The following is a 72,089-nucleotide window of genomic DNA, read 5'->3' on the forward strand; positions in this document are numbered from 1 at the left end:
CCTTAATTGTTTTCAATGCCACTCCCCTTAGTTGGTTCATGTCTGATATGGTGTATCCACCTAAGTACCGGTGTCTGTTGGACGCGAACGACGGGCAATGACAAAGGAAATGCTCCCGTATGACCTACACAAGCTATCACTTGCCGTACCGATTTTACATAAGTGAGCTCGTAGTCCTATGTGTCCCGTTATGAGACCAATAGCCATACTGACCTCTTTCTTGCTTCCTTTCATTAATAGCCTCGTCTTCTCACGATCTGGATCCCCCCATAGGATTTTCGCCGTCCCTTACCTCGGACTGCATCGACCCGAAAGGCTACGGGTTAACCAAGTTTATTGACGGCAGTCCTCTGGCCTTCACCGCCAAATCGTCTTCCCTTTCATTTCCCCTTACTCCGTTATGGCCCTGCACCCAAATGATGCGGATTTTCCCATCCTCAGAGAAGGCGTTAATCTCCTTCTTACACTGCAAGACTGTTCGTGATCTTACCGTCCTGGTTGTTATTGCCCTTATGGCAATTTTACTGTCGGTAAAGATGTTCAAACTCGATGTCCTCGCGTTAGCACCACACCACTTCACGCATTCCGTGATCGCCCGGATCTCCGCCTGCAGGACCGTATTATGGTCAGGCAGTCTAAAACAGATGTCAGTCCCTGGATTCTCAATGTAAACCCCCAGGAGGCCCACTCTGTCCTCGAGCTTTGATCCATCCGTGTAACATGATTTTCCAGATGGCAATACTAGGGTTCCGGACTAGGACTTTGCCGATGGCAGCAGTGCCTCGCACTCGAATTCAAGGTTCATCTCAGGTATCCGATCGGAAACCTCTCCACGTCCTTCAAGGTTTCCTATCGTCGCCTTGATTATACCGCAATGGTATGAGCTGTTCCCATCCTCAATCCATTCTCCCATTGCCTTAAGTCTGGTGTGGGTGCCTCACATTTAATGTGTATGTCAATGGGTCGGATATCTAGAATAGTCTCCAGTGCCCTAGTGGGCGTGGTCCTCATCGCTCCGCCTATGCCAAGGCAACATGTTCTCTAAACCTGTTGTATGGTCCTTATGTTGCACTTTTTCTCCATAGCAGTCCACCAAACTACTGAGGCGTAGGTAAGTATTGATCTAATCACGCTCCTGTAGAACCAGTGGACTATCCTCGCATTTAGGCCCCATTTCGAGCCTCTACATAGTGCCCAACGTGTGTGAGCCTTCTCAGGACGCTCCTGAATGTGACACTTCCAATTCAGTTTCCTGTCCAAGATCACACCAAAGTATTTGACCTTGTCAGATATAGAAATCGTCTTATTGAGGAAATGTGGTGCGTTAAATTGGCCCACCTTCGTCCTCCTCGTGAACAGGCATATTTCAGTCTTCTCTGGGTTAACAATGAGACCTCTGGGTCTAGCCCAGTCATATGCCATATGCAAGACCATTTCGGCCCTTCTGCATAGCTCGTACGGATCCTTACCCCCTATTAGTATTAGAACATCATTTGCGTAGCAGACGGGTTCAAATCCCTCCTCAGTCAGCATCCGTAATAGGTCATTTATGGTGGTCACCCATAGGAGCGACGATAAAATACCCCCCTGTGGCGTGCCCTGTGCCACTTTCTCCCTTATATTTATGCCATGCGACACACAATTTATCCACCTGTTCCTTAGCATATGGTTTATCCAGTCTCTAAGGACCGGGTCTACCTGGTACTGTTCTAAGGATTGGATCAGTGTGTCAGTCAGCACATTGTTAAAAGCCCCTCGATGTCAATGCATACCGCCAGTGTGTACGTTTTGGCATCGAAGGATTCTTCTATTTTATGCACAACCTCGTGCAGGGCAGTCTCCACCGACCTTCTCTTGACATAGGCATGCTGTTTGTCAAGGGAAGATCGGTGGAGACTGCCCTGCACGAGATTGTGCATAATATATAGAATTTAATATAGAGCTTCAAATATTGACATTGACATTCATTTGGTAATGAAAATGGGCCATAAGAATCAACACTTCTCCATACCCTCCCCATAAGCCATCAACCAACATTTAAAGTATTTTGAAAGTTTCAACGCAACAAATCGGGAGATCGGTGTATATGGAAGTTATAGCAGGTTCTTGACCGATTTGGACCGTACTTGGCACAGTAGTGGGAAGTCATAACAGAACACTAAATGCAAAATTTCAGCCAAATCGGACAAAAATTGCGGCTTGTAAAGGCTCAGGAAGTCAAATCGGACGATCGGTTAATATGGGAGCAACATCAGGTTATAGACTGATTTGGACCGTACCTGGCACAATTGGTGGAAGTCGTAATAGAACACCTCATGCAAAATTTTAGACCAATCGAACAAAAATTGCGGCTTGTATGGGCTCAAGAGGACAAGTCGGGATATCGGTTTATATGGGAGCTATACCAGGTCATAGACCGCTTTGGCTTTACTTAGCGCAGCTGTTGGAAGTCAGTCATAACAGAACACCACATGCAAAAGTTCAGCCAAAGCGTATGAAAACGGAGGCTTGCAGGGACTCAAAAAGTCAAATCGGGAGATCGGTTTACATGGGAGCCAAACCAGGTTATTGACCGCTTTGACTTTACTTAGCACAGCTGTTGGAAGTCATAACAGAACACCATATGCAAAATGTCATCCAAATCGAACTAAAATTGCGGCTTCCAGGGGCTCAAGGGGTCAATTTGGGAGATCGATTTGTATGGGAGCTATTTCAGGTTATAGACCGATTTGGACAGTACATGGCATAGCTGTTGAAAGTCATCACAGAACACTACGAACAAAATTTCAGTCAATTCGGACAAAAAGTGGAACTTGCAAGGGCTCAAGAAGTCAAATCGGAGATCGGTTTCTATGGGAGCTACATCGGGTTGTAGAACGATTTGCACTCCCCAACGACCTACATAAAAATTCCAGGCGGGTGGCTCTACGCGTTCGACCGCTATCGTGATTTCGATAGTCGGACGGACGGACATGGCTAGATCGTCTCAAAATGTCAAGACGATCAAGAAAAGATATGCTTTATGGGGTCTTAGATGAATATTTCGAGGAAACGGATGGACTAGATTAGTATACCTCCATCTCATGGTTCAGGGTATAAAAATAAACGCAAAATCATTTTTGAGTTTTTCAGATAAAATTAAACCTAGGACAACCGAAGGCCTTGAAATTTTGCACACGACCTCGATAACACCTCAGCTCTAACCATTTCAAAGAGTTAACTTAACCCGTTCTCACACGGCATATTTTTTACCAGCTTTTTTCGATATTCTTCCACTGTGTGTTGGGGGATATAGAAAAGGTCTAAAAGGGATTTCCCTTTTTTAGGTTATGTTTAAGGCAACGATTTTTTGTTTTCTTATACCCTCCAGAATAGGATGGGGCATATTTATTATTTTGTCACTCCGTTGGTAAAACCTCAAAATATGCGTCTAAGACCCCATAAACTAATATATATACTTTTGATCATTATGACATTTTAAGTCAATTTAGCCATGTCCGTCTGTCGGTCCATTAGTCTGTCCGTCCGTCTGACTGCCGAAAGCACGCTTACTTTCGAAGTAGTAAAGCTAGGCGCTTGAAATTTTCCACAAATGCATCTTATTAGTCTAGGTCAATCGGGTTAGTAAATGGGTCAAATCGGTCCATCTTTCGATATAGTTGCCATATAGACCGATCATGTGTCCTGACTTCTTGAGCTTCTAGAGGGCGTAATTCTTAACCAATTTGGCTGAAATTGTACACGCAGTGTTTTTGGATCACTTCCAACAACTGTGCCCAGTATGGTCTAAATCGGTTGATAACCTAATATAGCTGCCATATAAACCGATCTTGGGTCTTGACTTCCGGAGCCTCTAGAGGGCGCATTTCCTAAACGATTTGGCTGAAAATTTGCATGACGTGTTTCGTTATGACTTCCAACAACTCTGTTAAGTATGGTTCATATCGGTCAATAACCTGATATAGTTGCCATATAAACCGATCTTGAATCTTGACTTCTTAAGCCACTAGAGGGCGCAATTCTTAATCGATTTGAAAGAAATTTTTCACAAAGTATTTTGTTAATATATCTTACAAATGTGCCAAGTATGGTTTAAATTGGTCCATAACCTGAAATATTGAGTTGCCCAAAAAGTAATTGCGGATTTTTTAAAAGAAAGTAAATGCATTTTTAATAAAGCTTAGAATGAACTTTAATCAAATATGTTTTTTTACACTTTTTTTCTAAAGCAAGCTTAAAGTAACAGCTGATAACTGACAGAAAAAAAAATTCGCAATTACTTTTTGGGCAACCAATAGTTGTCATATAAACCGATCTGGGGACTTGACTTCTTGAGCTTCAAGAGGGCGTAATTCCTATCCGATTTGACTGAAATTTTGCATGACGTATTTTATATTCACTTCACGTATTTTATTTTCACAACTGTGTGAAATATGGTCTAAATCAGTCAATAATCAGATATAGTTGCCATATAAACCGATCTCCCGATAAGACCTCTAGAGGGCGCAATTGTTATCCAATATGTTTAAAACAACTGTTCCAAGTATGGTCTAAATCGGTTTATAACCTAACATAGCTGCCATATAAACCGATCTCCTAGTTATACTTTTTAAGTCTCTGAAGGATGCCATTATCAGTCGATTTGCCTGCAATTTTGGAGGTGGTGTTTTTCTATTTGAAAAAGTCATTCAAAGATCTTGACAAATGCGATCCATGGTGGAGGGTATATAAGATTCGGCCCAGCCGACTTAGCTCGCTTTTACTTGTTTTTCATTACTTTTCATATCTCACAGCCTGTCTACTCATAAATGGACTTGAAAAAGGTCATCATAAGTTAATTTTTGTGAAAATGATTAGAGATTTGCCAGTGTTTATGTATTCCCCAAATATTTTTTGAGCTGATATTTTTAACTTTTTATGCCCAAGTGTGGTGCTGACCAGTTTGAATCATATGGACTTTAATATACATAATGCCCTATTCAAATTTTGTTTAAAATACGTATAACATTAACATAACATTTCCAATATTAGTAGTGTTTGGCCTCATCACACTTTGTGTAACACCTCCAAATCAACAAATTATATTGCCTACTTTTGGGCAAAATATTTTGCACTCCAACATTTGTTGCCTCTTGTGACTAATAATGTGCTATTAAGTGGCTCTGTCGTTCATTGTATGTTGGAAAAAATAATTCTAAACTGTCACATACAATTTTAATGTCGACCATGTAATATCACTAGCAAATTTAAAATCCTAAAATATCCTTCTCAGAGCATGACAACTCCCAAAATATAACCTAATCGTGTACCACACGCACACACACACACACACATACACAATGAATTGGTTATAGGCCTAACGGGGTATTATGGTTGTTTATCTGGTTATGCTAAAGGCTAGTTGGGCTGCATGTAGGAAATGCCTTGTTTGCCAAATAGGTGTAGGAGTATGCACAGCAGCAAGTACGTGAGCACTTATGTGTGTGTGTGTGTGTACATGTGTATTTTGGAGGGGGGGCGGATGTGTTGTTAGGTATGTGCTTTTTGGGCGAACCCATGTTTGCCCAGTGGGGCTTCTAATCATTTCGTGTGTAGTGTTAAGCAATTTGCTGTGGCCTCGATTATATTGACCATAACTGAATAGAGAATGTAGAGTAGTAGACTGCTGCTGACCAGTGAAGCAGCAAAAGTTCCCAAAGTGTCATTAAATGTGTGTGAGCATGTGAGGCTATGTGTTTAAGTTAAATGTGACTAAACATCTATTGTTGCACTATTGGTAATCTTGTGGTAGTAGGGGCAAGAGTAAAACTTTTAGCCTACCCCTCTTTGGTGTACACCCACCATCCACCTACTTACGCCCAGAGGTGCCGCTGCTGCTATGGCATAATTATTTTGATTGAAAATCCTTTATGGCACCGTTAATTGTATAACCGAAATGAGTACGTGAGATTTCGTGGAGGCGTTTATTGACAATGCACACCACGATAGACCTCAAACGGCGTATGGCATTAGATTTTTGGTCATATGCTTGCTGATGTCTGTTCTGTTCGAGGTGAGTCGTTATGGAGAATCTCCATTATCATAATGATGATGATGACTTGGCTAGGTCTTTAAGTGTTAAGGGACTTATGTATATGTCATTTATGAGCAAATTACTTGGATTTTAGATAACAAGCATTCCCATTGTGTTCATTAAATAGGACACGCATATGGGGTTTAAGACATATAAACGGGCTCCTAAACATTTGACAGACATTAAATGGTCTAGTAATGAAATGAATTGTCTGTTTGTGGGGGTATGTATGGCTGACTAAATGATTCCAGTATAAGATCAACATGGGCTTTAAGCTTTTCTGGTATTGACTTTTAATCCTAGGTCGAATATTTTACCAGATTTTCATATATCACCCTGATTTTCAAAAACCCCACATTTTGGAGATTGGAGGAGCAAATCAATCAAAAGTTTTTTTGTACTCTTATAGTGCCCTTCAAATAAACAAGTGTGTATCAAGCGGAAATCCTTGCAATTAAGGAAGTTGTGGAATGGCTAAGATATTGGGTTGCCCAAAAAGTAATTGCGGATTTTTTAAAAGAGAGTAAATGCATTTTTAATAAAACTTAGAATGAACTTTAATCAAATATACTTTTTTTACACTTTTTTTCTAAAGCACGCTAAAAGTAACAGCTGATAACTGACAGAAGAAAGAATGAAATTACAGAGTCACAAGCTGTGAAAAAATTTGTCAACGCCGACTATATGACAAATCCGCAATTACTTTTTGGGCAACCCAATATATCAACTCAGACAGCCGGGCAGCCATTACATCCCTGGATAACGTATTTCTGAACACAAAAAACGCCCTCGACTGTCACAGATCTCTCAACGAGTTGGCTGAGCAGTTCAAAATTCACCTGTTCTGGGTGCCGGGCCACAGAGATATTCCAGAGAACTGTTATGCGGACGATCTTGCGAGACTAGAAATTACCCTACACATTCCAGGGATACTGAAATCTGTGGGTATGCCTCCAGCGACATATAAGCTAAGTTTTCAGGACCAGTCCTAAAGGGCAACGAATGGTAGATGACCACAAAGAGAAGGCTGTGAGCATTCCAAAACTATCTGGCCTCATCTAGACTTGAAGAGGTCTACTGCTTTGCTGTCATTATTGACTAGAACAGACGTCTCAGTCATTGTGTCCGTCATGAGAGGTCACTGTTTAATCGGAAAACATTCTGACAAGCTGAGGGTTGCCAGCAATGACTTTTGGAGAAGCTGTAAGGACATCGAAGAAGAAGAGACTATAGAACACCTTCTGTGTGTATGTCCCGCACTAGTAGTTAGAAGGAGTTCCACTTTAGGTTCTCAATTCTTTGAGAACCTGTGTGATTTGAAGAGGACGAAGAAAAAGTGACTATAGAACATGTTCTCTGTGTGTGTGTCCCGCACTAGCAGTCAGAAGGAGTTCCACTTTAGGTTCACATTTCTTTGAGAACCTATCGGATTTGGCGGATTTGAACATTCGCAAGTTATTGAGCTTTTTAAAGGGATCTAGATGGTTCAACGGTAGGAACTAAGAGGTATCTTCCTTTTTCTTTTCCTGTGGTATCACAATGGACGTAAACTTCTAAAAGAGTCTGATAGCAGACTGCCCCTTAAACCTAACCTAGGCTAGAACTGAGGTACTTAAGATCGTGTGCAAAATTTCAAGGCCCTTATGCTGTCCCGGCGCCTTTCAGTAAGCCCCTTAAAGTTGGTCACCTAAAAATGCAAATTTTGCCCATGAACATTCCACTAAGAAACAGGGGCAAACTTCTCACATATGAATGAGAGCAGTCCTATTCAAGTTTAAGCTCAATGATAAGGGCCTCCTTTTTTTATAGCCGAAATCCGAATGGCGTCCTGCAGTGCGACACCTCTTTTGGAGAGAAGTTTTACATGGTATTGTACCTCACAAATGTTGCCAGGGGAAAACCACCGCTGAAAAAATTTTGTTTCTGATGGTCTTGTTAGGATTCGAACCCAGGCGTTCAGCGTCATGGGGGGACATGCAAACCTTTGCGGTGGCCTCCTCCAGATCGGATTATATATGGCAGCTTTATCAGATTATGAACCGAATGGAACCATACATAGCACAGCTGTTAGGTTAGATTCAAAAGAGGGGGCAGATATTAATCTGCCCCATGACACTATAGGCATACACCTAAGCCAATAATCGGATTTTTGTACGCCCTCAAAACGAAATTCTAAGTTAGGAATTCCGTGCTACTTATAAAATCTTTGATTGTTTTCCATGCCTCGACACTAAGTTGGTTCATATCTGGTATTGTGTCCTAATACCATGTCCGGTATTGTGTCTTAAGTGACGGTATCTGTTAGACGCGAAAACCGGGCAATAAAAAAGGAAATGCTCTTACGTCTTATCATCTTCCCCGCATGCCATCGCATGCCTACACATGCCATCGCATGCCCTACACATGCCATTGCATGTCCTATACATGCTATCGCATGCCTTACACATGCCATCGCATGCCCTACACACGCCATTGCATGCCCTACACATGCCATCGCATGCCCTACACATGCTATTGCATGCCCTATACATGCAATCGCATGCCCTACACATGCTATCGCATGCCCTACACATGCTATCGCATGCCCTACACATGCTATCGCATGCCCTAAACATGCTATCCCATGCCCTATAAGCAGTTTTTACAAAAACTCTCTCACTGCAGCCTTTGAAAGAATCGAAAGAGAGTCAGTGAAAATGGGTCTGGCAGTAAATGGAGATAAGACGAAATGGATGGTTTCCACTCCCAAAAAGCCTTGCACAACCGAGCAGATAAAGAACATGGAGAAAGTTGGGAACCACAACTTTGAGATAGTCAGTAACTTTATCTACCTCGGCACCGCCATAACCGAAACGAATGACACCAGTTTTGAGATAAAGCGAAGAATAATACTGGCAAACAGACGCTACTTTGGGCTAAGTAAGCAGTTTAGAAAGAAGGCTACCTCTCGACAGACGAAGGCTACACTTTACAGGAGACTGATACTACCCGTGCTGTTATATGGTTCTGAAGCATGGGTACTTGTGAAACCAGATGAGGCAGTGCTTGGAGTGTTTGAGAGAAAGATTCTTCGTAAAATATATGGACCAGTTTGCGTTAACGGAGAATATAGGCGATGTATGAACCACGAGCTGTATGAGCTGTATGACGATGATAGCTTAGTTACACGCATCAAAATACAACGGCTGCGTTGGCTAAGTCACGTTGTCAGAATAGATGAAGAAGCTCCAGCAAAAAAGTCTTTTAAAGGCAACCACGGTGGTACACGCAAACCGGGAAGACCAAAAGCCCGATGGAAAGATCAAGTGGTGGGAGACACCTCGAAACTTGGTGTCAGAGATTTTAGAATGAGCGCAGAAGATCGAGGCGCTTGGAACGCTATTCTACGTTCGGCTAGTGGAAGAAATATTCTGTCATAGCCAATTAAAGAAAGAAAGAAGATCATTGTGAGAGTTCACGAATTGCTCAATAGGGGAATTTTTCGTGTCAGAGACGAAAGATGTTTGAAAATTCACCGCGTACTACCTTTTGGAACTTGTAATTGAGCTCGATTTTCAATATATTCAGATCATTAGCAATTTGAATATCGTTGAATTCGAGCCTTGTTTATCAGCATCATTATAACGATTCAAAGTGCGATGCACAAACATTTTGTTCATTTTAAGATGGTTGAGTTCGCCAACAATGGCCGGTTGTGATTTTCCACCCAAATATGTTATTAAGCTCTATTTTCAATATATTCAGACCATTAGCAATTTGAATATCGTTGAATTCGAGCCCTGTTTACCGTATCATTATAACGATTTAAAGTGCGATGCACAAACATTTTGTTCATTTTGAGATGGTTGAGTTCACCAACAATAGCCGGTTTTGAATTTTCACCCAAATATGTTATTATTAACCTGGAACTCTATTATGAATTACTTTTTTTTAATAAACTTACCAAATATTTTTGATAGCAACAAGTATCAGGTAGCTGTCATTTCTAGTTTGACAGATGTACCAGTGTGAGCTTGATAACACTTCTTGTCAACCATCTTATACAGATGACAGTCCTTTGACTATTCCACTGCACCTGTTCAAAGGTATGCAGCCCCATTCTCTTCTCGTTAAAAAAGGCTGCAACATACTCTTGATATAAAAAAACTTGACACACAGTTAAGAGATATGTAAAGGTTAAGTGTTGAAGGTAAAATCCATCTAACCCTTAAAAATAATTGATTAAAACAAATATAAAAATACCATTCTCAATGTTTTTATATAAAACAAATGAAATGCCCTACGACATATTGGTAATTTATATCAAACAATATTTGATTAAATTTAAGCAACACAAAAACTAAACACAAACTTAAAAAATTTTTCTGCAAATATTTATGAAAATATATGGGAAAATTTTTGGGCTTCACAAGAAATGCAAACATGTAACCGTTAGCACTTTTTTTGTCATTGTTATTATAATAATAATGACACATATATATTTGCATATATTTTATGGCAAAAAGAGGTTTTTGTTGTTGGCTCTCTAAAACCAACATAAACCCAGCAACCTGCATCACATCCGGTACAGATAAACCGTCAATGACTGTTTTGGGCGGTTTTAATGGCATACTAGCAAAAGGACTTTTTGTGTTGATGTGTGTATGTGTGAGGGCGTTTTAGTTGGGAAAACAATCCACTAAAACAAAACAGAAAATACAAAGCAGCAACAATTTAGGTGAATTCAATGAATTTGTTATGTTGTGGTTTTCCGATTATATATCATGTGGCGTAAATGCGTAGAAAGGGATAAAAGGCCAAATTCTAATAATTTCCAAAAATTAATCAAATTCCGTCGAGAACACCGGAAAAAATGTTCAGCGGTGGTTATCCGCTTGCTAATGCTGGCTACATTTGTGAGGTATCCTTGCTTGCTAATGCTGGCTACATTTGTGTGGTATCCTACCACATTTAATCTTCTCTACCAAGTGGTGTTGCTATGAGGCACGGCGTTTGGACTTGACATAAAAAAAGAGGCGCTTATCTTTGAGCGTAACTGCACTCGGACTCCACTCATTGATATAAGAGAAGTATCCCCTATTTCTTGGAGGCCACCGTAGCGCAGAGGTTAGCATGTCCGCCTATGACGCTAAACGCCTGGGTTCGAATCCTGGCGAGACCATCAGAAAAAAATTTTCAGCGGTGGTTTTCCCCTCTTAATGCTGGCAACATTTGTGAGGTACTATGCAATGTTAAACTTCTCTCCAAAGATGTGTTTCCACGGCGGCACGCCATTCGAACTCGGCTATAAAAAAGAGGCCCCTTATCATTGAACTTTAAACTTGAATCGGACTGCACCCATTGATATGTGAGAAGTTTGCCCCTGTTCTTTAATGGAAAGTTCATGGGTAAAATTTGCATTTGCATCCCCTATTCCTTAATGGAATGTTCAAAGGATATTTAGGAATCCAATTTGTGGAAGGACTGCACTCGCAACGAGCTCACGGTCGATTAAAATGAATGCTTTGCTAGGTTATGGATCGACTAGGATATCGCAACGAAATACTCGTGCAACTCCCAAGCAAATCAAAAAGAAATGCAGCTATTAGGTACTTTAAAGCAGAGATCTGCAGCGGTGTATCGCATTTGCGGTGCACCGCAAATCTACCTGTCTTTTTGAATCAAAGCAACCATTCAACTCTATTCAACGCTACCGGCTTGTACAAAATCACAAATGATTTTGCAGAGGTGCTTATTAGTTTGTGTACATACCGCTATGAATCAAGCGAGTGACGACTGAGTTAAAACTACCACCGCAAAACCTTATGCTCAGACTCTCTTGCATATGCGGTGGTATGATGAGTCTATAAAAACAAAGCAAAACAGCTCAATTTTTATTCTTAGCATAAACAAGTAAGAGCGTGCCAAGATCGGCCGGGCCGAATCTTATATACCCTCCACCATGGTCGTATCTGTTGAGTTCTTTGCGCAGTATCTGTTTTTAGGCAAACAAAGTATAATGCATAAGGATGGAGGAGCAGCTGCATCAAGTTATAGTCCGATTTGTGGCTCAAGAAGCGAAAACGGGAGATCGGTTTATATGGGAGCTGTATCAAGCCATAAATCGATTCTTACCATATTGCACACGTATGTTGAAGGTCATGGAAGGAGCCGTTGTACAAAATTTTTACCAAATCGGATGAGATTTGCGCCCTCTAGAGGCTCAAGAAGTCAAGACCCCAGATCGGTTTATATGGCAGCTATATCAGGTTATTGAGCGATTTGAACCTAACTAAGCACAGTTATTGGATATCATGACAAACCACGCCGTGCAAAATTTCATTGCAATTGGATAAGAATTGCGCCCACAAGAGGCTCAATAAGTCAAGACCCAAAATAGGTTTATATGGCAGCTATATCAGGTTATTGAGCGATTTGAACCTAACTAAGCACAGTTGTTGGATATCATAACAAAATACTTCGTGCAAAATTTCAGTCCAATCGGATAAGAATTGCGCCCTCTAGGGGCTCAAGAAGTTAAGACCCAAGATCGGTTTGTATGGCAGCTATATCAGGTTATGGACTGATTAGAACCATACTTCTCATAGTTGTTGGAAGTGATATCAAAACACTATGTGCAAAAACGGATTGTATGGCAGCTATATTAAAGCATGGACCGATTTGGCCCATTTACAATTTACAAGAAGTATTTGTGCAAAATTTCTAGCGGCTAGCTCTACTCCCTCAAATTAGCGTGCTTTCGACAGACAGACGGACGGACCTGGCTAGTTCTACCTAAAATGTCACGACGATCAAGAATATATATACTTTACGGGGTCTTAGACGCATATTTCGAGGTGTTACAAACAGAATGACGAAATAAGTATACCCCCATCCTATGGTGGAGGGTATAAAAAGTAAAAAAAAAAACCCCCAAAAGATAATGACAAATAAAATTCAGGAACAAAATCAATTATAAGCAACATTAAGGTATATTTTTGTTAAAATATTTACGTTTACTTTATGTTCATTGAAAATTTAGAAAATCCAATTCGTGGAGGGACTGCATCCGTTACGAGCTCAAGATCGGTTAAAATGAATGCTTTAATAGGCTAAGGATTGATTTCGAAATCGCAACAAAATACTGGTGCAACTCCCAATAAAATCAAAGCAGAAATGCAACTATCAGGTGCTTTAAAGCAGAAATCTGCAGCGGTGTAACGCATTTGCGGTGCACCGCAAAACTAGCTGTCTTTTTGAATCAAAGCAACCATTCAACTCTATTCAACGCTACCGGCTTGTACAAAATCACAAATGATTTTGCACACAAATGATGAAGCAAGCCAGCGACGCCTGAGTTAAAACTATCACCGCAAATCCTTATGCTCAGAGTCTCTTGCATATGCGGTGTTATGACGAGTCTATAAAAACAACGCAAACACCGCAATTTTTATTTTTAGCATAAAAAAAGTTTAAAAAACCCCAAAAAGTAATGACAAATAAAATTCAGGAACAAAATCAAATATAAGCAACATTAAGGTATATTTTTGTTAAAATACATACTTCTACTATAACAGGCTATGACAGAACATTGGTTCTTCTAGCCAAACGCAGAAAAGCGATCCAAGCACCTTCATCTTCTGCGCTCATTCGAAAATCTCTGACACCAAGTTTCAAGGGGTCTCCCACCACTTGAACTCTCCATCGGGCTTTTGGTCTTCCCGGTTTGCGGGGACCACCGTGTTTGCCTTCAAAAGACTTCTTTGCTGGAGCTTCTTCATCAAACTCTAACATGACCTAGCCAACGCAGCCGTTGTATTTTGATGCGTGTAACTAAGCTATCGTCGTCACACCGCTCATACAGCTCGTGGCTCATAAAACGCCTAAATTCTACATTAACGCAAACTGGTCCATATATTTTACGAATAATCTTTCTCTCAAACACTTCAAGTACTACCTCGTCTGCTTTCACATGTACCCATGTCTCAGAACCATATAACAGCACGGGTAGTATCAGTGTCTTGTAAAGTGTAGTCTTCGTCTGTCGAGAGGTGGCCTTGTTTCTAAACGGCTTACTTAGTCCAAAGTAGCATCTGTTTGCCAATATTATTCTTCGCTTTATCTCAAAACTAGTGTCATTCGTATAGGTTACGGCGGTGCCGAGGTAGATAAAGTTACTGATTGTCTCAAAGTTGTGGTTCCCAATTTTCTCCATTTTCTTTATCTGCTCGGTTGTGCAAGGCTTTTTGAGATTTGAAACCATCCATTTCGTCTTATCTCCATTTACTGCCAGACCCACTGACTCTCTTTCGATTCTTTCATAGGCTGCAGTTACTACTTCCGCTGACCAACCTACGATATCGATGTCATCTGCATAGGCGAGTAGCATGTGTTCTCTTGTGATTAGTGTGCCATATCTATTCACATCTACATCTCGTATAATCTTCTCCAGCAGGATATTAAAAAGATCACACGATAGAATGTCTCCTTGTCTGAAACCTCGTTTGGTATGAAATGGTCCGGAGAGAGTCATTTCTATTCTTACTGAGGAACGCGTATCAGCAAGTGTCATACTGCAGTCTTATTAATTTTGCAGGGATACCAAACTCAAACATGGGATGAAATACCTTTGAACGTATAGGGGTATCGAAAGCGGTTTTGAAGGTTACAAGGTTAGGTTAGGTTGAAAAGAGGGTGCAGATATTAATCCGCCCCATGCCGCTTTGAACATACACCAAAGCCAGTTATCGGCTTGTTGTGCGCTCTAAAAACTATAAAGTCACCTCAAAAAAGAAAATTTTAAGTTAGGAATTCCGTGCTACTTACAAAATCCTTAATTGTTTTCAAAACCACTCCCCTAAGTTGGGTCATGTCTGATGTTGTGTCTCCACCTAAATACCGGTATCTGTTGGACGCGAAAGCCGGGCAATGACAAAGGAAATGCTCCAATGTCTCATCATATTCCCCGCATGCCCTACACATGCTATCACTTGCCGCACCCGTTTTACGTAGGTGAGCTCGTAGTCCTATGTGTCCCGTTATGATACCCATAGCTATACTGACCTCCTTCTTGCTTCCTTTCTGTAATAGGCTCGTCTTCTCAGGATCTGGATCCCCCCATAGGATTTTTGCCGTCCTACCGACCGTTTCGCTGTTCCACAATGTGGCATTCACATTCGTCGCCAACGCCCTTAATTCGGTCTGCGTCAACCCGAAAGGCTTCGGGATAATCAAGTTTATTGACGGCGGTCCTCTGGCCTTCACCCCCAGATCATCTGCCCTTTCATTTTCCTTTACTCCGTTATGGCCCGGCACCCAAGCGATGCGGATTTCCCCATCCTCGGAGAAGGCGTTAATCTCCTTCTTACACTGCAAGACTGTTCGTGACCTTACCGTCCTCGTTGTTGTAGCCCTTATGGCAATTTTACTATCGGTATAGATGTTCACACTTGACGTCCTCGCGTTAGCACTACACGATCTCATGCATTCCGTGATCGCCCGGATCTACGCCTGCAGGACCGTTTATGGTCAGACAGTCTAAACATACCTCAGTCCCTGGGTCCTCAATGTAAACCTCCAGGCCCACTCTGTCCTCTAGCTTTGATTCCTCCGTGTAACATGATTTCCCAGATGGCAATACTAGGGTTCCGTCCATCCAAGACTGTGCCGATGGCAGCAGTGCCTCGCACTCGACTTCAAGGTTCATCTCAGGATCCGATCGGAAACCTCTTCCCTTCCTTCCAGGTTTCCTATGGTCGCCTCGATTATACCGCGATGGTATGAGCTGCTCCCATCCTCAATCCATTCTCCCATCGCCTAAGTCTCATAGCCGCAGTGACTGCCTGTCGTCAATGGGTCGGATATCGAAAATAGTCTCCACGTCAATTTGTCAGATATCTAAATATCTGTACGTCAATGGGTCGGACATCTAAAATAGCCTCCAGCGCCCTAGAGGGCGTGGTCCTCATCGCTCCGCCTATGCCTTATGTTGTATGGTCCTTATGTTGCACTTCTTCTCCATAGCAGTCCACCAAATTACAAATTACTGAGGCGTAAGTACTCATGCTCCTGTAGAGCCAGTAGACTATCCTGGGATTCAGGCCCCATTTCAAGCATACGACCCGTCTACATAGTGCCCAACATCTGTGAGCCTTCCCCGTACAAAGAGATGATAGGTGTTGATTTGTCCTTCTCGGGTCTTTTCCAGGATTTGATGCAGTGTAAATATCAGGTCCAGGGTGGATTTACCATGTCTAAAGCCGCATTGATAGGGCCCAATTATCTCATTGACTTTAGGTTTTAATCTTTCACACACTACGCTCCAGAGTACCTTGTAGTTGGCACATTCCCTCTTGTCTCCTTTCTTGTGAACGGGACATAGTATGCTGAGGTTCCAATCATCGGTATGGGTTCTTCTAGCCAGATTACGCAGACAAGCTGATGCATACGCCTTATCAGCGTGTTGCCTCCGGTCTTTAATAGTTCAGCGGGTAACCCCTCGGCTCCTGCTGCCTTGTTGTTCTTTTGTCACTGCTACTTGTACCTGATTCTGACTAGGATGTAAACATTCTATGCCAACATCAGGGATTGGTTCTGCGGTATCCTCTTCGCCGCCGTCGGACCCTAGCAGTTGGGTAAAATGTTCTTTCCATATCTTCAGCATGCTATCAGTGTCAGTTGCCAGATTTCCTTCTTTGTCTCTGCAGGAGGATGTGCCTGCACCAAAATGATGTTAAATTCTTTGGGAGAATTTCCGGACTTAGTTCTGTGCACCTCAATACGCCCACACTCACGTCTTTCCATTTCCTTTTTTTTTGCGGAATAGACGTTTCTCCTCTCTCCTTTTGTAAAAATAATCATTGCAAAAGCAAGCAACACCGCAATTATGATTAATGTCAATGTACTGTGTCGATTTGGACAAAGATGATGTTAAAGCGGTGGTACACGAAGCATGAATATGAATGTGCGAGTATTCATACGATCGCCCCTCACATCAGCGTGCTGAGCATAACAGCGCATCAATTGCGGTGGCGATGGATACTAACACCGCATTTATCGCAAATCAGAAAAATACCAATTCTTGCAGTTTTTTGTTTGAGAGCGAGAGTTTGGGAGCTATCTTCGGATATAGGGAAATGCAGCATTGCTTTCTTCTATTCACATGAACGCCACTCATATCAGTATACTCAGCATAACACCGCATTAATTGTGGTGGCTTTAAATACCAACACCGCATTTTTATGAGTATACCGCAAATCAAAAAATACCAATTCTTGCAGTTCTCTGCTTTAAAGCGAGAGAATGGGAGCTATCTTCAGACATAGGGAAATGCAGCATTGCCTTCCATTTAGAAAGTTTTTCGAAAAATTCGCGTAAAATTCCGTTTATGTTAATTATCTTAGAAAAGGACACCTCCCTTCTTTTGTTTTTGTTGTTAATTCTTTTGTTTTTGCCTCTTTGCCATTTACGGATGCATCCATTGGACTCTGCTTAAGTTCTTCCATTAATTACGTTTTCTTATCACTTCCCCAGCAGACAGTCAATAGTAATGTTTTTCGCTTTCATTTTCAGTTTCTTTTATTTTGCAATATGTCAGCCGACTCTTCATTCATTGTTTCCTTTGCCTCAGCCGTGGACTTTTCATTTCCTTTGGGTTATTTTGCCATTGGATTTCTTGCTGCATTCAATTCAAGTGGCTACTGTGATTTATCCAAATGTGGACAAATACAATGTTCCAGTGAATGAAGCGACTTTTTTTTTTACCGAGAAACGCAGAATGCCAAAAGGCATTTGCAGTGAAAATCTGGTATTGGTCAGTGCCACCATTGTCTTTGAAAATGAAGCTGTTATTCGCGTAACTTTGTTGCCACTATCAACCTTCACTTCAAGCATCTTTGTGTGCACTTTAGGGTTAAAAAAGGAAATCAGAGATTGTTTGACATAGAAAAGTGAAAAAGAAGCATTCTCTAAAAAACAGAATTACGAACAATTTTACAATCAGACAAACAACTAAAAGCGTACTAAGTTCGGCCGGGGCGAACTTAGTACGCTTCCACCAGGGATTGCATTTGTCAAGTTCTATGGCCGATATTTCGTTAAAGGCAAACAAAGGATACTGAATAAGAATTGCTTTGCTTTTTGAGCTTAATCAAGTTATGAACCACTTGAGGCCATACTTGGTTTGGCTGTTGTAGATCAAAGTGGAATTCACTGTTCAAAATGTCAGCAAAATCGGATAAGAATTGCGCCCTATAGTACCTTAAGAAATAAAATCCGAAGATTGGTTTACATGGCAGCTATATAAGGTTGTGAACCGATTAGGACCATACTTGCCACAGTTGTTGGAAGTCATAACAACAAACACTTCATGCTTCATGCCAGATCGATTAATAATCGCGCCCTCTAGCGGCTCAAGAAGTCAAAAGCCAAATCGGAAAGTAAATGCGCCCTCTAGCGTCTCAAAAAGTCAAGATCCGAGATCGGATTGTATATCAGGTTGTTAACCGCTGTAGACCATACTTGGCAAAGTTATTGGAAGTTTAAACAAACCACTCCATGCAAAATTTCAGCCAAATCGAATAATAACTGCGCCCTCTAGCGGCTAAAGATATCCGAGATCGGTTTATATGGGAATTTTATATGAAAGCATGGACCTATATAGACCATTTACAATTCTAACCGATTCCCACTAATGGGAAGCATTCGTAAAAATTTCAAGCGCCTAGTTTTATTCCTTTGAAAGTTTGCGGGCTTTCGACAGACGGACGGGCAGGGGTAAATCGACTGAGAATGTCAGGAAGATCAAGAAGTTTGTTTAAACAAAATCTCTTTATAGGCAGAGAAACCAAGCAGGGATAATGGGAGGACATAACAAGAAATCCCCATGGGTTTTTTTATATGCTAGGATACGAAACGCGTCCTCTAGCAGCTCAAGAAGTCAAGATTCGAGATCGGTTTATATGGAACCTACATCAAGTTTTGGACCGATTTGAACCATACTTGGAGCATCGGTTGGCGGTCATTGGAAAAATCATCGCCAAAATTTCAGTTGCGGCCTCTAGCGGCTCAAGAAGTATATTCGGGAGATCGGTTTAAGGCCGATTGGAACCATACTTAGTGCATCGGGTTATAGGAAAAGTCATGGTGAAAAATTTCAGCCAAATCGGATAAGAATTGCGCCCTTTAGAGACTCAAAAAGTATATTCGGGAGATCGGTTTATATGGGAGCTATACCAGGTTTTAAACCGATTGGAACCATGCTTGGTGCATCGATCGGTGGTCTTGAGAAAAGTCATCGTGCAAAATTTGAGTCAAATCGGATAAGAATTGCGCCCTCTAGAGGCTCAAGAAGTATATTCGGGAGATCGGTTTATATGGGAGCTATATCGTGGACCGATTTGGCCAGTTTACAATCCCAACTGGCCTATATTCATAAGAAGTACTTATAGAAAATTTCAGGCTCCCAGCTTTACTCCCTCGAAAGTTAGCGTGCTTTTGACAGACGGACGGATGGATAGACGGATGGAAGGATTGGCGGACGGACATGGCTAAACGGAGGGACATGGCTAGACAAACAGAGATGGCTAGACGGACGGACATGGCTAGACGGACGGACATGGGGACATGGCTAGACGGACAGAAATGGCTAGACGGACGGACATGGCTAGACGGACGGACATGGCTAGACGGACGGAAATGGCTAGATGGACAGAGATGGCTAGACGGACGGACATGGCTAGACGGACGGATATGGCTAGACGGACGGACATGGCTAGACGGACGGAAATGGCTAGATGGACAGAGATGGCTAGACGGACGGACATGGCTAGACGGACGGATATGGCTAGACGGACGGACATGGCTAGACGGACAGAAATGGCTAGACGGACGGACATGGGGACATGGCTAGACGGACAGAAATGGCTAGACGGACGGAAATGGCTAGACGGACGGACATGGCTAGACGGACGGACATGGCTAGATGGACGGACATGGCTAGACGGACGGACATGGCTAGATGGACAGAAATGGCTAGACGGACGGACATGGCTAGACGGATGGACATGGCTAGACGGACGGATATGGCTAGGCGGACGGACATGGCTAGACGGACGGACATGGCTAGACGGATGGACATGGCTAGACGGATGGACATGGCTAGACGGACAGAGATGGCTAGACGGACGGACATGGCTAGACGGATGGACATGGCTAGACGGATGGACATGGCTAGACGGACAGAGATGGCTAGACGGACGGACATGGCTAGACGGATGGACATGGCTAGACGAATGGACATGGCTAGACGGATGGACATGGCTAGACGGACGGATATGGCTAGGCGGACGGACATGGCTAGACGGACGGACATGGCTAGATCGACTTCAAATGTCATTACGGTCAGGAATATGTATTGGGTTGCCCAAAAAGTAATTGCGGATTTTTTAAAAGAAAGTAAATGCATTTTTAATAAAACTTTGAATGAACTTTAATCAAATATACTTTTTTACACTTTTTTTCTAAAGCAAGCTAAAATTAACAGCTGATAACTGACAGAAGAAATAATTCAATTACAGAGTCACAAGCTGTGAAAAAATTTGTCAACGCCGACTATATGAAAAATCCGCAATCACTTTTTGGGCAACCCAATATATTTTATGGGGCCTTAGAGAAATATTTCAAGGTATTACAAATGGAATGGCAAAGCATGTATACCCCCATCTTATGGTGGAGCGAATAAAAATTAATCATTTATCCAATTTTTGTGTCTGAAGGGCCATCCCAGTCCTAAAACACCACCAAACCGAACATATTTTGCGACCATGTCAAGTTGGCGCTCATATGAAAGATATTTTGAAGTAGAACACGTATTGGATATTCACACTCAGTGCGAAGTGTCTGGGGGCCATCAAACCCCCAACGATACCACCAAACAGGATTTATTAACCGACCATGGCAATATAGGTTAGGTTATGTTAGGTTGACACGAGGGTGCGGATAATAATCCGCCCCATGCCGAACGTGAAAAAAATGTTCACCGAACTCGCCTCTCAATAAGTCCATTGTTGAGCGTGATGTGTGGCATGTGACACCGTCGTGTTGAAACCACATGTCATGCAAATCAAGCTCTAGCATTTGGGGCAAAAAAAATGTGGATTTTATCTTACGTTAGCGCACACCATTCACAGTTACGTTACGATTGGCATCATCTTTGAAGAAGTACGGTCCAATGATGCCACCAGCCCATAAACCGCATTAAACTGTGACTTATTCTGGATACATTGCTAGCTCTTGCAATGCTGTTGGCTGATCTTCACTCCAAAAACGACAATTCGCCTTATCTATGTACCCATTGAGCCAAAATTGAGCTTCGTCTATCAATGGAAGAAGCGCGCGATGAACTTTCTTTTGATAATAAAATTCGAACATTTGCAAGCCTTGTTCGTTTGTAAGACGATTCATGGTTAAATTATAGACCAAACTGAAGATGTTTGACAGTGAAGTAATACCCGAAACGTGCGAGAGCTGTTTAACCCAGTGGTTGTCAAAAAGATAATAGCTTAAAAATCACCCTTTACAAACAGCATGTCTATGTCAAGGGAAGGACGGTGGAGACTACCCTGCACTAGGTTGTGCATAAAATAGAATAATCCTTTGGCGCCAAGACGTACACTTTTGCGATATGCATTGACATTGGGAGGGTTTTCAACAATATGAGGATCCACACACTGATCCAATCCTAAGACCAGTAACGGGTGGGACGGGTCCTTAGAGACTGGATACACCTTATACTAAGGAAAAGATGGACAAATTGTGGGTCGCATAAATATAAGGGAGAAAGTACTACAAGGCAAACAAAAGGGGGCATTTTATGGCCACTCCCATAGGATCTGAATCATTTATGCAGAAAGGCCGGAAGCGGCTTGATGATAGTATACGACTGAGCCAGATCTTAGCGCGGTATGAGTATGAGCATGTATGCATAAGGTTTGGTATATGGAGTAGGTGCAATAGCAGTCGCAGGCAATCAGCGGTTTCGAGTGGATGGTCTCATTGAGAGGCCGGGCGGCCCGTCTCTTAATTGAATACTGAATGCCTGTGATACCTAAAGACGAGTTATCAGCACCTTTGAATACCCAATGGCCGTAACGTTAGCGTGGCGATCAGTCCTAAGGACCAGAACGAGCTTGATCACTTTAGGAGCTTGACGAGGATTGCTAACTTCACTTACAAATGTGGGTACAAAAACACCAACATGGGGGTCTCAATGTTTACCCAAAGAAGAGTGAAACCTGAAATCTATAAATCCTCCTGTTTACGTGGAAGATGAAGGTGGGTCAATTTGATGCACCACGTTTCCTCAAAAGAACGATTTCGATATCTTACAAGGTCATCAAATTAGAAGTGAGCTTGGACAAGTAACTGAATTGGAAGTGTCACATTCGCGTATCGAGAAGGCTCAGGGCTGTAGGCTCGAAATGGGACCTGATTTCGAGGATTGTCCATTCGAGTATCGAGAAGGCCCAGGGCTGTAGACTCGAAATGGGGCCCGATTTCGAGGATTGTCCACTGGCCCCATAGGAGCGTGGGAGACCAATATTTATCTACGCCGCAGTAGTTTGGTGGACTTTGATGGAGAAAAAGTGCAGCGTAAAGATAAAACAACAGCTTCAACTCTTGCCATAGGCGGAGCGATGAGGACAACGCCTAAATGACCCATAGACATGCAGATTAGATGTGAGGCAGCCACTGCGACTATGAGACTTAAGACAATGGGAGAATATATAGAGGACCAGGTCATACCATCGCGGTATAATCGAGGGGAAGATAGGAATCGTGAAAGGAATGACAGATGTTTCGGATGAGATACCTAAGACGACACTTGACGTCGGGTATGAGGCACTGCTGCCAGCGACTCTGATATTGCCATCTGAAAGTTCATGATACACGGATAGATGAAAGCTGGAGGAATGAAGCAGCGAATGATGCAAATGCAGAATGTCAAAAGGCATTTGCAGTGCGTATCTGGTATTGGTCAGTGCCACCACTGTTTTAAGCTGTTATTCGAGTAACTTTGTTTAAGCTATCAACCTGGAGGACAGAGTGGGCCTGGAGATCTACATTTAGCTCCCAGGGACTGAGATCTGTTTTTGACAGTCTGAGCATAATATGGTTCTGCAGGCGGAGATCCCAGCGATTAATGAATGTGTGAGGTGTCATGCTGTTTACCCTGGAACGTCGAGTATAAATATATATATATATAAATGGACAGTAAACTGCCCATCAAGGATTCAACAACCAAGGTCGTGAATAATCTTACGGAGATTAACGCCTTCTCTAAGGATGGCACTATCAGCATTGTTTGGTACCGGGCCATAGCTGAGTGAGGTTAAAGTAAAGGCCAGACGAATTGACCGCAGGGGCTAGAGGACTGGCATCAGTAAATTTGGGTATTCCGAATACTTATGGGGTGAGGAAGACCGAGTTAAAGGCATGGGTGACAAACACGTGATACCAGCCCATAGCTGAGTAAGGTTGAATGAAAGGCCAGACGAATTGACCGTAGGGGCTAGAGAAGTGGTATCAGTAAATTTGGGTATTCCGAATACTTTTGGGGGTTGAAGAAGTCCAAGTTAAAGGCATGGGTGACAAACATGTTGCACTGTGGAGCAGTGAACGCTCAGTATGATAACGAAAATCTTTGCGTAGAAGACGAGGCTTCTCACGATCCGAATCGGTGATTGTGCAATGAAGTACGATGAAGATCGGCATAGATTTCGTCAACATAACGAGACACATTGAACTACGAGCGCACTTATGCAAGTGATAGTCACTGCCCGGCTTTTGTGGCTTACAGATGCCGGCACTCGTAATGGGGACGCAATTCCAAACTTTAACTAACATAAGGCGAAGAATCGTCTAAATCTATTTCATGACATACTGATTTTCCCTTCTCTTGTCTAATCAAATTAAGATTATCGCAAAACTAAAGTCATTTCAGAGGTATTGGGTTGCCCAAAAAGTAATTGCGGATTTTTTAAAAGAAATTAAATGCATTTTTAATAAAACTTAGAATGAACTTTAATCAAAAATTCTTTTTTTACACTTTCTTTCTAAAGCAAGCTAAAAGTAACAGCTGATAACTGACAGAAGAAAGAATGCAATTACAGAGACACAAGCTGTGAAAAAATTTGCCAACGCCGACTATATGAAAAATCCGCAATTACTTATTGGGCAACCCAATACATTGTACCGCATTTTCTAGATGAAATGTCTTCCCAAAATTTTTTTTTACATTTTGCCCACATTTTTTGAAGAAAATACCCAAATGTTTGTAAAATCGGCCCAGGATAGAAGAAACGATGTGGGGTTAAGAAAAAACCTCTCATCAAAGTTTGGTAAAAATTTTTTTCATGAAAATTTTATTAAGGGACAAGAGCAAACTTCGCACAATGAGTGTTGACCGATTCAAGTTTAAGTGTAAGCCAGGTACGAATAGCGTGCCGCAGTGCGACACCTCTTAAGTAAGGAAGTGTTTATATCGCATACTACCTTGCGAATGTCGCCAGCGTAAGTAGGGGAAAACTTAGGTGGTCTTCTAAGTTATTGCTAGATAATGGTTAGTCCACCTTAGCTCACGATCATTTGGTTTAAGATTTCAAAATGGTCTTTCATTCATTCTACTATGCTGATGCCCCATGATTTAGCTTCTGTTTCTATTCTTCTCCTTGCAATGTAGAGGAATGACAAAGAGATACTTTTCACTTTGTTAATATACATATCCTTCAATTCCGCTTTTTTCCATTTACTATCAACTATTGGGGCTAGGAATTACTGGCAGAGTAAATAAAAAATGCTCAATTGTATGCGGTGGGTTTTTTTTAGTTTGGCTTGCCGCTGCTTAGATTGAAAGCGGTTGTAATCAATTGAAAGAGCAAAAATTGACTCTTCTTTTCAATCAATCTGACCAATGAATTGAAAAGCCACTGGCATTTCAATAGATGCAATAGTTGCTCCCTTTTTTTTGTAACTAAATCAATTATAGAACTTCGAATGAGAGAGGAGGACATAAAGCTTTGCCCTGGGGTCATTTTTAATAAATTTTAATAGGGTTTTACATAATTATAGTTAACTAGCTAACCCGGGCCCGCTCCGCAGCGTCTTCTTTTACTTTATATGGAACAAGGTGATGCCTTAAATGCATGGTCTTACATATGTGGGGGTGGCCTCATAGACACTTTTCCCGAATATTGATATCAGATTCGTGCTTTACTCCCAAAGACCTTTCATTTGAGCCCCATATTGCTATGGTCGTAAATTTGTCCCCTTTGGGGGATGTTTTTGGGAAGAGGCGGCCCCCCAAACACTTGGTCCCATATTTGGATACCAGATTCGAATTCAACACTTAAATACCTGTTACTTAAGCCCCATATTCAATGGTCAGTAAATAAGTCCTGTTTGGGGGTTGTTTTGGGGAAGGGGTGAACCCCCAAAAACCTGGTCCCACATTTGGATATTGGATTCGTATTCTACTCGCAAATACCGTTCATTTGAGTCCCATATTGCCATGGTCGGTAAATATGTCCGATTTAGGGGTGTTTTGGGGATGGTCCCCCTAACACTTGGTCCAACAATTGGATATCAGATACGTTTTCTTATCCTAAATACCTTTCATTTAAGACCCATATTGTCGTGATTGGTCTATATATATGTTTGGAAGGTTTTAGGGTGGGGCGGCCTCCTAGGTACCCCATCCGGAATTTGGATACCAAATTTTTATTTTTAGGGTACTATATGAGAGCACACAAAATTTCGCTTAAATCGCACCATCCATCTCCGATATGTGGCGTTTTTGAAAATAAGGGCAAGGGGGAGCGTCCGCCCCCTCCTTCAGATATCAGAAAAGTAGCACCCGGAAACCTGGTCCCACATTTGGATATTAGATTCGTATTCTACTCGCAAATACCTTTCATTTGAGTCCCATATTGCCCTGGTCGGTAAATATGTCCGATTTAGGGGTGTTTTGGGGGTGGTCCCCTTAACACTTGGTCCGACAATTGGATATCAGATGCGTTTTCTTATCCTAAATACCTTTCATTTGAGTCCCATATTGTCGTGATTGGTCTAAATATATGTTTGGAAGGTTTTAGGGTGGGGCGGCCGCCTAGGTACCCCATCCGGAGTTTGGATGCCAAATTTTTATTTTTAGGGAACTATATGAGAGCACACAAAATTTTGCTTAAATCGCACCAAACATCTCCGAGATCTGGCGTTTCTGAAAATAAGGGCAAGGGGGAGGGTCCGCCCCCCCTTTAGATATCAAAAAAAGTAGCACCCGGAAACCTGGTCCCACATTTGGATATTAGATTCCTATTCTACTCGCAAATACCTTTCATTTGAGTTCCATATTGCCATGGTCGGTAAATATGTCCGATTTAGGGGTGTTTGGGGGGTGGTTCCCCTAACAATTGGTCCGACAGCTGGATATCAGATACGTTTTCTTATCCTAAATACCTTTCATTTGAGTCCCATATTGTCGTGTTTGGTCTTAATATATGGTTGGTAGGTTTTAGGGTGGGGCGGCCCCCTAGGTCCGAAATTTGGGTACCAAATTTTTATTTTTAGGGTACGATATGAGAGCACACAAAATTTTGCTTAAATCGCACCACCCATCTCCGAGATCTGGCGTTTCTGAAAATAAGGGCAAGGGGGAGGGTCCGCCCCCCCTTCAGATATCAAAAAAATAGCACCCGGAAACCGGGTCCCAAATTTGGATATTAGATTCGTATTCTACTCGCAAATACCTTTCATTTGAGTCCCATATTGCCATGGTCGGTAAATATGTCCGATTTAGGGGTGTTTTGGGGGTAGTTCCCCTAACACTTGGTCCGACAGCTGGATATCAGATACGTTTTCTTATCCTAAATACCTTTCATTTGAGTCCTATATTGTAGTGATTGGTCTATATATATGTTTGGAAGGTTTAAGGGTGGGGCAGCCCCCTAGGTACCCCATCCGGAGTTTGGATACCAAATTATTATTTTTAGGGTACTAGATGAGAGCACACAAAATATTGCTAAAATTGCACCACCCATCTCCGAGATCTGTCGTTTCTGAAAATAAGGGCAAGGGGGAGGGTCCGGGTAAATTCTTAAAAATTGAATTTACTTGAAATTTTAATTTTTACAAGCGGATATTGTCCGGCTGCGGATCTTTTTAATTTTTTGAGTTTATTTGCATTTTTTTAATCAAGGGGGAATTGGTTGACCAGGCTTATTGATTTTCTGCACTTTATGGTCTCTCCATTTTTACGAAATACCCCATCTGAACTTTGCTGTTAGCGTATGCACTCCCCTTTTGTTTGAGTTCCTGCAGTGATTCATATTTCGTTTAGCCAAATCTGTTCATTTTAATCGCTTTGGCTAATTTACACCCTTAAATCTTGGCTATGCTTAACACAAATCTCAGAGCACTTAGCGTCGATAATTTCCTAAATAAATAAGATGGGGGGGTCAAAAAAAAAAAACAAAAAACTTTTAAATGGGAAATTATTTTTTGTGCCAAAATCGCATTAACACACTTTGAGTTTTCATTTTGTGAAAATTCCCCAAAATCCCAGCGGTAAGTTGGCAGGGACACAGTGAACTAAAGACCCAATGCAGGGGAGATAAAATGTGTGAAAGTGTGTGTGTCAGTGTCCGCGTAAGTCGACGTCATTGTAATGGTGTTTCGGAAATACAGAGAGCCACACACAAAGTAATGCTTAGTGGCATATAACTTAGCCAGCGTAATAGAAATGACACAACTACCACTCTCTCTCTCTCTCTCTCTTTGTCTGTTAAGACTCATTACACCAATGTTATAACGGGAAACGGATATGAAAATGATAATTTTTGCTTTTGTTGGCAACGAAAAATTTCCACAAGAAATTAGCGGAGACAATTATGACACAAACTACGACCGCAATTAGCGCAAAGAGGATGCGAGCTAGAGCACAATGATGTCCCATAATTATGATGGTGGTAATAAAATTTGCTTATTTTTCTAATAGAGACTCAGCTGGTCATAGAGATTGTGAGCGGTCCAGAGATTGCATGGCAAAGACTTGTAAAGGTGGTGTTTTGGGTATAATTGGCAAGGTTGAGCAAAAGGTGAATCATGGCAAAAATAACTAATTTAGAATGCTTTAAAGGAGTTAACTTAAAAGAGAGTTTTAAATTCAAAACAAAATAACAGGTAACAGAAAGTCTTTCTGAAAACGAGAAAACAAACTCTTCAAGCATTTTTTTACCCCACCACCATAGGATAGGGGGTATATTTATTTAGTCATTCCGTTTGCAACACGTCGGAATATCCATTATCGACCCTACACGACCCTATATGTATTTCGGATCGTTGTAAAATTCTGAAACGATTTAACGATGTCCATGTGTCTGTCCGTCCGTCCTTCTGTACGTCTGTCCGTCTGTTGTTATCACTCCACAGCCTTCAAAAATTGAGAAATTAAGATGAAATTCAGCATAGATATGTCTTTTTGATGCACACTGGTTAAGTTGTTGAACGGGCTAAACCGGACCATATATAGATATAGCTGCCATATAGACCGATCTGCCGGTTAAGGGTCTAAGGACCATAAAAGCTGCATTTATAACCCGATTTCGCTGAATTTTAAAACAGTTGTACTAGGCCTCCTAATATCAGTCCCGAATATGGTTCAGATCGGACTATATTTAGATATAGCTGTTATATAGACCGATCTGCCGATAAAGGGTGTAAGGACCCTAAAAGAAAGAAATTAGTTGTTAAAAGCCTCCCGACATTTGACCAAAATATGGTTCAGATCGGACTATATTTAGATATAGCTGCTATATAGACCGATCTTCCGATAAAGGGTCTGAAGCCCATAAGAGCTTTATTTTTTATCCGATTTCGCTGAAATTTTAAACAGAGATTAGTTTCAGGCCTCCCGTCGTCTGATCTTCCTTTAGTTCAGATCGGACTATATATAGATATAGCTGCTATATAAACCGATCTGCCGATAAAGGGTCTAAAGCCCATAAAAGCTGCATTTAATACCGGATTTCAATGAAATTTGAAACAGTGAGTGGTTTAAAGCCTCCCGTCATCTTATCCAACTTTGAATCAGATCAGACTATATTTAGATATAGCCGCCGTATACACGGATCTGCCAGTTAAGGGTCTAAGGCTCATAAAAACCGCATTTATTACCCGATTTCGCTGAATTTTGAAACAGTGAGTGGTTTTAAGCCTCCCGACATCCGACCCAAATATAATTGAGATCGGACTATATATAGATATAGCTGCCATATAGACCGATCTTCCGATAAAGGGTCTGAAGCCCATAAGAGCTTTATTTTTTATCCGATTTCGCTGAAATTTTAAACAGAGATTAGTTTTAGGCCTCCCGTCATCTGACCTAACTTTGGTTCAGATCGGACTATATTCAGATATACGTGCTATAAAGACCGATCTGCCAATAAAGGGCCTAATGCCCATAAAAGCTGCATTTATTACCCGATTTCGCTGAAATTTGAAACAGTGAGTTGCTCTAAGCCTCCCGAAATCCGAGCCCAATAAGGTTCAAATTGGACTATATTTAGATATAGCCACCATATAGACCGATCACTGGGATAAGGGTCTACGGCCCATAAAATCAGCATTTATTACCCGATTTCGCTGAAATTTGAAACAGAGGATTATTTTAAGCCTCCAGACATCGGACCCATATATGGTTCAGATCAGGCTATATTTAGATATAGCTGCTATATAGACCGATCTGCCGATAAAGGGTCTAAAGCCCATAAAAGCTGCATTTAATACCGGATTTCAATGATATTTGAAACAGTGAGTGGTTTAAAGCCTCCCGTCATCTTATCCAACTTTGGATCAGATCGGACTATATTTACATATAGCCGCCATATACACGGATCTGCGAGTTAAGGGTCTAAGGCTAATAAAAACCGCATTTATTACCCGATTTCGCTGAATTTTGAAACAGTGAGTGGTTTTAAGCCTCCCGACATCCGACTCAAATATAATTCAGATCGGACTATTGTTATATATAGCCACCATATAGACCGGTCTTCCGATAAAGGGTCTGAAGCCCATAAAAGCTTTATTTTTTATCCGATTTCGCTGAAATTATAAACAGAGATTAGTTTTAGGCCTCCCGTCATCTGACCTAACTTTGGTTCAGATCGGACTATATTTAGATATAGCTGTTATATAGACCGATCTGGGTCTAATAGGTCTGAAACCCATAAAAGCTTTATTTATTACCCGATTTCGCTGAAATTTGAAACAGTGAGAGATAAGCCTCTCGACATCCGATCTAAATACGGTTCAGATCGGACGATATTTAGATATAGGTTGCATATAGACAATTAAGGGTCTTAATCCCATAAAAAGCGAATTTATTGCCAGATTTCGTTAAACTGTTACTTGTATATGATAATAACAAAGGATGATTATTATAACCTAGGTGGTGAGTATTCAAAAATCGGCAAGGCCGAACTTAACACGTGTTTACTTGCTTGAATTTTGTAAGGAAATTTTGTCAAAATTCTATTTCTCGGGGAAATTTTCAAAATTTCATTTCTATGGGAAATTTTGTCAAAATTTCATTTTTATAGGAAATTTTTTTATATATTCATTTCTTTGGGAAATTTTGTTAAAATTGTATTTCTATGGGAAATTTTGTCAAAATTTAATTTTTATGGGAAATTTTATCAAAATTTCATTTCTATAGGAAATTTTGTCAAAATTACATTTCTATAGGATATTTTGGCAAAATTTTATTTCTATAGGAAATTTTGCCAAAATTTTATTTCTATAGGAAATTTTGGCAAAATTTTTATTCTATAGGAAATTTTTTTAAATATTCATTTCCATGGGAAACTTTATCAAAATTTCCTTTCCATGGGAAATTTTGTCAAAATTTCATTCATATAGGAAAGTAGCCAAACTGGGCCCGCTCAGCTGCGCCTTCTTTAACTTTCTAATATCTTTTTAGGGTGGGGAACCTTCGACCTGAATGTGGCCATTCGTGCCATAGTAGCCTTGACGCTGAACGAAATCGAATCCTGGCGAGAACATCGGACAAAGCGGTGTTTATCCCCTCTTAATGTTGGCGACATTTGCGAGGTACAATGCCATTCATGGTCATTTAAAAAATTTTCCCCAAAGAGGTGTCGCACTGCGGGACGCCGTTCGGACTCGGCTATAAGAAAGGTATTTTATCATTGAGTTTAAACTTGAATCGGAAAGCACTCATTGATGTGGGAGAATTTGCCCCTTCTCGCTTCCTGGTGGTAATGTTCTTCCTTAGGGTAATATTCTCATAAGAGTAGGGATGGCACTTCAGATATTTCGACTCAAATATGGACATCGAATTCGTGCTGCACTTCCAAAATCCCTTTAATTTGAGCCCCATATTGTCATGACCGGTAAATATGAACCCTGATGGGTACTTGGACCCAAATTTTTATTTGATACCCTTATTGTGCCCATCTGACCACCTTGGGATATGGGTGGCGTTTTTGGGGTAAGGGTCCTCGATATCTAAAAATTATATAGCCCATGTTTCCTTCCAGACAAAACGTACACAATCTATGAAAACTTTAAGAAAATCGCTTCAGCCAAAGATCATATTGTCATAATGAGTCTAATGGCATTTTTGAGGGGTGCCGTGACTCCCTATACTTCGATCTGATTTTGTATGTCAGATTCAAAATCTACTCCCGAATAACTTTCATTTGAGCCCCATATTAAATGAACGTCCAATATGTCTGTTTGGGGGAGTTTTGGGGTCGGGGCGGGCCGATGGGTACTTAGACTGAAATTTTAATACCATATTCGTATTCTACTCTCCAATATCTTTCATTTGATACCTACATTGTCCCGATCGATCCACTTTTGATTTCGGATTGTGTTCTTGGCATAAGGGGGAGCGCCCGTCCCCCATCCGACACCGAAAAATTATATAGCCTATATTTCCTTCCAGACCAAACTATATAATATGCGAGAAAATCGGTTCTGCCGTTTTTCAGTCTATACGGATTAAACAAACCGAGTCCCATGTAGCCGTGATTGGCTAATGTGCCCATTTTGGGCGTTTTTGTGGGGGTGGGGTGACCCCCTATACTTCGACATGAATTTGTTTGGCAGATTCGTAATCTACTCTCGCATACTTCTCATTTGATACCCATATTGTCCTTATCGGAGCACTTTTGATTTTGGGCGGCATTTTAGGGGTAACGGGGGAGGGTCCACCCCCTTCCAATATCAACAAATCATATAGCCTATACCTCCTTCCTGATCATATTCGTAATCCAGTCCCGACTACCTTTTATTCGAGCCCATATTGTCATAATCGTCCAATAAACCTATTTTGAGGGGTTATTGGTTTCGGGGCGGCCCTTCCTAACTACTTGAACCCAGTTTTTAATATGAAATTCGTACTCTACTTTTGAATACCTTTGATTTAAGTCCCATATTGCCCCGATCGGTCTACTTTTATTTTTGGGTGGTACTTTTGGGGTAAGGGGGAGGGTCCGCCCCCTTGCGATATTAAAAAATCACATAGTCTATTGCTCCTTCCGGACCACTCCCAACAATCTGAGAAAATTTCAAGGAAATCGGTTCAGCCATTTTTAATTTCTATAGGAAATTTGGCCAAAATTTCATTTCTACAGGAAATTTTGTTAAAATTTGGTTGCTATATGGGAGTTCCAATACTTATCTTTGCAATGACCTTCTATTGCGTTACACTAGCAAATTTACCTGAAATAGACAAGAAAGACAAAGTTTTATAAATAATTAAATAATTACAATGACAATTATTATAAAGGTTCTAAAAATTTTTTACTTTCTTGTGTGTATATGTATAGCAATGCACACGCTTGAACGTATTGTTGTTCAAGACAGATCTCAAGTTGCTATCTCGAAAACAAACAAATATATGAATAAACGGTACAAAAACTGTTTTAAAATATATTGCATACATTAAGGGGTTAACATATAAATCCTTCAATTGCCAACTTTTAGGCACATAAGAACTAATGTTGTACGCAATGCTAACAAAGACAAGGAAAATCGCTCAAGACACACAATTGCATCAAAGAAACTAAAAGGGAAAGGGAAAATCCTTCACTAAGCATTGTAAAATCCACTTTGGCAAACCTCCAACTAGTATTCTCTATTTGGATTTTTTTAATACCCAATTGTTTTATACCTCCAGGGTTGATTAAACTCAAAGCAAACTTTTAAGACATATCTTTTGTTTATTGTATTCAGTTTTTGATAGCAGGATGGGAAAAAATAAGTGTATTTAGCTTAATATTAGAAACATAATACAAAAAAAATAATTTAAATTTAATTTTTATTGTATAAAATATTTACTTTTTTTATAATACATATCAACATTTTACAAATACTACAATGACTCTTCAAACGTATTCTCAAACTTTATTTATTGTGGTAACTTTTGTATCTTCCCATATGTTCTGCAATAACATCAACAATTTAAAATTAATAGAAACGCGATTTCCTTTATACAACTAGCAATAAAAACATTGAGAACTGATAAAAAAAAAACCCCAATCTTTCCTGAGCCTGCAAAGTAACATTTCACAACATCATCCTTTGCTGTTCAAAGAGCCTACATTTTTCGCTGCCTCGCTTTGCTAGCAATGTAGCTGTTTTTTTATTGGCGAAATAAAATGGTAAGCGCCTGATAACACACTTTTTATTGCCAACAGAAGAAACGTTAAGGAAAAAAACAAATATTCCAATGAACACATTCACATTTGCAGATAGAAGTATCCCAGCAAAACATTTGACTACTGCAAAAAGGCCAATATGTGAATGAATAAATCTTCTAACTCATAAAAAAGAAATTTTGAAAAAAAATTCCTATAGAAATGAAATTTTAACAAAATTTTCGATGAAATGAAATTTTGAAAAAATTCCCATTTTGACAAAAATTCGTATAGAAATGGAATTTTGACAAAATTTTCCATTGAAACAATATTTGACAAAAAATTCCCATTGAAACGATATTTGGAAAAATTTTCCATACGAAATTTTGACAAAAATTACCCATAGACGTGAAATTGGGAAAAACTCCTGCTAAATTCCTCCCCCTTACCCCCAATTTCAAAAACGGCAGATCTCGGAGATGGGCGAACCGATTTAAGCGACATTTTTCATGTCACATTATGGTACCCCAAAAACACGAACATGGTATATCATTTTGGGGTCAACTAACCTGGGGGGACGCCCCATCCCAAAACCCACCTGAACGGACATGTTTACCGATTGGGACAATATGGGTATCAAATGAAAGGTATTCAAGAGTAGAGTGCGAACTTGGTATAAAAATGTCACCCGAAGTGTCGGAGGGTCCCCTACCCCCAAAAAACACCACCCAAGAGGACACTTTTACCGCTTTGGGCAATATGGGTATCAAATGAGAGGTATTTAAGAGTAGAGTACGTACTCGGGATAAAAATGTCACCTTAAGTGTCGGGGAAGTTCCCCACACCCAAAAACCCTAACCAACAGGACACTTTTACCGCTTTGGGCAATATGGGTATCAAATGCGAGGTATTTAAAAGTAGAGTACAAATCTGCATAAAAATGTATTCCTTGGCGTTTGAGGGTCCTCTCCACCCCCATAGAACCCCCCAGCAGGACCCCCCGATTTAGGCGAAATTTTGCATGCCACTTTATGGTACCCCAAAAACACGATATAACAATACACATTTGGGGTCAAATAACCTGGGGGGACGCCCCATCTCAAAACCCACCCGAATCGACATGTTTACCGATTGGGACAATATGGGTATCAAATGAAAGGTATTCAAGAGTAGAGTACGAACTTGACATAAAAATGCCATCCTTAGTGTCGGGGGGTCCCCTACCCCCAAAAAACACCACCCAAGAGGACACTTTTACCGCTTTGGGCAATATGGGTATCAAGTGAGAGGTATTTAAGAGTAGAGTACAAACATGACATAAAAATGCCACCCTTGATTGTGGGGGGGATCCCCCACACCAAAAACCCCAACCAACAGGACACTTTAACCGCTGTGGGCAATATGGATATCAAATGAGAGGTGTGTAAAAGTAGCGTTCAAAGCTGACACAAAAATTTATTCCTTGGTGTCTAAGGGTCCTCCCCACCCCCAAAAAACCCCCTGCAGGACCCCCCGATTTAAGCAAAATTTTGCATGCCACTTGGGGGGACGCCCCATCCCAAAACCCACCCGATCGGACATGTTTACCGATTGGGTCAATATGGATATCAAATGAGAGTTATTTAAAAATAGTGTACGATGACATAAAAATGCCACGCTTAGTGTCGGGGGGTCCCCCACCCACAAAAACACCACCCAACAGGACACTTTTACTGCTTTGGGCAATATGGGAACCAAATGAGAGGTATTTAAAAGTAGAGTACAAATATGACATAAAAATATGTCTGAAGGGCCTCCACACCCCCCAAAACCCCTCCAGCAGGACATATTTGCCGATTGGGACAATATGGATATGAAATGAAAAGTATTTAAAAGTATAGTAAAAAGCTGATACAAAAATGTAGTCCTTGGTGTCTGAGGCGCCTCCCTACTCCCCAAAACCCCTCCGCAAAACATATTTACTGATTGGGATAATATGGGTATCAAATTAAAGGTGTTTGGAAGTTGAATACACATCTGTTATAAGAATTTGGTACAACGTGTCAATAGGGCCTCTCCAACCAACCATGCTTGACATAATGGGTCCACCCCCTATACTCTCTTAAAACTGGTCATATTTGCCTACTTCGGCATAAATATACTCAAATTATAGGTATTTGATATTAGAAAACGAATTTGATGTGAAATTTTGAGATCAAGTGTTTGGGGGAAATCGCACCCCATAAACTCCCCCCAAGCCAATCGAAATTGCGGTTCAAATAAAATGAACTTAACAGTAAAGCACGGTGCTGATATTTTTTCAGGGCTAAGGGCGTGGGTGGCCGCCCCACCCTACATACCCCTCAAACTGGATTTGTGGATTATGGCAAAAAAGGGTTCAAATCTGATATCAGTTTTATGGCCAAGTGTTTCATCTCATAAACTCCCCCTGAGCCACAAATATATACTGACTATAGCTCAAATGTGGCTTTTGGGAGTAAAGTATGAATCTTATATCCACTTTCGGGGCAAAGGGTTTGGCTACTCCAATCCACCACCAAAACCAAGAGAATGAAGTAGATCTAATATGCGAACTTTGATGGGCGGACGTTTTTGAAAATTGGGTAATGCGAAGTACCCTATTTTCAAAAACGCCAGATCTCGATTTATGCGCAATTTAGCTTGTTTACAATGACTCAAAAACAGAAATTTGGTAACTAGAGCACGAATATGATACATGGGCGGCTACCTCACCCCCAAAAATAACCCCCATACCGGATTAATTTACCGACCATAGCAATATTAGGTTGAACTGAACTGAACTGAAAGATATTTGGGTGTAGAGCAAATAAAAAATTTTGCCCACGAACATTCTACTAAGGAACAGGGGCAAACTTCTCACATATCAATGAGTGCAGTCCGATTCAAGTTCAATGCTAAGGGGCCTCGTTTTTATAGCCGAGTCCAAACGGAGTGCCGCAGTGCGACACCACTTTGGAGAGAACTTTTACATGGCATAGTACCGCACAAATTTTGCTAGTATTAGGAGGGGAAAACCACCGCTGAAAATTTTTTTCTGATGGTCTCGCCAGGATTCGAACCCAGGCGTTCAGCGTCATAGGCGGACACGCTAACCTCTGCGCTACGGTGTCCTCCGGTGATAGAGCACCAATATGATATCCACATTGGGGCGAAATATCTGAAAGGTCGTACCAGCACCTCCAAACAGGACTTATTTCCTGACCGTGCCAGTAAAGGGCTCAAATAATACAAAGAGAGTGAAAGAAGGCGCAGCGGAGCGGGCCCTGTCCTGCTAGTACGTATATACAAATCAATTTGTGTTTGTTTTTCGAAATATTTGTTTGTTTGGTCTTTAGAGACTCAAAACTGGCTGAACCGATTTTCTTTAAGTTTTTACAGATGGTGCATAATGATCCTGTGGAGAAAATAGGGTGCTACTTTTTTTGATAGCTGAAGGGGGTCGGAGCCTCCCCCTTATCCAAAGTTTCACAAATGCCAGATCTTGGAGATGGGTGGTGCGATTTTGTGTGCTCACTTACAGTATCTGGTATCCAATTATCGGACCAAGTATTTGGGGGACCGCCCCTACTTCCAAAACACCCTTAAATCGGACATATTTACCGACCATGGCAACATGGGACTCAAATGAAAGGTACGTGCGAGTAGAATACGAATTTGATATCCAAATGTGGGACCAGGTTTCCAGGTGCTACTTTTTTGATATCTGAGGGGGGGCGGACCCTCCCCCTTACCCAAATGTTCAGAAACGCCAGATCTTGGAGATGGGTGGTGTGATTTAAGCGAAATTTAGTGTGATCGCTAATAGTTACCTAAAAACAAAATGTTGGTATTCTAATTCCGGATGGGATATCTAGGGGGGACGCCACACCCCCAAAACCTACAAAGTATATGTATAGACCAATCTCGACAATATGGGACTTAAATGAAAGGTAATTAAGAGTAGGAAACCTATCTGATATCCAATTATCGGATCAAGTGTTTTGGGGACCACCACCTCCTCACCTCCACCCCCAAAACACCCCTAAATCGGACATATTTACAAAAAATCAAAGGTATTTGCGAGTACTACTACTACTTTTTTTATCTCTGAAGGGGGTCAGACCCTCCCCCTTACTTAAATTTTCAGAAACACCACACACATTTGGATATCAAATTCTGCAAATTTGGGTAAGGGGGAGGGTCCGCCACTTTAGATATCAAAAAAGTAGCACATGTTGGACCAGACCAAATTTCTGGGAGTCCGCCCCTTCCTTAAAACGCCCCCAAACAGGACTTTTTTACTGACCATGGCAATATGGGACTTAAATAAAAAGTATTTGAGTGTAGAATACGAATCGGATATCCATAAGTGAAACCAAGAGCTTGGGGGGCCGTCCCTCCACAAAAACATCCCCAAAAGAGGACAAATTTCTGACCATAGCAATATGGGGCTCAAATGAAAGGTCTTTGGGAGTAAATCACGAATCTGATATCAATACTCGGGACAAGGGCCTATGGAGCCACCCAAAGCCCATAAAACCACCCAAGTAGGACATATTTGCTGACCATTGCAATATGAGGCTCAAATAAGATGTATTTCAGAGCAGAAAACGAATCTTATATAAATTTTCAGGGCCAAGTCATTGAGTAGCAGCAACATCCCCTAAAAGACCCCCAAACAGGACATGTTATGGACAGATTATGGAAATATGGGGCTTAAATGAAAGGTATTTAGGAGTAGACCACGAATCTGCTATCAACATTCGGGACCAATTGTCTAGGGAACGTCCCACCCCCAAATAGGACGTATTTGCTCGCCATGACAATTTGGGTCTTAAACAGAGTGGAGCTTGATATTGATAGTTTTTGGGATCCATACTCCAAACCGGACATATTTACTGCCTTTTACAATAAAAGGGGTTTAAATGACAGGTATTTGAGATAAGCAAACGTATTTGATATCTAGTTTTGAGGCCAATGGCAATATGGGATTCAAATAAAGGATATTTGAGAGTAGAGCAAGATGCTGATATATTTTCAGGGCTAAGCGTTTGGGCGACCACCCCACCTCTAAAACACCTCTAAATCGTAAATTTAACGGACATGTCAATGTGGGACTCAAATGAAAGGCACTTGGGGAGTAGAGTACGTAGTTAATACTCACTTTCGGGACCACTTTTCTGAGTGTCTACCCCTTCCCCAAAACACCCCACAAAAAGCAAATTTACTGACCATCGCAATATAGGGCTCAAATAGAGGCAAATGGGAGTACAAAACGAATCAGAATTGTGGGACCATGTATTTGGAGCACCGCCCCTTCCCCAAAACACCCCCCGGAGAGTAAAAATTTACCGACCATAGCAATATGTGGCTCAAATGAAAGGAATTTGAGATTAGAAAGAGAATTTGATAACCAATTTTGGGGCCAAGTGTTGGGGCAACGTCTCATCCCGTAAATTCCCCTTAAACCTATGGCAATATGGGGTTTAAAAATGGTATTTGAGAGTAGAGCACGATGCAGATAATTTTTGTCAGGGCTAAGTGTCTGGGGGGACAACCTCAAATCCGAAAAAACCCCTAAATCGGACATATGTATTTATCGATCATGACAATATGGGACTCGAATGAAAGGCATTTGGGAGTAGAGCACGAAATTCATACCCCTTCTCAGGAGCATATCCGTCAATCAAGCGAAAAAATTTTGACAAAATTTTCTATAGAAATAAAATTTTGACCACATTTTCTATAGAAATGAACCTTTTGAGAAATTTTCCTCCAAAAGAGGAACTTCTACCAATATGTTTGCTGGTCTTTCATTTCACATTTGAATTGGATTTTTTTTTTTGCTTTTGTAGGATTTGTATTCAAATGAAGAGGCGTATACTACGTTTGAGAAATACAAATCTAACAGTGTCTAGTTGCTTGTGTTAGTGTGCAAAGTGATAGAATTTGAATGGTAATGCTTGACGGTATGGTACAAATCTGTGTTCGTTACTAAATGATAAGGCCGCAACGCAAGCTATATTCGCTTTCCTTTTTTTCCGGGATTTTTTTCTTGTTATCTTTTTTAGTTCTTTGCAGCAAAGACCACACCACTGTGAGAATAGCAAACATGGCAAGGATAACGATCATATAGTTACAACTAAACTGAGCGGCTTAAATTTAAAATCATTGCTATTTGGCTTTCTTCTTTGATTTTTCGTATGCAGCATTCTATTGAGAGTTTGTGTGAAAAGATGAAGCATTAAAGTTCGACATCCAAAATGGTTGATATGAAAGGCAAAAAGAGCTGAAGAGAAACTAAATGGAATCCATTAAGCGAGATTTCTCTTGGAAAAAAGGAAAAAAAAAACTTTATTCCGCATTTTTTATACATTTTCTGGGTAAGCTAATTTTTCTCATTTCATCGTTTTGCTCATCATTAACATCATCAACAGGCCAATGTAGAAGAATTTTTATGCGGAAATTAAATTTCCATGAAATTTTCTATGGCAATCAAGAATTCAACAATTTTCGCGATAAGCCACAAATAACTACCAAATTCTCAATGGAAATACAATTTTTCGGAATTTTTCATATATACCAAAATTCGTAGAAACTTTCGGCTTTCTTGTTTGTTTGTTCCGTATACACTCAAAAACGGCTGGAAGGAAACAAGGCTATATATATAATTTTTTGATATCGGAAGGGGGCGGACCCTCCCCTTTACCCCAAAGGACCTACCCCAAAATAAACGTGGACCGATCGGGACAATATGGGACACAAATGAAAGATATTCAGGAGTAGATTGCGAATATGGTCAGGAATAAGAAAAAGTCTTTATAATTTATTGATTTTGGAAGGGGGCGGACCCTTCCCCGTTGCCTCGAAAACACCACCCAAAATCAAAAGTGGAGTGATCGGAACAATATGGGTATCAAATGAAAGATATTACGGAGTAGAAGACGAATATGGTATTAAAATTTGGGTCCAAGTACCCATCGGACCGTCCATTTTTGGACGTTTGTGTCAATATGGGACTCAAATGAAAGGTATTCGGGATGGGATGACGAATCTGGCATACAAAATCAGATCGAAGTATAGGGGGGGGGGGGGGGGGGGGGTCACCCTACGCCCCAAAAACATCTCAAATGGGCATATGACCCATCAGGATTACGAATCTGGCATACAAAATCAGATCGAAGTATAGGGGGGTCACCCCACCCCCCGAAAACATCACAAATGGGCATATGACCCATCATGACTATATGGGACTCGGTTTGTTGGTTTGTTACGTAGTATCAAAAGCGGCTGAACCGATTTTCTTAAAATTCTCACAGATTGTGTTAGTTTGTCTGAAAGGAAATATAGGCTATTCAATTTTTAGATATCGGACGTGGGGCGACCCCTTCCCCTTACCCGAAAAGTATTACCCAAAAATAAAAGTGGACCGATCGGGACAATATGGGACTCAAATGAAAGGTATTCGACAGTAGATTACAAATATGGCATCAAAAATTAGGTCCAAGTAATGGGAAGTCGCCCCACCCCAAATTCCCCCAAATGGACATATTAGCCGACCATATCTATATGGGACTCATATGAAAGCTATTTGGGAGTAGATTACGAATATGAGATTAAAACTTGCGTTCAAGTCTAGGTGGCGCTTTTCTTTCCAAAAATAAGTCAAATAGATTGAATGACCCATAATGACAATATGGCGGCCCCAAAACACTTGAGGTGCCATCCCGCCCCTAAAAATCACTTCTCATTATTCTAATTTTCAAAAACACCATATCTCGAAAATTGGTAATACGTTTCCTTCGAAATTTCTTTTGCACTCTCACAGTGAAAGCAAAACATGGTTTCTATTGTTGGGGTCGGGTGCCTCGGGGGCCGTCCAAAACCCGCCAAATGGGTATATAGACCAATCACGACAATTTAGAGCTCAAACAAAAGGTGCCTGAGAGAAAAAACGAATTTGATATCCAATTAAAGTGCCATGTGTTTGGGGAACTGCCCCACCTGAAAACACCTCACCTTCCATATTCATCTCCTGCTGGTGTGAAATATCATCAGACCAAATCATGGTTTTCACTTCATACGAAGTTGCCAGTCATTCACAAGTTTGTGAATACGGGCATGTAAATTTAATCAAACCCCTACAGTGAGATGAGGCATTTCGTTTGAATTATAGGGCCGGGTTTTCAAGAATTTCTCTGCGAAATTAATGAATCCACAAAGGAAAAAGAAGAGAAAAAGATGCAGAACCTCTCTCTCTCCAAAGCAAAGATAAGATAATGCTAGGCTTGATTGATAGGCTTCAAAGCTTTTGGGAATATTAATGAATGCATAGATCTGCAACAATTTCTAATATGAAATATCCTTACAAACATTTTTCATAATTTTGGCAGAATGTTCGTCCCCGCAATGAATAAAACAATCCTCTTGAAGATCTTTACGCAACTGTTCTTCCGTATCAGTCGCGAAACACTCTTCTACGATATCATTGGATAATCCATTGCGTGTGTGGAAGTTTTAGCATTTCTTCGCAATGATTCTCTTACAAGTCATTGCGTCATAATCTTCCGTATGACTTGTGAAACACTCTTCTAGGTTATCATTAGACAATCAATTGCATGTGCGGAAGTTTTAGCAACTGCTGGCAATGATTCTCCCACAATCCATTGCGTCATAATCTTCCGTATGATCCGTGAAACACTCTTCTAGACTCTCATTGGACAAGAAGTAATCTCTTTACAGGGTTAGATCTATTCTAGGTGACTTTTATATGCAAATTTTGCCCATGAACATTCCATTAAGGAACAGGGGGAAAATTTGTCACATATCAGTGAGTGCTTTCCAATTCAAGTTTTAAGAGTCTGAACGGCGTGCCGCAGAGTGGCACCTCTTTGAGCATAAATTTTAACATGGCATATTAACTCACAAATGTCGCCGGATTCGAACCCAAGCGTTCAGCATCAAAGGCGGACATGCTATCCTCTGCGCTACGGTGGCCTTGCGAATGTTCATATCCGTCAAATTAGACAGGTTCTCAAAGAAATGAGAACCTCTTTGAGCAGAAGTTTTAACATGGCTAAGTAACTCACGAATGTCGCCGGATTCGAACCCAAGCGTTCAGCATCAAAGGCGGACATGCTACCGTCTGCGCTACGGTGGCCTTGTTCACATCCGCCAAATAAGACAGGTTCTCAAAGAAATGAGAACCTTAAGTGGAACTCCTTCTGACTGCTGGTGCGGGACACACACACAGAAGATGCTCTATAGTCTCTTCTTCTTCGATGTCTTCACAACTTCTGCAAAAGTCGTTACTGGCATGACGGACACAATGACTGAGACGTCCGTTCTAGCCAACAATAGCAAAGCGGTAGACCTCTTCAAGTCTGGATTAGGCCACATAGTTTTGGAATGCTCGCAGCCCCCTCTATGTGACCATTTATCATTCATTGCCCGAAGGCCTGATCCTGAAGACTTAGTTTACATGTCGCTAGAGGCACACATACAGATTCCAGTATCCCGGGAATGTGTAGGGTAGTTCCAAGTCTCGCAAGCTCGTCCGCTTTACAATTCCCTGGGATATCTCTGTGGTCCGGCACCCAGAAAAAGTAAATTTTGAACGGTTCAGCCATCTCGTTGAGAGATCTGAGACAGTTAAGGGCGGATTTTGTGTTCAAAAATACGTTTACCAGGGATTTAATGGCTACCTAAAAAGATTTAAATGTCAATTGTCGTTATGACATTATATCTTAGCCATTCCACCACATCCTTCTTAATTGCAAGGATCTGGTAACCTTTTCGATATGACCAGTTCTTAAACTTCAGGGTACACTCCAAAGCCCACCTGGTCATCTAGTTTGGAACCATCCGTATGGAAGTCTATGTAACTTCTGTTATCAGGGATATCGTAGTTCCAATCGGTCCTATCAGCAATAGTGGTACAGTACTTTTTATCAAAAAGCGGCTCAGGTAAGGTGTAATCCACACTGCCTGGAACATCGGAAATTGTATCAAGGAGAACACGGTTTCCGTAGCCGACACATGGCCAAAGAGAAAGCTCCCTTAACCGCACGGCAGTTTTCGCTGCAATTTGTATAGCCACAATGTCCAGAGGCATAAGATGAAGCAATAAATTCAGTGCATCAGATGGTGTCGTATTCAGTGTGGCCATCCTTTGGATCCGGTTAAGTATTGCTCATAGGTGGACTTTTGAAGCGCCGTCCACCAGAATACAACACCATATAGCATTATAGGTCTGACACTTGCAGTATATACCCAATATACCCATTACACGCGGTCTAAATCCCCCAACTTTTGCCAATGGCTCTCTTGCAGGTGAATAGGGCAAGAGTGGCCTTTCTTGCCTTTTCCAAAATATTGGATTGGAAATTCAATTTCATGTCCAGCAAAACACCCAGATATTTTGCGCTTTCTGTATATGGAACATTCTCTCCTCCCAAGGAGACAGGTTTCGCTGTAGGCAACTAGTATCTGCTGCTGAAAATAACTACCTCTATCTTGCACGAATTTACACCTAGACCACTTTCGGTAGCCCACTTTGCTGTTGCATGTAGAGCTTCCTGAAGTATATCTCTTAGAGTGCTGGGAAACTGTTTCTTGACAGCAATTGCCACGTTATCAGCATACGCAACCACTTTTACAGCAAAATCGGACAAAAATTGCGTCTTCCAGGGGCTTAAGAAGTCAAATCGGGAAATCGGTTTATAGGGGAGCTATGTCTGAATCTGAACCGAATTAAGCGCCTGTGCAAAATTTTAAGCGGCTAGCTTTACGCGTTCGGCCTCTATCGTGATTTCGCTAGACGGACGGACGGACGAACATGGCTAGATCGAATCAGAATGTCGAGACGATCAGAGTAAATTTACTTTATGGGGTCGCAGATCAATATTTCGAGGTGTTACAAACGGAATGACTAGATTAGTATACCCCCATCCTATTGTGGTGGGTAGAATAGGGAAGATAGTATCCTTGGTCCAACAGTCGGAAAATATAGCCTATACTAGGAAAGTTCCGATAATGGATTGAGTCAAAAAGACTTCGCAGCGGCAAAGAACATGGTAGTTAGCAGTATCGAAGAACTCACACGGCGATATGGCTGTCATACGATTGAAACACGAGAAACCAAATCGACCATGTTGTCATAGATGGAAGTTACTCAACCAGCATGTTAGATGTACGATCGATCCGAGGAGCGAACATAGATTCGGATCATTAACTTGTGTCAGCAAATGTTCGCAACCGTTTGAGCGTGACCAGAAAAGTACGAGACATTTGACCACTGCATTGTTCTGTGAGATTTCAAACCGAAGATAGGTAAGGTAAGTATCTTTGGTCCAACAGTCGGAAATTTTTGCCTCCACAAGATAGTGTCAGATAATGGGTTAAGGCTAATAGATTTCGCCGCGGTAAAAAACACTCGTTGTCCGGATGATATAACGGTGCAATGACAAACCATTGCCCACGTAGGGGAAAATGCCGCGAAATTCCTATTGGGTACCAGAAGCTTCCGCCAAGAAACCCTTGATATGACCAATACTGTCGACACACTACTGAAACCAAGAATGCGGCATGCAGAGCAATTCTGCAATCAGTAGCAATGTGCCAGATGAAGAATGGGCATCGGGAGAAAAGAAGATAGGACTACTCCCCAGAAAGAACTAGTCAAAGCCGGCCGGGCCAAATCTAATATACCCTACACCATGCATAGCATTTGTCAAGTTCTTATCACTTTACGGGCCATTGGATCTGCAGTAGTGAAATAAGTAATAGGGACTACAATGAGTAAGAAAACTTGGTTATTACTAGCCAGTTCGCCGAAATATTTGACAAAATAATTGAATAGATCAATCTTATATATAAATTACCGATTACCTTGAAATTTTCAAATATTGTGTAGGTTGGTCTTAAAAAAAACCTAGGCTATATAATTTTTTTAATATCGGAAGGGGGGCGGACCCTCCCCCTTACCCCATAAGTAAAAATTGCAAATTTTGCCCCTGAACACTCCACTAAGGAACAGCGGCAAACTTCTCACATATCAATGAGTGCAGTCCGATTCAAGTTGAAGATCAATGACAAGGGGCCTCCTTTTTATAGCCGAGTCCGAGCGGCGTGCCGCACTGCGACACCTCTTTGGAGAGAAGTTTTACATGGCATAGTACCTCACAAATGTTGCCAGCATTAGGAGGGGAAAACCACCGCTGAAAAATTTTCCGATGGTTTCGCCAGGATTCGAACCCAGGCGTTTAATGTCATAGGCGGACATACTAACCTCTGCGCTACGGTGGCCTCCCGGTGACCCTATAAGTACAAACCAAAAAATAAAAGTGGACCGTTTGGGACAATTTGGGATCCAAATGAAAGGTATTCAAGAGTAGAGTACGAATTTCATACTAAAAGTTGGGTCCAAGTACCTGGGGGGGAGGGTCCGCCCCATCACCAAAACACCTTAAAATAGGTTTATTTGACGATCATGACAATATGGGACTCATATGAAAGGTATTCGGGAGTAGATTACGTAAATAAGGTTAGGGCATAGGAATAGGCTTTATAATTTACTGATAACAGAAGGGGGAGGACCCTCCATCGTTACCCCAAAAATACCACCCAAAATCAAAAGTGGACCGATTAGGACAATATGGGTATCAAATGAAAGGTATTCAGGAGCAGATTTAGAATCTGGCATACAAAATCAGATCGAAGTATAGGGGGTCACCCTACCCCCACAAAAAAGCTCAAAATGGGTACATTAGCCAATACATGGGACTCGATTTGTTTAATCCGTATAGACTGAAAAACGGCAGAACCGGTTTTCTCGAAATTTTCGCATATTGTCTAGGTTGGTCTGGAAGGAAACATAGGCTATTTAATTTTTCGATATCGGAGAGGGTAAGGGCCCTCCCCCTTATGCCAAAAACACAACCCAAAATCAAAAGTAGTGCGATCGGGGCAGTATATGTATCAAATGAAAGGTATTGGAGAGTAAAAAACGCATATGGTATTAAAATTTTGGGTCCAAGAACCCAGAGGGCCGCCCAACCCCAAAACTCCCTCAAACAGCCATATTAGACGTTCATTTCAATATGGGGCTTAAATGAAAGGTATTCGGGAGTAGATTTCGTATCTGGCATACAAAATCAGATCGAAGTATAGGGAATCTCCCCACCACCACAAAAACGGCCAAAATGGGCATATAAGGTAATACCGGATATATGGGACTCGATTTGTTTAATCCGTATAGACTGAAAAACGGCAGAACCGATTTTCTCGAAATTTTCGCATATTGTGTAGGTTGGTCTGGAAGGAAACATAGGCTATATAATTTTTCGATATCGGAAGGGGGACAGACCCTCCCCCTTATGACAAAAACACACCCCAAAATCAAAAGTGGACCGATCGGGACACTATCGATATCAAATGAAAGGTATTGGAGGGTAGAAAAAGAATGTGGTATTAAAATTTGAGTATAAGTACCCATCGGGCCCAATTCCAAAACTCCCCCAAAAAGCCAAATTAGACATTCATTTCAATATGGGGCTCAAATGAAAGGAAGTCGGGAGTAGATTTCGAATCTGGCATAAAAATTAGATCGAAGTATAGGGGGTCACCCCACCCCCACAAAAAAGCCCAAATTGGGCACATTAGCCAATCACGCATATATGAGACTCGATTTGTTTAATCCGTATAGACTAAAAAACGGCAGAACCGATTTTCTCGAAATGATCGCATATTGTTCTTATTGTCTAGGTTGGTCTGGAAGGAAACATAGGCTATACAATTTTTCGGTATCGGAGGGGGGACGGACCCTCCCCCTTATGCCAAAAACACAACCCAAATTCAAAAGTGGACCGATCGGGTCAATATAGGTATCAAATGAAAGGTATTGGAGAGTAGAAAACGAATATGGTGTTAAAATTTGGGTCCAAGAACCGAGCGGGCCCTCCCCACCACCAACCCAGCAACTCCTCTAAACAGATATATTCGAAATTCATGTCAATATTGGACTCAAATGATAGGTATTCGGTAGCAGATTTCGAATCTGACATAAAAATCAGACCAAAGTATAGGGGGTCACCCCACCCCCACAAAAAAGCCCAAAATGGGCATATAAGGTAATCCCGGATATATGGGAATCGATTTATTTAATCCGACTGATTAAATTTAATTAGACTGAAAAACGGCAGAACCGATTTTCTCCAAATTTTCGCATATTGTGTAGGTTGGTCTGGAATGGAACATAGGCTTTAACATTTTTCGCTATCGGAGGGGGGACTGACCCTCCCCCTTAGCCAAAAACACAACCCAAAATCAAAAGTGGACCGATCGGGCCAATATAGGTATCAAATGAAAGGTATTGGAGATTAGAAAACGAATATGGTATTAAAATTTGGGTCTAAGAACCAAGGATTTGATACCGAATTTTGGAGGCAAGTGTTTTGGCACCCCCTAAACTAAACTTCATTTCAGTTTGGGAATAAAGAACGAATTTGATATCTATTTTCAGTGCAAAGTGTCTGTGGCCGCCCCTGTCCCAAAACACCCTCCAAACGGTTCATATATACCGGCCATGGCAATATTGGGCTCAAATAAAAGGGATTTGGATGTGCAGCACGAATTTGATATCCATATTTGAGTCGAAATGTCTGAGGTGCCATCCCTCCTTTAATGAGAACATTACCCTAAGGTAGAGCATTACCACCAGGAACCGAGAAGGGGCAAATTCTTACACATCTTTGAGTGCTTTCCGATTCAAGTTTAAACTCAATGATAAGGGACCTTTTTTTATAGCCGAATCCGAACGGCGTCTCGCAGTGCAACACCGCTTTTGGGGAACATTTTTTTAAATGACCATACATGGCACTGTATCCCGCAAATGTCGCCAACATTAAGAGGGGATAAACACCGCTTTGTCCGATGTTCTCGCCAGGATTCCAACGAGTTTAGCGCCATAGGCTACAATGACATGAATTCGATATCAGCATTCAGGACGGTGTGTCCCCACCCTAAAAAGATATTAGAGAGTTAAAGAAGGCACAGCGGAGCGGGCCCGGTTCGGCTAGTCTTGCTAAGAAATCCCCACAAAAATATCTTACCACCAAGCAATACAAATTTTAGCTCACGTTTTGTGACCAAATCTCATAGCCAATGGATCCTTTCCTTGACTCAACAGCGATTACAAAGTTCCATAAACAAATTTGGAATATTTTTAACAATTTCACAGTTCTAGAAGGATTTTGAGAGTTTCTCAACCATGCTATGGTTTATGATAAGAAAAAAAATAAATCAGCTTCTCAATGTTACATTTTCGAGAAACCAATTCAATCCGGCTTTGGTTACTTTAACAAACAAATTTGTGGCAACTTTTGAGTTAGGCATACCACATTAAGGACACTGCATACATTTGCACTTTTCTACCTTTAATCACATTTTGCTTAAAAGGACTCTTAAAACTGGCCTATAGTATGTCGCACTTAAAACGTTCCCCTTATAATCCTGACGTTATTCTTTGTCTTTACCATTACCATGACAAAGAATACAGACACGCAAAACTGTTGTTTCTTTCGAAATCCTTTTTTTTCTGTCTGCTTACTTAGTGTGTAAGGCAAAGAGAGAGAGAGAGAGAGAGAGAGAGAGAGAGGGAGAGTTTCAAAAATGTTCTTGTCATGTTCTTCTCCATCAATATTTTTCATTTGATATGCACCAAGTAGTTTAGTAGTAACAATTCCTGGAAAATAGGATTGAACTGGCATTACCAGCCAAAGCTGGTGTCCTCTGGTCATATTTCTCTACCCATCTTTGAAGGCTTTTCTATCTGCCAGTATCAAATTTCTAGTGTTGTATTGATGTAATTGAAATATCTACATAGAAGAGTTGAAACATTTTTACTTGGAAACTTTGGAAACACAACTCTGATTTAAAGAAGCTTAAAATGTCAATTTTGTATGGCATTGTCAAAGGAGGGACAGCATAAAAGCAGGCTAGGAAAATTCGATTCTTTGGAAACGCAAAAGATTGTAAAAAGTACTAAGACATCAGAAAAAGAGATTTTCTTTGATTTCTAGGAAAAGAAAAACTGAAATTCTAATCAACAGAAATTACATGAATGATTTATTATTGGGTTGCCCAAAAAGTAATTGCGGATTTTTCATATAGTCGGCGTTGACAAATTTTTTCACAGCTTGTGACTCTGTAATTGCATTCTTTCTTCTGTCCGTTATCAGCTGTTACTTTTAGCTTGGTTTAGAAAAAAGTGTAAAAAAAGTATATTTGATTAAAGTTCATTCTAAGTTTCATTAAAAATGCATTTACTTTCTTTTAAAAAATCCGCAATTACTTTTTGGGCAAAATCAGTTAGGGAATGTAAATTTTCAAAAATAATATGGCGAACAAAGAAAAATTTAAAAACCTCAATAAATCTGAAAAAATGACCAGTCTTAGAGAAGAGGTTAGCATGTCTGCATATGACGCTGAAAACCAGGGTCTGAAACCTGGCAAAAATACCAGAAAAAAATTTAAGAGCTGGCTATCCACCCTAATGCTGGCGGCAGTTGTGAGGTACTTCTCGCCATAGCGGTGTCGCACTGAGGCACGATGGACTCAGCTATAAAAGTAACCCCCTTGTTATTGAGCCTATAGAACTTGAATTGGACAGCACTCATTGATATGTGAGAGGTTTGCCCGAATGGTCACGGGCATGGTCCGGTGGATAAGAGGCTAGCCACAATCCACATAAAAGCCAAATTCTTCAACATCAGCCTTATTTGTGCCCATGCCCCGACGGAAGACAAAGACGAGCAGACCAAGGATATTTTATACGAGCACCTAGAGAGAGAATATGAACGCTGCCCCGCCCATGGCATTAAACTCGTTCTGGGAGATTTTAATGCAAAAATAGGAAAGGAAGACATTTTTGGTCCAACAGTCGTAAAGTTTAGCCACCACGAGATAACGTCCAGTAATGGGTTGAGGCTGATAAATTTCGCCGCGCAAAAAACATGGTACTTAGTAGCACCAGATTTCAACAAAAAAATATTCACAAAGCCACATGGCTGTCACCCGATCAAAACACGAGGAAGCAAAGTGATTACGTTGTGATAGATGGAAGGCATTCATCCAGCGTGTTGGATGTACGATCGATCCGTGGAGCGAATATAGATTCGGATCATTACCTTGTTGCAGCAAAGGTTCGCACCCGTGTGAACATGGCGAGGGAAGTACGATCTGACACTGCACGGAAACTGGACATTGAAAAGCTGCAAACACAACAAATGGCAGCGGCATACTCCACTCGACTGACCCAACTGTTTGAACTCTCCTCTCTCTCCTTGTTCCGATGATATAATGGCGTAGTGGCAAACTATTGCCCACTCCAGGGAAAATGCCGCGACTTGGGTACCGGAAGCCTTCGAACCCGTTTGAACATGGCGAGGAAAGTACAATCTGACGGAAGCTGGACAGTGAAAAGAAACAAATGGCAGCGGCATACTCCACTCGACTGACCCAACTACTTGATGAAAGCACTCCTTGTTGCGATGATATAATGGCGCAGTGGCAAACCATTGCCCACTCCAGGGAAGAGTGTCGAGATACTACTGAAGCCAAGAATGCGGCATATAGAGCAACCCTGCAATCAGTAGCAACGCGCCAGATGAAGGAGAGTCATCGGGAGAAAAGGAGAGATGAAAAATGTCTATTCCGCATAAAGAAAAAGGACATGGAAAGACGTGAGTGTGAGCGAATACAGATGTACAGGAGTCAGAATGAAGTCCGGAAATTCTACCAAAGAATTAAACATCAAACCGATGGCTTTGGTGCAGGCACATCCTCCTGCAGAGACAAAGAAGGAAATCTGGTAACTGACACAGATAGCATACTGAGGATGTGGAAGGAACATTTTACCCAACTGCTAGTGTCCGACTTTGGCGGCGAAGAGGATACCGCAGAACCAATCAATGATGATGGTATAGAATGTTTACCTCCAAGACGGAATGAGGTACAAGTGGCAGTGACCCGACTAAAGAACAACAAGGCAACAGGAGCCGACGGGTTACCCGCTGAACTATTTAAGACCGGAGGCGACAAAGCTGATAAGGCGTATGCATCAGCTTATCTGCGCAATCTGGCTAGAAGAACGCATACCCGATGATTGAAACCTCAGCATACTATGTTCCGTACACAAGAAAGCAGACAAGACGGAATATGCCAACTACAGAGGAAAAAGTCTCCTCCCCATGGCATACAATATACTCTCGAGCGTAATGTGTGAAAGATTAAAACCTAAAGTCAATGAATTGGGCCCTATCAATGTGGCTTTAGACCTGGTAAATCCACCCTAGACCAAGTATTCACACTGCGCCAAATCCTGGAAAAGACCCGAGAAGGACAAATCAACACCTATCATTTCTTTGGTGACTACAAAGCCGCCTTCGATACTCCTTTACGTTTAAAGGTCTTTCAAGCCATGTCTGAGTTTGGTATCCCTGCAAAATTAATAAGACTCTGCAGTATGACACTTGCTGATACGCGTTCCTCAGTAAGAATAGGAATGACTCTCCTCGGACCATTCAATACCAAACAAGGTTTCAGACAAGGAGACAGCCTATCGTGTGATCTTTTTAATATCCTTCTGGAAAAGATTATACGAGATGCAGAAGTGAATAGATATGGCACACTAATCACAAGAGAACACATGCTACTCGCCTATGCCGACGTCATCGATATCATAGGTCGGTCACCGGAAGTAGTAACTGCAGCCTTTGAAAGAATCGAAAGAGAGTCAGTGAAAATGGGTCTGGCAGTAAATGGAGATAAGACGAAATGGTTGGTTTCAAGTCCCAAAAAACCTTGCACAACCGAGCAGATAAAGAAAATGGAGAAAGTTGGGAACCACAACTTTGAGATAGTCAGCAACTTTTTCTACCTCGGCACCGCCGTAACCCAAACGAATGAAACCAGTTTTAAGATAAAGCGAAAAATAATTCTAGCAAACAGATGCTACTTTGAACTAAGTAAGAAGTTTAGAAACAAGGCAACCTCTTGACAGACGAAGATTGCACCATACAAGACACTGATACTGCAAATGCAATGCAATGCAAATTTGCCCATGCACAGGGACAGGGCCGAACTTTTCATTAAGGAACAGGGGCGAACTTCTCACATATCAGTGAGTGCTGTCCGATCTAATTTTAAGCTCAATGATAAGGGGCCTCCTTTTCATAGCCAAGTCCGAACGGCGTGCCGCAGTGCGATACCTCTTTGGGGAGAAGTTTTATATGGCAAAGTACCTCACAAATGTAGCCAGCATTAGTGAGGGGATCACCACCGCTGAAAATTATTCTGATGTTCACGCCGGGGTTTGAACCCAGGCGTTCAGCGTCATATGCGGACATGCTAACCTCTGCACTACGGTGGCCACCAGACACTTATACTACCCGTGTTGTTAAATGGTTCTGAAGCATGGGTACTTATGAAAGCAGATGAGGCAGTACTTGGAGTATTTGAGAGAAAGATTCTTCGTAAAATATATGGACCGTTTGCGTTAATGGAGAATATAGGCGACGTATGAACCACGAGCTGTATGAGCTGTATGACGACGATAGCATAGTTACACGCATCAAAATACAATGGCTGCGATGGCTAGATCATGTTGTCAGAGTGGATCAAGAAGCTCGAGCAAAGAAGTCTTTTGAAGGCAAACACGGTGGTACACGCAAATCGGGAAGACTAAAAACCCGATGGAAAGATCAAGTGGTGGGAGACACCTCGAAACTTGGTGTCAGAGATTTTAGAATGAGCGCAGAAGATCGAGGCGTTTGGAACGCTATTCTACGTTCGGCTAGTGCAAGAAATATTCTGTCATAGCCAATTAAAGTAAAAGTAAAGTATGCAGATGTCACCATAACAAATCTCTGCCAATGTTAAAGCCACAGTCATTGCAAACTCAACCACTGGAAATCTTGGACCAAAGGTAAGAACTAAACAACGAAATGAAATACATTTTAGGTAATTAATAAAATGAAATAAGACCCGGAGTCACAGTTTCGATTCTCATCAATGAAACTACTTGCTCACATCGTATTGTTACAGACATAGACACCTTTTGTTAAGCAGAATTAATTATGGCGGAGAGTTTTACCCCACCCATCGACATGCATTCTTTTTGCATTAAACTACCTACTAAAGCAGTTTTTTTCCGTTTATACGATAAAACAAAGTTGTTGTCAGCAAACTTTTTTCCAGATACACACTCCAATCTGCTCTTGATTAAGAGCTAATTGTTATTTACAAGTAAGAGTGCTTCCTGAGCAAGTGTTGGTGAAAGTGCATTTTGCAAAACTTAAGAAAAACTTTTAATTATTTGAGATATTCTATCATAAGTTATGGAATGCAAGCATGTACACCATAGCTGCTAATAGCTTTATTTACAAAATAGTTCATCTTGTAGTAAGAATTTCCCACTATGACAAAATTTCAAAATTCAAAGAAGTTTGATATGGCTGAAAAGATTTAAAAACAAGTAAAAGCGTGCTAAGTTTGAACGGTCGAATCTTGGGAATCTGCCATCGAATGTGCTAAAAAATGGGAGCTATATCTAGTTATGGACTGAATTGGGCCTTACATGGCACAGATGTTAAAAGTCATAACAGAACACCATGCACAAAAATTTAGCCAAATCGAATGAAAATTGCGGCTTCCAGGGGGTCAAGAAGTCAAATCGGGATATCGGTTTGTATGGGAGCTATATCAGGTTATAAACCACTTTAGACCGTACTTGGATCCGTTTGTTGGAAGTCAAAATAAAACACTATGTGCAAAATTTCAGCCAAATCGGACAAAAATTGCGGCTTTCAGGGGCTCAGGAAGTCAAATCAGGAGATCGGTTTATATGGGAGCTATAATAGGTTCTTGACCGATTTAGACCGAACTAACCACAGTTGTTGGAAGTCATAACAGAACACCACATGCAAAATTTCGGACGAAAATTATGGCTTCCATGGGCTCAAGAAGACAAATCGGGAAATCGGTTTATATGGGAGATATAATAGGTTCTTGACCGATTTAGACGGTACTTGGCACAGATGTTGAGAGTCATCACAGAGCACTCTGTGCAAAATTTCGGAAGGAAATTATGGCTTCCATGGGCACAAGAAGTCAAATCGGGATATCGGTTTATATGGGAGTTATATCCAAATCTGAACCAATATGGCCCATTTGCAATCCCCAGTGACCTACATCAATGTAAAGTATCTGCGTAAAATATCAAGCGGCTAGCTCTAAGCGTTATGGGGTCCTAGATCAATATTTCGAGGTGTTACAAACATAATGGCTAGATTAGTACAAGTACTAGCACTTGCCAATTTCCATGGAAATTATATGTTAAGGTCAATTTTGGTAAAAATTTTGTCTTTTGGTAAAATTTTATAGAAATTTTGTCGTTAGGTAAATTTTGATAGAAATTTTGTCTTTAGGTAAAATTTCATAGAAATTTTGTCTTTAGGTAAAATTTCATAAAAATTTTGTCTTTAGGTAAAATTTCATAAAAATTTTGTCTTTAGGTAAAATTTCATAGAAATTTTGTCGTTAGGTAAATTTTGATAGAAATTTTGTCTTTAGGTAAAATTTCATAGAAATTTTGTCTTTAGGTAAAATTTTATAGAAATTTTGTCTCTAGGTAAAATTTCATAGAAATTTTGTCTTTAGAGAAAATTTCATAGAAATTTTTTCTTTAGGTAAAATTTCATAGAAATTTTTTCTTTAGGTAAAATTTCATAGAAATTTTTTCTTTAGGTAAAATTTCATAGATATTTTGTCTTTAGGTAAAATTTCATAGAAATTTTGTCTTTAGGTAAAATTTCATAGAAATTTTGTCTTTAGGTAAAATTTCATAGAAATTTTGTCTTTAGGTAAAATTTCATAGAAATTTTGTCTTTAGGTAAAATTTCATAGAAATTTTGTCTTTAGGTAAAATTTCATAGAAATTTTGTCTTTAGGCAAAAGTTTATAGAAATTTTGTCTTTTGTTAAAATGTTATAGAAATTTTGCCTTTATTTAACATTGCATGGAAAATTTGTTTTGTGCTAAATTTCACTGAAATTTGGTCTTAGGTCGAAATTGCAAAAAGTTGTTGTCTTTTTGACCTTTTTTTGTTTTCTTATTTCACTTGATACAAGCTTATATAAGTATTAATTGGGTAGGAAAACCTTCGTGTATGTAAATAATAATTTCCTTTTCCGGTAAAAGTCAATTAATTTGCGTTCAATTTATTTCCAATTCCTTTGAACATACATACATGTGAGAAGTATAATCAAATAAGAAATATGCGTATATGTGCTCTTTACCTCTGGCATTTGCTACATAATTCTTTGTCAGTGGTGCGTATGATTCATAATATTTTCATCTCCAATCCCCATAACTCACAGTGTCCAGGGTAATGAGTAAACATTTGATGTTATTATGTGAAAATATTTGCTTTTTTTTTGCTTTTATGATTCTCCGAAAGCTAGAAAAAGTTTTCTACGAATTTTGAATTAAGATTTTTTGGAAAACAGGATTTCAAATCATCATAATTGACAATTTTCCCTTGAGACTGTGAAAATGCGTATAATTTATATTTATTCAATCTGTGACACTCATACTACTTGGCAGATATAAAAGACGCATCCATGGCTACCAAAGCATACATTAAAATTGCTTAATCTGTCAAATTACACAGATGACAAATTCAATTAGGAAAATGTGTTATGCAAATCTTTAGTTATTTACGTTCTTAATTTGATTTGCTTTAAGTATTGAATAGCAACCATCTTTTGTTCAAACATAAGTTTGAAATAAATTGAAATTGTTTGAAAAATTACCTATTGTACTTCAATAAAAAGTATATGTATAGAGTCGCTTATCGACATTTTGAGGTGTAACAAACGTAACAATGATTTAAGAATCCCTCAAATGAATACCAAAGTAGGTCCACTGTTGCGTATAAGTGTTGCTAATTCTATGACTGACACTCATACGCACCCATAACCCCTCAACATCGTGATACCTTAAAGAAATATTTGCACTAATTCAGACTCAACATCACTTCTCTTTCATTAAATTTCCACAAATTGCTATTACTTTCATATTAGTCATATTTGGTATTTTTCATCCATAAGTTACAATTTGCAAACGTTTGCCCTAATTAAAGTTCGGTTATACCAATTTTGTTCCTAGCCTACTGCCCATGACTCATAGTGAATCCATTGCAATTCATTGGAACAAATAAATAAATAAAGGAAATTGAAACAACAAAACCTAGTTGTATTCGATCGATAGTTAAGTTAACAAGTTTCTAGAACGGCAATCAAAAGCAGCACAAAAATTGATTAAGGTAAGGCAGGTAGCCGGAACGAGTGCACATGGAAATTGCTATTTGGGTGTAGTTGGTTAGTTACGTTTGATTGGGGGAAATTCCATTGTAACATGGAATTTCCTTAAAAATACTTAAGTTTTGTTTAGTAAACAAGCAATCAAAACAAATGCAAATATCTAAGGCTTAACCATGCACATAATAGCTCCTACTCTATTAAACAATGTAAAAAATACTGTGGTAAAAAGTCTGTAAACGTAGAATTAACAAATTTTTATCAATAATAGCAAAACAGTACCCCGAAAAGGGGAGGTGCTAAAACAAAAGGGGGATTTTTTGGTACAAAAGTGCGGAGGAGAAAAAGGGACTCAGGAAGTGAGGTTGCTAAATCGGTCAATACAAAATATTATAAACCCCCTGATGACAAACATTCAACACCCATGGGTCAGCCCCCGGACTCAATAGTCGAAGAATGTTATCACACGATGAAGGTTTTCTTCATCCACCTCCTTGTGTGAACCTTTCTCAAGAGATTAACTAGTCAATCTGGTTCTTCACATTTGCGTCAAATATGAATACAAAGGACAATTGTCCTAGAAAACTATGTAAAGAACATCGCCCTTTATCAGAGAACAGATTTAATTTTTTGCTTTGGTTTTCAATTTCAATTAAGTAATTTTCCTTACACCAGAAAAACATTTAACTCAACACACTCTATTATGGGATTTCCCATATACAATAACTTTTGTGGAAAAACCAAATGCTACAAAGCCAATAGACCAAACTTTTAACACGCAAGTCTTCGTTTATCCAAGTGGAATATTACCAGCAAAATCAATGGTAAAACCCAAGCATACACCCAACATAGTGAACAAAATTACAAGGTCATTAAATTTTAATGCCATATGAATACTAATATCGTTTGTCTTAATGCAAACTTAGAAAGGGTTTGAAAAAAAAAAACAGCAAAGTACCCCGTACTCTGGAAGGGAAAGGTGCTATCTCTCTTAAAAATCCTCGAAAAAAGCATATAGAAACTCGATATAAGATCTAGACTAACTAGAATTTCTATGAAATATTACCTAAAGACAAAATTTCTATTAAATATTACGTAAAGACAAAATTGCTATGAATTTTTCCCTAAAAACAAAATTTCTATGAAATTTTACCTAAAAACAAAATTTCTATGAAATTTAACCTAAATACAAAATTTCTATGAATTTTTACCTAAAAGACATTTTACCTAAAATTTACGTAAAGACACAATTACTAAATTTCTATGAAATTTTACCTATAGACAAAATTTCTATGAAATTTTACCTAAAGACAAAATTTCTATGAAATTTTACCTAAAGAGAAAATTTCTATGAAATTTTACCCAAGGACAAAATTTCTCTGAAATTTTACCTAAAGATATACTCTTTATGGAAATTTACCTAAAGAACAAATTTCTATGAAATTTTATCTATAGACAAAATTTCTATGAAATTTTACCTTAAGACAAAATTTCTATGAAATTTTACCTAAAGACAAAATTTCTATGAAATTTTACCTAAAGACAAAATTTCTATGAAATTTTACCTAAAGGCAAAAATTCAATGAAATTTTACCTAAACACAAAATTTCTATGAAATTTTACCCAAAGACAAAATTTCTATGAAATTTTACCTAAAGACAAAATTTCTATGAAATTTTACCTAAAGACAAAATTTCTATGAAATTTTATCTACAGACAAAATTTCTATGAAATTTTACCTGAAAACAAAATTTCTATGAAATTTTACCTGAAAACAAAATTTCTATGAAATTTTACCTAAAAAAAATTTCTATGAAATTTTACCTAAAGACAAAATTTCTATGAAATTTTATCTAAAGACAAAATTTCTATGAAATTTTATCTAAAGACAAAATTGCTATGAAATTTTATCTAAAGACAAAATTGCTATGAAATTTTCTCTAAAGACAAAATTTCTATGAAATTTTACATAAAGAAAAAAATGTCTATGAAATTTTACCTTAAGACAAAATTTCTATGAAATTTTACCTAAAGACAAAATTTCTATGAAATTTTACAGAATGAAAAAAAATTTCTATGAAATTTTCTCTTAAGACAAAATTTCTATGAAATTTTACCTAAAGACAAAATTTCTATGAAATTTTACCTAAAGACAAAATTTCTAAGAAATTTTACCTAAAGACAAAATTTCTATGAAATTTTCTCTAAAGACAAAATTTCTATGAAATTTTACCTAAAGACAAAATTTCTATGAAATTTTACCTAAAGACAAAATTTCTATGAAATTTTACCTAAAGACAAAATTTCTAAGAAATTTTCTCTAAAGACAATTCTTCTAAGAAAATTTCTCGAAAGACACAATTTCTATGAAATTTTCTCTGAAGACAAAATTTCTATGAAATTTTCTCGAAAGACAAAATTTCTATGAAATTTTCTCGAAAGACAAAATTTCTATGAATTTTTACCTAGAGACAAAATATCTATGAAATTTTACATATAAACAAAATTTCTGTGAAATTTTACCTAAAGAGAAAATTCCTTTGAATTTGTTCCTAAAGACAAAGTTCCTATGAAATTTTACCTAAAGAAAAAATTTCTATGAAATTTTACATAAAGAAAAAAATTTCTATGAAATTTTACCTTAAGACAAAATTTCTATGATATTTTACAGAATGAAAAAAAATTCTATGAAATTTTCTCTTAAGACAAAATTTCTATGAAATTTTACCTAAAGACAAAATTTCTATGAAATTTTACCTAAAGACAAAATTTCTATGAAATTTTACCTAAAGACAAAATTTCTATGAAATTTTACCTAAAGACAAAATTTCTATAAAATTTTACCTAAAGACAAAATTTCTAAGAAAATTTTACCTAAATTTCCTCCTGGAAGCTTTTCTATGAAATCTTACCGAAAGACCAAATTGTTATGAAATTTTACCTGAAGACAAAATTTCTATGAAATTTTACCTAAAGACAAAATTTCTACGAAATTTTACCTATAGACGAAATTTCTCTGAAATTTTACCTAAACACAAAATTATGAAATTTTACCTAAACACAAAATTTTTATGAAATCTTACCTAAAGACAAAATTTCTATGAAATTTTACCTAAAGACAAAATTTCTATGAAATTTTGCCTAAAGACAAAATTTCTATGAAATGTTACCTAAAGACAACATTTATATGAAATTTTTCCTAAGGACCAAATTTCTATGAAATTTTGCCTAACGACAAAAACTCTATGACATTTTACCTAAATATAAAATTTTTATAAAATCTTACATAAAGACAAAATTCGATGAAATTTTACCTAAAGACAAAATTTCTATGAAATTTTCTCTAAAGACAAAATTTCTATGAAATTTTCTCTAAAGACAAAATTTCTATGAAATTTTACTTAAAGACAAAATTTCTATGAAATTTTACCTAAAAACAAAATTTCTTTGAAATTTTACCTAAACATAAAATTTTTATAATATCTTACAAAAAGACAAAATTTGTATGAAACTCTGATAAGACAGTTTTCGCAATGCGATGCCAACTACAATGCGTGTGTCATGGGCTTACAGACTATGTAAGGATAAATTGATCCAAAAACCTACTAAGTTTGGTCTTGAAACTGACAGCTCTGAAGATGAACTTTGAAGCCGATTGGCTTAGTTTATAGCAGAGGAACATAACGATGAGCTACCGGAAGTCTCTTGTAATTGCAGGCTAGGCATGAGACGTCGTCAGCGAGCTCTGGGACCCGCGGTACCTCTCCCATACTAACACCGACTGTTATGATCACCTCTGCAGGAGGAACTACTATTACTGCAGTCATGTCGAAAGACATCCAATTAGATGGGCGAGGACGCGGCGGTACAAAGTACCGCCCAGCCAGCGCAGACACTCACTCGGGACATGCGCCTTATAGCTGACCAGGTCCGCAAGTGGGGCGTGCACTATGAGGGGGAACATTAATCGTTGGCTCATATGTATGCTGTGAAAATGGAAGTTTTGCCAAAAATGATGCCAGAAGTCCTGAAGGTGAAAGCTCTGGTCTGGTACCAGACGAATAACCTACTCTTGGTCTCCTGGGGTAAGTTTAAGTGCGATTTCGTGAGGTTTCTTTTGCCTACAAGGTTCTTAGAGCAATTAGAGGATGAAGTCCGGAAAGGCCGTCAGAAGACCGGGACTCTTTCAGGGACTACTCCCTGTCTATGCAGATCCTCATGCTTCATTGCGAATACACTGCGGAGCAGAAAGTGAAATGGATCTAAGGCGAATACACCAGAATACTTGTGGTTTATTCATCGCCGGTACTTCCGATGTAAGTCGTTGGGGATTGCAAATGGGCCATATCGGTTCAGATTTAGATATAGCTCCCATGTAAACCGATCACAAGATTTGAATTTTTAAGTCATTACAAGCCGCAATTTTCGTCCGATTTGGCTGAAATTTTGCATGTAATGTTCTATTACGACTTCCACCAACTTTGCTAAATACAATCCAAATCCCACGTAAAGCGGTCTCTCAATCATCCTTGTTCGGCTCCAAGAAACTCTAATTTTTGCTGGTTTGATAGAAGTTTGGTATGTAGAATAAAATTATGCCCTTCAACTAAATTTATTTTGTATACATTTTGCAGAATCCTGGTGGCGGGATCCCAAGATTCGGCCCGGCCTAATTTAGCACTTTTTTCCTTTTTTTTTAAGAATACAGTTTCATTGATTTTCCTATGCAATTTTCTCTACAGGCAAAAATCGGAAATTTATTCCTTCTTTTTTTAAGAGGACTCATTTGCTTTAGATTACAAAAATAGCAAAGCCCGTTGTCTATAAAGACTTAACCAAGGCCACTTCCATTTTTTTGTTCAAGTTTCTAATTACATTTCTTATCTGAACTCAAACGATTTCACCTTAATCGGTTTGGCATAATTAGACGAACTGAAATCGATTAAGATGACAGACGTGACTAGGGATGTAGTGTTACAATGAAGGTGGGTGACAAGAACGACACCACCTTTTCTCAAAGCCCATAGACAGGAAGAAACATAGAAAGGAAGCTGCTGCAGAAACGGGGACGGGGTTATATGAACCACCTAGCTCGAGTATTTTGTTATGCTCATTAGTATGCATCAACGTTCAGTATTTTTGAAAAAAAAAATACTTAAGCGTAACATTCATAACAGTGATGTAACCAAATATCCTCAGTAGAGCATGAAACATTTTAAGCTAAGAATAATCAAGGGAAAAGTTGTTGAAGTTGTATCCAGCTGCCATGGCAATGGCAACTCATAGTAAATGTATCGAATTGTGATTAAAGCATTGGATATTAAACTATTGGTGACACGAGTCACATGTTCCTGGAAATAATTATTCAACTGAAGCATCCGCAGCTACTTTCTGCTTCTGTGACTCTCTTTCTCTTTGGAGTTTTCACTTGATTGCATTTGATTGTGTATCTGTAGTGGTGGTGTTACCAAAACTTTTCATCGCCATATTCAAATACTAAAACTAAATAAAAACCAGGAAACGTAACCAATCTCCAACCTTCATTAGGTAAGCATAAACCAATGAACTGCAGCATATATACAAATTCCTCGAAATTGCTCATTTTACCACTTAACAAAGCAACAAGGCAAAACCAAGGGCAACCAACAGCCCCAAAGAACATCGACATTTCTAGATACAATGATACTTCAAATGACGTTGCTTGCTTGCTTTCTCTGACGCTCGAACACAACACTGAATTTTGCTAAGAGCAAAATTTCAGTGAAGTATTGTTGAAGGATGAAGGCGGCGATGATGCCCACAATGAAGAATGCAAAACCCACCATGTAACAAAAAAAAAAACAAAAGCCATATCACACCACAAAGTGTTTATATTAAAGCAACTTAAAGCGGAAACGAAATAAACAAATAAAAATAGAATGGAATTGTTTATAATCAAATTTTTATATACATTCCAATGGTAAGTGCTTTCTGTTTATTTATTTAAAACTAAATTTTGTAATTATTTTATTCGCATTATAGTATGTGATTATATGTATGGTACCTTGGAGCGTATGACTGTTGGCAATTCAATTAATATCACTTATACGTAGAGCAGTGCATGACTTTGCAGGCATTCACACAACCATTAAAATAATGAAAATAGACATTAAAGCCCATACAGAATGGCATGGAAACAAAACAACGATGCGAAGAATTCCGCTAGAAATTTACCTTTATTAACTCAGTTCGTATTTAAAATATTTTCCAACAATCAAATCGGGAATTGATTGCGGCTTCTATGGTCTAAAGAAGTCATATTGGGGTATCTCAAGAGGTCATAAGGGGGGGACTTAATCAGTTTTCAGCACGGAAGCTGAAAATCATAGCACAAGTCTTTGGGCCAAAATCACAATAGAAATCTTTGTGTCAACTTTAGATCAAATCAGGTTGAAGAAATCAAATTCGGGTCTCGCTTTATATGGGGACTATATCAGTATACAGACCGATTGTCACGGATGTTGAAAGTCATAACAGCAATCTTTGTGCCAAATAAGATGAAATCTGAGCTTTCTGGTATCTCAAAATGTCAAATCCGGGAATCGGTTTATGCGGTGGTTATACCAGTCTATTCACCTATTTGGATCATAGTTGGCATGGATGTTAAAAGTCAGGACAGAAGTCTTTGCGCAAAATTTCAGCTAAAACAGGTAAAAACCCTTCAAAGAAAGAAAATTCGGGCCGACTTTATAATACTCTATACCTATAGGGTAGGTGGGCACAAAGTGGGAACTATATCCAATTCTGCACCAATTGTGATGGACCTCGGCGGATTTTTCAGATGGGTTACTAAGCAATCCGTATCAAATTTCAAACAAATATATTCAAACTGTATTAACTACGCTGAACAAATTACAACATTATTACAAATTACCCAAAATCTGGCGAATTTATAAATGGGAGCTACATCTAAATCAGAGGGTCTTGGACCCATAAAAGCTATATTGGGACAGTGAGTTGTGTTATGCCAATCGACATTCTTCTTCAATGTGCCCTAGATCAGTTCAGATTTGGATATAGCTGCAATATAGACCTATCCGCCGATTTAAGGTCTTAGGCCCATAAAAGCCACATTTATTATCCGATTTTACTGAAATTTGGTACAGTCAGTTATGTTAGGCCTGTTGACATCCTTCTTCAATTTGGTCAAGATCGGTCCAGGTTTGGATATAGTTGCCATATAGACCGATCTCTCGATATAAGGTTTTGGGGGCCATAAAAGGCGCATTTATTGTCCGATTAAGCCAAAAATTGGGACAAATTCTTCAATTTGGCCCAGATAGCTGCCATATAGACCTATTCGCCGATTTAGGGTCTTAGGCCCATAAAAGCCACGTTCACTATCCGATTTTACTGAAATTTGGTACAGTCAGTTATGCTAGGCTAGTTGACATCCTTCTTCAATTTGGCCAAGATCGGTCCAGATTTGGATATAGCTGCCATATAGACCGATCTCTCGATTGAAGGTTTTGGGCCCATAAAAGACGCATTTATTATCCGATGTCGCCGAAATTTGGGACAGTGTGTTGTGTTATGGCCTATGACATCCTCCTTTAATCTGGCGCAGATCGGTGCAGATTTGGATATAGCTGCCATATAGACCGATCTCGCGATTTAAGGTTTTTGGCCCATGAAAGGCGCCTTTATTGTCCGAAGTCGCCGAAATTTGGGACAGTGAGTTGCGTTAGCCTCTTCGACAACTGTCTTCAATCTGGCCCAGATCGGTTCCGATTTGGATATAGCTGCCATATAGACCGAACTCTCGATTTAAGGTTTTGGGCCCATGAAAGGCGCATTTATTGTCCAATGTCGCCGAAATTTGGGACAGGGAGTTAAGCTAGACCCCTCGACATTTTTCTGCGATATGGCACAGATCGGCCCAGATTTGGATATTGCTGCCATATAGACCGATCTCTCGATTTAAGGTTTTGGGCCAATAAAAGGAGCATTTATTTTCCGATTTAGCCAAAACTTGGGACAGTGAGTTGTGTTAGGCCCTTCGACATCCCTCTTCAATTTGCCATAGATCGGTCCAGATTTGGATATAGGTTTTGGGCTCATAAAAGACGCATTTATTGTCCGATGTCGCCGAAATTTAGGACAGTGAGTTGGGTTAGGCCCTTGGACATATTTCTTTAATTTGGCCTAGATCGGTCCAGATTTGGATATAGCTACCATATTGACCCATCTCTCGATTTAAGTTTTTGGCCCCATTAAAGGCGCATTTATTGTCCGATTTCGCCGATATTTGGTACAGTGACTTATGATAGCCTTTTCGGTTCATATCGGTCTATTTTTGGATTTAGCTGCCAAAAAGTCAAATATTTTGTTCTGCAAAATTGAACAATGATTTGTATTTATAAGACCACTCAATATCCGTGTCGAATTTGCTCCAAATCGGACCATATTTCGATAAAGCTGCTATGGGGGCATAAATAATGCATTTTTCACCGGATAATGACGAAAGGTGGTTTACAAATACATCCGAGGTGGTGGGTATCCAAAGTTCGACGCGGCCTAACTTAAGGCCTTTTTATTTGTTCTATTTGAAAAAGTCATTTAACGAACTAGACAAATGCGATCCATGGTGGAGGGTATAAAAGATTCGGCCCGGCCGAACTTGGCACGCATTTATATCATAGTCAAATGGCATAGTCCCTCACAATTATCGCCAGCATTAGGAGGGGAGAAACCACCGCTGAAATTTTTTTCTGATGTTCTGGTACGTATTCGAACCAAAGCGTTCAGCGTCATAGGCGGACATCAGGACACTTAGAATTCAGAGATTTTATGGACAAAATGAAGGCTCTCTTAGGAGTGGACAAAGCACCCCTCACTCAGAAATAGCTAAACTTAATGGAGTCTTTGATCGATATTTCGATAATAAATCCCTATCACCGTCCCAGGATAACTTTTTCGAACTCAGATGGCTGGACGGACATGACTAAACCGACTAACATCATCAAGAAACATTCAGCTTGAAATTCTCTCATACACCCATTCGTACCACAACCTTTCATTTACATTACAAAAACCCTCAATCAACTACAATACTGGAAACACCTGAACCTGAGTGGTAATCCTTTGCCATAACATAAGATTACTTTTAATTTACCTCTGCATTACCAACAACACCAACAACGCAACAACCGCCACAACACAACGTATGAGTTATATTAATACTTATAAATAACAAGCATACGCCATGATGGCGGCAAAGAGATTTCACTAACGCCTTGGCATAGGACTACAGAGAGACGCACATAAAGAGAGCAGGGTTTTGTTTGCTTTCGCACAGCTCTTAGCCATAATGAGCATTTATTTCATGCGTAAGAGTGTTAACGAGAAAAATGAAATAAATTGTCTTAATTTCTTATATTAACAGGCGGAAAAGGATGGAGAAGGGTGTTAAATTTTAAGTATATTGAAATATTTTTTGTGTACCTTTTGCCGTGGGAAAATTCGCGTACGTTTGACATAGTGAAAAACACCTAGCAAGAATTTTGCAATTCTTCTGGCAGTCAGACTGCCTGCATTATTTACCCAAGAAACTGCCAACTCTCAAGGAATTACTTTACTTCAAAATGGGTAGAAGAAGGCAGGAGGTATGCACTGGGGTTGGTGTGTGTGTGTGTGTGATATTTGTAATCCCAACAAAAAAAATTAATAAAACAAAACCTTATATCTGTTGTGCTGTTTTTGTAGCGTTGACTTGCTCTCAACATTTTTAGGTACTGTTTTGTAACATCACCGAAAAACAACAACCTCAACAACAACAACTTCCCACAATTTTATATCTGTTAAGACTCTGTTTTTAAGCATAGGCTTAGAGAGAAGTTAGTTCACCATTCTCCTCAACAAGACAATGCTGACAATGTGAAGATGATAATGATAATGATGGTGGTATACTAAAGATGTTGAATATTTAGGTTATGATAATAATGGCAATGAAATTTTTATTCCCACCACCATTGGGTATACTAATTTAGTCATTTTGTTTGTAACATCTTGAAATATTGATATGCGGCTCCATAAAAAGACACAGCTAATGAGAAAATGAGTATAAGTACAAGAAAGTGGAACTTGAACAAGCCCGACACCATGGAACTCCTAGCGGAAATTTAACGGCAAGCTCAGCGGTCAAAGCATGCACTAGACGTTCTGTCAACAGTGGGACGAGTGATGGGCATCATAGCGGGCGGACGTAACAAATCCATGCCAAGACTCAAACGGCCAAAGAGAAATAGAGCCGCCGCACACTCGTGGAATGATGCATTAGCTGAGCAACGAAGCAACTGCACTAAACTAAGACGGAGATACACGAGAGCTAGTAACAGAAGCATGACTGAGGCAGAACACGCCACAAGAAGACAAAAAAGTCACTCACTGGCGTAATAGAAAGGAGCAAGAAAGAAAAATGGGGTGGAAGACATGAACAGAAACCCTTGGTACCTCGCATATAAAATTGCTATGGAAAAATTCGGCACACGAAGCCGAACAACGGTGATGGACGGAACAACAATGGGACTATTTAGTCCACGCACTCTTCCCCCTTCACGGCTGTAGAGAAGATGAAATTTGTGAAGAGTCCGCATATGACGCAGAACGCCTGGGTTCGTATCCTAGCGAGACCATCAGAAAACAAATTTTCAGCTAGCTCAGCGGTCACAGCATGCAGTAGACGAACTGTCAACATTGGGACGAGTGATGGGCACCATAGAGAGCGGATGTAACAAATCCATGCCAAGACTCAAACGGTCGAGAGGAAATAGAAAACCGCAGCACACTGGTGGAATGACGCTATAGCTGAGCAACTGCATTAAACTAAAACGCAGATATACGAGATCTCGCCGTAGAACCACGGCTGAGGCAAAACACGCCCCACACAAGGAGCCTAAAAAGTCCCTCGCTGCTGTTACAGAAAGGAAGAAGAAAGAAACTTGGAAGGAACTAAGAGGGGACATAAACAGAAATACTCGGGGCCTTGCATACAAAATTGTGATGGAAAAACTCGGCACACGAAGCCAAACAGCGGTGATGGACGGAGGATTAATGGCGAGTGTAGTCCACACACTCTTCCTCTAACACAACCGTAGAAAAGACAAAGTTTATGAAGAATCCGCCTATGACGCAGAACACCTGGGTTCGAATGCTAGTGAGACCATCAGAAAACAAGTAAAAAGGGGTTAAGTTCGGCCGGGCCGAACTTTGGATACCCACCACCTCGGCTTTATAAGTAAACCAACTTTCATCCGGTGAAAATTGCATACCATATGTCCCATAGCAGTTATATAGAAATATGTTCCGATTTTGACCAAATACTAATAAGTACAATAGCTTTATCTAAAAATAAACCGATCTGAACCATGTACGACACGGATGTCCAAAAGCCTAACATAAGTCACTGTCCCAAATTTCAGCGACATTGGACAATAAATGCGCCTTTTATTGGTCCAAAACACAAAACCGAAAGATCGGTCTATATGGCAGCTATATCCAAATCTGAACCGATCTGTGCCATATTGCAGAGGTATGTCAAGAGGCTTAACTTTACTCACTGTCCCAAATTTCGGCGACATCGGACTATAAATGCGCTTTTTAAGGGCCTAAAACCTTCAATCGAGAGATCGGCCTATATGGCAGCTATATCCAAATCTGAACCGATCTGTGCCATATTGCAGAGTTATGTCAAGGGGCTTAACTTTACTCACTGTCCCAAATTTCAGCAAAATCGGATAATAAATGTGGCTTTTATGGGCCTAAGACCCCAAATCGGAGGATCGGCCAATATGGCAGCTATATCCAAATATGGACCGATCTGGGCCAAATTAACGAAGAATGTCGAAGGGCCTAACACAACTTACTTTCCCAAATTTCAGCAAAATCGGATAATAAATGTGGCTTTTATGGGCCTAAGACCCTACATCGGAGGATCGGTCTATATGGCAGCTATATCCAAATCTGGACCGATCTGGGCCAAACTAACATAGGATGTCGAAGGGCCTAACACAACTCACTGTCCCAAATTTCATCAAAATCGGTTAATAAATGTGGCTTTTATGGGCCTAAGACCCTACATCGGAGGATCGGTCTATATGGCAGCTATAACCAAATCTGAACTGATCTGGGCCAAATTAACGAAGAATGTCGAAGGGCCTAACACAACTCCCTTTCCCAAATTTCTGCAAAATCGGATAATAAATGAGGCTTAACACCCAAAATCGGAGGATCGGTCAATATGGTCGATCGATCGATCTGATCCAAATTGACGAAGGATGTCGAAGGGCCTAACCAAACTCACTGTCCAAAATTTCATCAAAATCGGATAATAAATGTGGTTTTTATGGGCCTAAGACCCTAAATCGGAGGATCGGTCAATATGGCAGCTATATCCAAATCTGGACCGATCTGAGCCAAATTGACGAAGAATGTCGAACCAAACTCACTGTCCCAATTTTCATCAAAATCGGATAATAAATGCGCCCTTTATGGGCCCAAAACTTTAAATCGAGAAATCGGTCTATATGGCAGCTATATCCAAATCTGAACCGATCAGAGCCAAATTGAAGAAAGATGTCGAAGGGCCTAAGACAACTCATTGTCCCAAATTTCAGCAAAATCGGATAATAAATGTGGTTTTTATGAGCTTAAGACCCTAAATCGGAGGATCGGTCTATATGACTGCTATGTCCAATTTTAAGTCCATTGCAAGTCCACGACCCCTGCACTGGTAATCCAAGCACGCTACCAACTCGGCTACCGGGGCGACCTATAATGGGAAGTTACTCCCATAACAGGGAATTTATCTGTAACTCTCAGGATGGAACGAGTGAATATGAGGCAACATCAAGAACGATGCAAGGCTCCATACTTGGAGCGGATCTTTGGAATGCCAGTTATGATGAAATACTACGAACAGAAATTCCAGACGCAGCTTTTCTAGGATGCCGACGACATCAATGCAGTCATCATGGCAAGAGACACGGAAGGCACAAAGCCCAAACTACGACAGGTGATGCTAAGAGCAGAAGGCTGGATGTTTAACCGGTGCCTTTTTGACGGCGTTATTCCGGAGGTAAAGGAAGAGATAAAAGCTGGTGCTCATAAGTAAGGGCATAGGTGATCCCACATTCCCATCCTCATACAGACCTCTCTGTATGTTGAAAACGGCCAGCAAGCTTTTATAGCGACTTATAACGACACGGCTTCATGAGGCTATCATTGAGGGAGATTGACTCTCTGTGAAACAACATGGCATCCGGGCACGAATATCCACCATCGAAACTCTCAGAGATGTGATGGAGATAGTAGAGGTGGCAGGGCACAGAAACCACAATTCTAGGCCGGTTGTCCTCTTGGTTACACTGGATGGAAGAACGAATTTAAAAGCCCCAGATGGTCTGTCGTCCTCCAAGCGCTCAAAGAGGACTTTAATATTCCGGCGCATCTGATGACAATAATGAAAAGTTATTTGCACAACAAGGTACTTATCTCTAACTCTCATGATGGAAGGAGTGAATATGAGGACATCTAAGAAGCGGCACAAGGCTCCATACTAGGACCAAATCTTTGGAATACCAGTTAAAATGGAAAACTGCTAATGTAATTGCCAGACGGTACCTTTCTAGTAGCATATGCTGATGCCTTCGCTACAGTCATCACCGCAAGAGACACGCAAGATGCGGAGCGCATACTACAGCGACACTTTTTCTAATTTTTATACCCACCACTATAGGATGGGGGTATGTTAATCTAGTAATTCTGTTTGTAACACCTCGAAATATTGATCTAGAACACCATAGAATATATATATCCTTGATCGCTCCGTCATTCTGAGTCGAACTTGCCATGTCTGTCCGTCCGTCCGCCGGTAGAAATCACGATAGCAGTCGAACGCATAAAGCTAGCCACTTGAAATTTTGCACAGATACTTTATATTGATGTAGGTCGTTGGGGATTGCAAATGGGCTATATCGGTTCAGATTTAGATATAGCTGCCATATAAACCGATCTCCCAATTTGACTTCTTGAGCCCCTGGAAGGCGTAATTTTAGTCCGATTTGCCTGAAATTTTGCACATAGTGTTCTGTTATGATTTTAAACTACCGGTCCAAGTACGGTCCAAATCGGTTTATAACCTGATATAGCTCCCATATAATCCGATCTCCCGATTTGACTTCTTGAGCGCCAGGAAGCCTCAATTTTTGTTTGATTTGGCTGAAATTTGGCGCATAGTTTTCTGTTATGACTTTTAACAACTCTGCTAAGTGCGGTCCAAATTGGTCAAGTACCTGATATAGCTCCCATATAAACCGATCTCTCGATTTGACTTCTTGAGCCCATATAAGCCTCAATTTTCATCCGATTTGGCTGAAGTTTGGCGTATAGTGTTTTGTTAAGATTTCTAACAACTCTGTTAAGTATAGTCAGAATCGGTCTATAACCTGATATAGCTCCCATATAAGCCGATCTCCCGATTTGACTTCTTGAGCCCCTGGAAGTCTCAATTTTCATCCGATTTGGCTGAAATTTTGCACACAGTGTTTTGTTGTGACTTACAATAACTCTGCTAAGTGTTGTCCAAATCGGTCAAGAACCTGATATAGCTCTCATATAAACCGATCTCCCGATTTGACTTCTTCAGCCCCTGGAAGCCTCAATTTTTATCCGATTTGGCTGAAATTTAGCGCATAGTTTTCTATTGTGACTTCCAACAACACTGCTAAGTGCGGTCCAAATCGGTCAAGAACCTGATATAACTCCCATATAAACCGATTTCTAGATTTGACTTCTTGAGCCCCTGGAAGCCTCAATTTTTATCCGATTTGGCTGAAACTTTGCACATAGTGCTCTGTTATGATTTTAAACTACTGTTCCAAGTACGGTCCAAATCGGTCTATA

Source organism: Stomoxys calcitrans, chromosome 5 (genome assembly GCF_963082655.1).
Source record: "Stomoxys calcitrans chromosome 5, idStoCalc2.1, whole genome shotgun sequence".
NCBI classification, from domain to species: Eukaryota; Metazoa; Arthropoda; class Insecta; order Diptera; family Muscidae; genus Stomoxys; species Stomoxys calcitrans.